The sequence below is a fragment of the Helianthus annuus genome, chromosome 11 (genome assembly GCF_002127325.2).
Source record: "Helianthus annuus cultivar XRQ/B chromosome 11, HanXRQr2.0-SUNRISE, whole genome shotgun sequence".
NCBI classification, from domain to species: domain Eukaryota; kingdom Viridiplantae; phylum Streptophyta; class Magnoliopsida; order Asterales; family Asteraceae; genus Helianthus; species Helianthus annuus.
Genome location: NC_035443.2, coordinates 83,470,066 through 83,538,899, shown reverse-complemented (window position 1 = coordinate 83,538,899; position 68,834 = coordinate 83,470,066). Strand labels below are relative to the sequence as shown.

The 68,834-nt window shown below is 35.4% G+C and overlaps 4 protein-coding genes across 6 annotated transcripts; 2 read left to right on the top strand and 2 right to left on the bottom strand.

Annotated features, from left to right (window-relative positions):
* Nucleotides 1-18,726: 18,726 nt before the first annotated feature.
* LOC110909360 (exocyst complex component SEC10a) lies at nucleotides 18,727-26,980 on the bottom strand. 3 transcript variants are annotated; one of them, XM_035980274.1, is made up of 11 exons: nucleotides 26,831-26,980; nucleotides 26,676-26,743; nucleotides 25,936-25,998; nucleotides 25,435-25,530; nucleotides 24,225-24,320; nucleotides 23,778-23,873; nucleotides 22,582-22,677; nucleotides 22,266-22,496; nucleotides 22,084-22,158; nucleotides 21,350-21,424; nucleotides 18,727-18,766 (listed from the first exon to the last, which is right to left on the bottom strand). In XM_035980274.1, the coding sequence occupies exons 5-11, from the start codon at nucleotides 24,318-24,320 to the stop codon at nucleotides 18,743-18,745; spliced, it is 693 nt and encodes a 230-aa protein (XP_035836167.1). In that variant the 5' UTR covers nucleotides 25,435-25,530; nucleotides 25,936-25,998; nucleotides 26,676-26,743; nucleotides 26,831-26,980; the 3' UTR covers nucleotides 18,727-18,742. The 3 variants fall into 3 exon arrangements, with proteins under 3 accessions (XP_035836167.1, XP_035836169.1, XP_035836168.1); XM_035980276.1 differs by lacking the exons at nucleotides 25,936-25,998; nucleotides 26,676-26,743; nucleotides 26,831-26,980 and adding an exon at nucleotides 25,630-25,651; XM_035980275.1 differs by lacking the exons at nucleotides 25,936-25,998; nucleotides 26,676-26,743; nucleotides 26,831-26,980 and having other exon boundaries at nucleotides 25,435-25,774.
* A 603-nt stretch (nucleotides 26,981-27,583) lies between these two features.
* On the top strand, nucleotides 27,584-28,615 carry LOC110907338 (F-box protein At3g08750-like). The gene has a single exon (XM_022152332.1). The coding sequence runs from the start codon at nucleotides 27,584-27,586 to the stop codon at nucleotides 28,613-28,615; it is 1,032 nt and encodes a 343-aa protein (XP_022008024.1).
* A 2,445-nt stretch (nucleotides 28,616-31,060) lies between these two features.
* On the top strand, nucleotides 31,061-35,281 carry LOC110907339. Its single transcript, XM_022152333.1, has 5 exons — nucleotides 31,061-31,411; nucleotides 31,590-31,734; nucleotides 31,827-34,463; nucleotides 34,566-35,152; nucleotides 35,273-35,281. The coding sequence occupies exons 1-5, from the start codon at nucleotides 31,061-31,063 to the stop codon at nucleotides 35,279-35,281; spliced, it is 3,729 nt and encodes a 1,242-aa protein (XP_022008025.1).
* A 19,686-nt stretch (nucleotides 35,282-54,967) lies between these two features.
* LOC110909361 (dof zinc finger protein DOF2.4) lies at nucleotides 54,968-56,742 on the bottom strand. Its single transcript, XM_022154390.2, has 2 exons — nucleotides 56,419-56,742; nucleotides 54,968-56,179 (listed from the first exon to the last, which is right to left on the bottom strand). The coding sequence occupies exons 1-2, from the start codon at nucleotides 56,470-56,472 to the stop codon at nucleotides 55,223-55,225; spliced, it is 1,011 nt and encodes a 336-aa protein (XP_022010082.1). The 5' UTR covers nucleotides 56,473-56,742; the 3' UTR covers nucleotides 54,968-55,222.
* Nucleotides 56,743-68,834: the final 12,092 nt, after the last annotated feature.

The window sequence follows — 68,834 nt, the reverse complement described above, 5'->3', positions numbered from 1 at the left end:
TAGGCCACTAGGTAAAAACTCATGCCTTTTATAGTAGGAATTTAGAACAATTGACGTAAATCAAAGTAGAATTAACATTTGTCGATAAAAATAAATTGTGCGTTATATTAGCAAAAATAATATGTTTGTCACGTTTTTACCTATCTGATTCTAGCTTATTGGTTTTCCTTTCCTATTTTCTTAATTACAAGGTTTACATCTTGTTGGCCCTATCAAATCTAGTGTAGATAGGTTACACTCAAGGGTATAAGCCATTATATTTAGGTTTATTATTGACTCTCGTTATTCTCATACTCCTATATCTTGTTTTTATATTTTTTTTCTCTCTATCTCTCTCTATAAGTATCTATGTATGTATAAAGAGAGATAAAGATGAGTGGTGTGTGAATATCATAGGGTCATCTTAGAGCATTCACATCCGAAGAACTAAATTGTGAGTGTGAGGTTTTTAAAATATAAAGAGTATAAAAAATGGTTGTGAGTGGAGGAGAGAGAAAATGTTACTGTTTATCTGTATATTTGGGGGGACATTGTTCACCCACTATAATTTTTTAGTATATATTGAAAGTGGTTGTGAGGGAAGGAGAGGGAAAAATGTAATGATAAAGGTATAAAAATATAATTTAATTGAAAAGGAGAGAGAAAATATTTGTTTTTAGTGGAAATATATTGATATAGAGGTTGTTTTTTAGTGGAATATATTTATAATTTTAGGGTGCTGGATGTGAATGCTCTTATTCTCATATCCCTATATCTTATTTTCACTCTTTTTCACTCTTACCTCTCTGATGTATGAATACTAAGACTCTTACTATGTCTATAGATACACATCATTATAATTGTAACATTTCTACAAAGAAAATTCTTTAGTTTCTATACATTGTTGAGTAATCCATAATTTATAATAAAAATTAGCAATGTTTTAGAGGTGGAGAAAGGAGAACGACTTGGAGAAGGATGGGAGACATAAAAGGATATGTTTACTAATTATTTGCAAAGATTTATTAACACTTGTTTTGCAACTTATAAATTAAGGGAGTAGGATCAAATACAAACCACATTTCGCATACAAACTGTAAGAACCATTTAAAAAGTGTCACATGGTATCCAACCAATTATAGAGAAATGATAAAATAATATCCTAAATAATATCAATTATACTGAATTCCCTACAAAACATGTTAACAAGCAATTAATTCTTTATTTGGATTTTTTTTTTGTTTTCAATGTGCTGATTAAGAAAAGTGCTAATATCATTCAAGTATGTGCTAAAATCAATTATCTTGATTAATTTTCATGTGCTAATATAATTCAAATATGCTACTTTTATGTATGTATTATTTTGTATGTGCTAATTTAATTTTTCTTAAGTGTTAGGATCTGCTCTTACGGTTTGTGGATAAATATGGTTTGTACCAGAACCAACCCCATAACTTAAGCCCAAATGAACAGTTATTAAAGGAAACTAGTGTTTTTCAATGACGCGCGTTGCGCGAAAGGCATTGGTGTTTTCGACCAACATCATTCTTCAAACGATTCGAGATAAACGATGCGTAACCAACCATATCCGACATCGTGGAGTGTATTAAAAAGGGAGCAATTGGACGATTGGATGCTGGGCTAGGTGTTTCTTGGAATGCCCACGGATTGTTCGGGTCAAAACCACGATTATGAGGATTCATTTTTCGTATTGTGGTTGGATGAGAATTTTTTTTTAAAAATAAGATAGAAATGATTATAGAAGAGGTGGAGTAGTTGTGGTAAAAAAATGAATAGAAGTGTGAGTATTTATAGTGAATAATTTTTTTTTAAACACATATCCGTTGGCCAACGGCTAGTTGTCTTGGCCAATGAGATCCCGCCATGTCATCTTGATAGCCTCGTCCAACGCCCGGGCTGAAACCCCCGCCCAAGGGGCCACGCCGAAACCCAAGCCCACCCGGGATGGTGACTTGGGCGTTTGTACCCAACCCACGCCACAACCCCCGTCCCCGGGCTGAAACCCCCACCCAAGGTGCCACGCCGAAACCCAAACCCACCCAGAGTGGTGAATTGGACGTTTATACCCAACCCACGCCCCATACCCCATATTCTAATATACCATAAATTCACTATTCATTTAGTTTGATTTTTATCATATATGAATATGAATTCTAATTGGACTTAAAGCCCATGTCATGAAAGGAAAAACAAGGAAAGACTCATAGAGGGCATTTTAGGTAATTGGACACACACATAAATAGGAAAGGAACCCTAATCCCCTCATTCTTATAAGCTAATAGGGAGAAAGAGTATGTGTGAGAAACGAAGTGATATTCTAGTAGGGATGAGCAAATACTGATACTGTCTCGATCTCGAAAAATATCGATCCCGAATTTTGTGTAAACTTGGTACCGATACCGAAATATGTCGGTACGGTACGGTATAGGTATTTTGAGGGTAAAATTCGGTATATTACCGATACCGAAAATGCCAAAAATTGGATACCGTTTCCGATACCGAAAAAATTCGGGATCAGAATTTTGGGATCGGGACGGTAGTTTATACAAATTGCTCATCCCTATATTCTAGCCAAAAATCACGATTTTTGGGCTTACATCTTGAATAGAAACGTGACGGGTTGAGGTTTAGCTTACAACCAAGCTACCCATAGCGATTGTTGAGGTGTTAGCATCAAAAGAAAGGGTAAAGAGGTAGTTTAACCTTGAGATATCGTGACAACATATTAATTTGTGTAGCCGTCTCCCAGATCTTTGAAAAGCATGGGGCCCGGGACGAGTAAGAAACGGAGCCTCCATTGGGCTATGTGTAAATTGGTTTAAACTTTAATTGAATTTAGTTTTAAACTATTGGGCCAATTTTGAATGGGTCAGGTATACTTGAATTAGTTTCAACATTGGATAACTTAGTTTTGGAGGACATTTTGATAGAATTGTTCCACGAACCGTGCCTAAACCCTAAAGTACCATTGACTATAATATACTATATACATATACTAGGTTAGTTCTCCGTGTGTTACACGGGTTGAACAATCTAAACTATATAATAAATATTTCTTGTAAATGCAAACCAAAGATTGAGACGTTTATATACCAAATTGATATAAATAAGTTAATATATTTGAGCGTGTTCCCTTTTCGTCAAAGGAAATTTAAAATTTATGGTTAGATAATTTATTAAAGAGTAAATTGTCATTTTAGTCTCTGAGTTTTTGTCCAAATTGTCATTTTAGTACAAATAGTTTGTTTTCTCCTCTGGGTCCTTGACTTTTCCTTTTACTTGTCATTTTGATCACATTGTCTAACTTAGTCTAAAAACCAGGTTATAATTAGGGGTATTTTTGGCATTAAATTATTATGAGGTTTATAAATTATGTTATAAACTACCCCTAGTTATCACTACACAATAGTTATGCCAAAAATACCCCTGGTTATAACCAGATTTTTAGACTGAGTTAGTCAATGTGATTAAAATGGCAAGAAAATGGAAAAGTCAGGGATCCAGAGGGGAAAAAACAATTTGGACTAAAATGGCAATTTGGACCAAACCTCAAGGACTAAAATGACAATGTACTCTTTATTAAAAAAAATATGTTTCGTTAATAAAAAAATATGATTTTTTTTTCTAGAAGAGATTAAATTAAAATTAAACTAAATAATAATTATCTATAAGAGATTAAACTAAATAATATTTAATATGAGAGTTATCTATAATTAACTAAAAGAGATTAATTAAACTAAATACTAATTATCCATAAGATATGGCCTAATATGATGACAAGTGTCCTAAAATTGTTTTCTTTTATTATATAGTATAGATATGTATATGTATGTACTTGACTACCATTGGAGTTACATCAGGGGCAAATCCATGGGTGTTTCAGGGGGTTTCCGAGAACCCTCTTGGTTTGGAAAAAATAGAAAAAAATTTGTGAAAATTTTGTATGATTTAAAAAAATTAGTGAGAATCTATCAAAATGAACCTATTGAAAAATATTACTGGTTCCGCCACTAAGTTACATGTTAGAGTTATACAAGTTACATTTTCAAACTCAAACATGGAAGTGAATCAGTGATCACATCCCATCGACCCAAGTTACCAGCTTTTGATTTTGTGTTATCATGTTTTCAGTTTTTTTACGTGACTTCATCTGCCTTAGTATATTTCAAGTTCGTAATCAAAACTATTTTTTCTTACTTATTTTACTTTACAATCAAACGTTACATACAACATTATTTATTTTTTTAAATTTTTTACTTTTTCATATTTTTATTTATTTATTTTTATTTTTTACATTTTTTAGAAAAGGTTTTTTTTGTTATTTTTTTTATTTTTCTAATTTTTTTATTTTGCTGATTTTTTTTTTGTTTTTTTCAAATTTGTTTTTTTATTTTTAAAATTTTTCAGTTTTTTTTGTTTTTATTAATTTTTTATGTTTTATTTTTTGTCTGTCATAATCGAAAGTCGAACCAATATTTACCCAAACTCATCTTAACCTTTAATAAACCTATCTTTACCCAAGCTCATCATAACCCATACCTATCCTAACATTTATCTTAATAAACTCATCCTAACCTATATCTATCCTAACCCATAACCCAAACCTGTCCAACCCATCACTTTTCCCACCCCTATACAATACAATACTAGCAACATGCTTCTTGTGAATGCAATACAATGTTTATCTTAACTATCAAGATCAACCGAAGTATAATGGTTGAAACCAAAACAAACTGGGCTATACAACAGCCTTTGTGGTAAAAAACTCATTTGGCCGAATAAAGTGTGAGACATGAGAGGAACAAATTATTAGTGATAGTGGCCATGAGACTTTGATCCCGACAAATAGTAGAGTAGCAGTCTCGTGTAATCAATCTATATGGAGGGGTAAAATTATTATTATTATTATTATTATTATTATTATTATTATTATTATTATTATTATTATTATTATTATTATTATTATTATTATTATTACCGATTAACACAAGGTTTATCGATGGGGTTATTTTGTCTATGGGGTTCAACCTCTTTTCTTGCTCGTATCGATGGCTTGAGATCTGCAAAACAGTAAACACCGTCAGTCTCGTTAAGAGGGGGAGAAAGGGGATTTCCCTCTTAACCAGGCTCCGGCGTGAGAATAAGTACTGTTCTGAGAGAAATAAATAGTGTGTGTATAGAGTGAGTATGGAGAGTAAAAGATCCTGAACCTGAATGATGAAGGGTCTTATTTATATCCTCTTGGTCTGCTCTGTCATGGCAGGTGTAGTGGTACACGTGGCGTTCTTACATTTGCCCACGCTGGATACCTCGTACTGGCGTTGTCAGCTCTGCTCCCTGATTTGTCACAGGCCTATGTGGCGTTCTGCGAGTGGTGACACGTGTTGTCCTTTATGTCGGGTAGAGCATCTTTGGCGCCAGCTGCGAGTCTTCCAGAAGTTTCTAGAAGCTTCTGGATTGCTTCGCTGATGTGGACGCCTAGTATGCTCAAAAGTGGTGTGGTCCCTGCCATGTAGGCAGGGAATTGGGACCATACCTCTTCAAGTCCCCCCAGTTCAGTGTGCCTTCTAGTTGAGTTGATCGTCTAGGAGAGATTCTGGACTTGTGATAGTAGTGGGTTTTTGCGGCGCGTGGAGTTTTTTGGCCCTCTATAAAAAATGTCCCTAGTGGACGCATGGCGCATGGGTCTTGGCATTTTGAAAAAATGAGCCAAGTGGACGCACGGCGCATGGGTCTTTGCACTTTGTAAAAATTGAGCCAAGTGGACGCACGACGCGTGGGTTCGAGTCCCACGGATTGCGCCAATGATGAAACACCGATTAACACAAGGTTTATCGATGGGGTTATTTCGTCTATGGGGTTCAACCTCTTTTCTTGCTCGTATCGATGGCTTGAGATCTGCAAAACAGTAAACACCGTCAGTCTCGTTAAGAGGGGGAGAAAGGGGATTTCCCTCTTAACCAGGCTCCGGCGTGAGAATAAGTACTGTTCTGATAGAAATAAATAGTGTGTGTATAGAGTGAGTATGGAGAGTAAAAGATCCTGAACCTGAATGATGAAGGGTCTTATTTATAGCCGGAGGGTGAAGAAGGAAGGAGCGGCTGTGCCAGCTGTGGGCGCGTGCCAGCTGTCCGACCAAGGGGAATATCCTCTTGGTCTGCTCTGTCACGGCAGGTGTAGTGGTACACGTGGCGTTCTTACATTTGCCCACGCTGGATACCTCGTACTGGCGTTGTCAGCTCTGCTCCCTGATTTGTCGCCGGCCTATGTGGCGTTCTGCGAGTGGTGACACGTGTTGTCCTTTATGTCGGGTAGAGCATCTTTGGCGCCAGCTGCGAGTCTTCCAGAAGTTTCTAGAAGCTTCTGGATTGCTTCGCTGATGTGGACGCCTTGTATGCTCAAAAGTGGTATGGTCTCTGCCATGTAGGCAGGGAATTGGGACCATACCTCTTCAATTATTATTATTATTATTATTATTATTATTATTATTATTATTATTATTATTATTATTATTATTATTATTATTACTAGTCGTTTACCCGCGCGATGCGGCGGGAAACATATCACGTAGGTTGGTGAGTTTAAGGCTATGTACGGGGATGTTTGGTTTTGAGCCATAACCAAAACCAAATTCGCGATGCAACGGAGAACACAACACTTGTTTGTAATTCTAATGGTGTGCATGAGAAGGTTCAGTTTAGTTGGGTCATAACTAAAATCAAAATTTTCGGTTAAGGTACTTCAAAACCGGTCATGGGGATTTAAAGAGTTTTAAAAGGATGTAAACAAACCAAACTGCGCCAAGCCAACAAAAGCACAACCATAAGCTCAAAACTAATCAAACCAATCCGCCTGTAATTTCTGATCTATATTTAACATTCAAGGCATCGACTTGAGTGTGTTCAAGAGCGTCAACATAAGTTGCAACAAATATGTGACTCGGTAAACTCGTATAATAGCATAAACACGTATGATTCACGCATATATTCTGCATAACTAACGTTTAAAATAAGAATAACACACTTGTTTAAGGCTAGGCCTCCTAGCATTGTTTAAAGCTCCATTCTCATTTTTAAAAAGAAGAATCAATTGGGCACCCAGTAGGTATATTCTATGAGTAAGTACCTGCAAATTGGAAAAAGGAGCATATATTTAACATCCTTATAAAAAATTATAGCGCAAAAACGATGGGCTTTTCGTACCTAAGGCGTAAGGTGATTATACAATCTCGTTTTCTGTAATGGTGATACATTGTGTAATACTTTTATTGTTTTCTTATTTATTGCATCGGTGTGGTATATCTATGTATTACATATGATATCTCAATTATATAATAACAAACACACGAATAAGAAAAAAAAACCCAGTCATATGCATAGTATATGCCCACATTTCTTAACTCAGTTATTATTATTATTATTATTATTATTATTATTATTATTATTATTATTATTATTATTATTATTATTATTATTTTAAGTGGGAAACAAATAAAGTTTCGGCTACCCAGTGTAACTAAATGGCAAAAGATGACTCATTACGTCCGAAATCACAAACAACGTTGGGTAGCCCAAACTCACCATCTCCGATTCCAGTGAAAACTCGTCACCTAGAGGCCCACTATGATAAAACCCTATTGGGATCGAATTCAAACTTGAGAACTACGTAATTAGCCAAAGTGTTCACTTCCTGCCCAAGTTGAGCTATAGCTTATTGGCCCAACCAAAAGTTTAAAAAAAACAAGCATACACACACGTGTCTTGGATGGAAGTGAGGAACATAAGAGAGTTTGGATTATTATTTTAGGGGTTTTTTGCTTTCTTTTACCAAGTCTATAATTTTGTAAGTTAGGCTTAGTAATATAATATTTTGGACATAATATCCGGTTTGAGTGTTAACCAATGATGATGTTAAGTAGATTATGCCTTCTTTGATTCCATTAAGCTGTTAGAAATGACTTGTTACTACTGTAGTCAAAAGGTGTTTCTGGTTATAAAAAGAAGTTTAAAGAACTAAACTAATTTGGTTAACAACAATAATTATCCGTAAGATACTTAGATTAAAGAACTAAGATAATTTGGTCAACAAAAATAACTATCCTTAAAACAATCAGAAAGAAAAGAACGAAGCAAATATGCGTTCAAAAAAAATTGTTAAGCAAACAGAAAGGTGTTTTTGTAGTTGGTGTTGAAAGCCACCACGCTCTCAGTTCACTAATCACCACCCTGCTCTTAGCAAGTTCGCTAATCGCCACCATCTGCGATAGTTGCATTTTTTCTTCCAAGTATGCAAACCAAACACTTCAAAGAGATATGAAACTAAAGGAGTCTGCTTTTCTTAACTTCATAACCCATTTTTGAAAGTAGATACCTGCAAATGCCATTATTCTTATTAGAACTTTGATATTTACTTTGTGTTTTTCTTCCAAGTATGCAAACCAAAAACTTCAAAGAGATATGAAACTAAAAGGGTCTGCTTTTCTTATCTTCCTAAACAGTTCTAGAGCCTGATAGAATTTATTTTATAATTTTAACACCAACTCAAAGTTATACTTTTGATATATCTGACTTCTATGTAAACGCCTATCCAATATATAAACTAAACTACACGGGTTGTTTTTTAGTTTTGAGTAGTCAAAGAACAAGCTTCGGATGCATTTGGAACCAAAAGAAACCTTTTTGTGTAATCACACAAATTTTCCTCAACATAGCAAAAAACACTTTAGTCACAAATAGAGTTGGAAACATGTCAAAACCTTCAGCAAGACCCAATTTGAGAATCATTTTAGTTCAAGATTGAACATCAACCTGTTCTTGAACCAAACAGTCCCGATACATATTTCCCATATGCTGGCAACAATATAATCCACCATTACAATCCTAAAACAAACTGTCTGAGGTAATTGGGTAAATAATCACAGAGTGGGCCCTGATAAATAAGAGTGGGGTGGTTGTGCTCTATATGATTACAAACATGGTTTTAAAAAAAACGCTTGAGGCTTGTGCCTCGGGGCGAAACGGTCAAAAAAACGAGTCTGTGGCGCGCCTCATGGGGTTTTTATTGTATATGCGCCTCAGAGGGGCTGAGGCCTCGGGGGATTTTTATACTTGTATTTTATGTTACTACCTTTTATGTCAATTTCAAGCTTTTCATGTCTTTTTTATGTGTGTTTATATAATTTTTATATTTATTTATTAATACCGCCCCGGCCTTACGCCTCATTTCGCCTCAAGGCTAACGCCTCGTGAGGCGAAGGGAAAACGCCTCGAAACTTGTTTCCATTCTTTTAAACCTTGATTACGAAAGAATCATTTTGAGTTTGGTTAGTATAACTTTTGACCCATTTGACCCATTCATGTCTAAGTAAATCTTTTAGCTTAACATGCTTAATCCGTCAAGGATAAAATATCTCCAACAAAAGTATGTCAAAAAATTAAAATTTAACTTACCAGAATCAACGAGTGCCACTCGCCCAATGGCTTCCTCACCAAAGTCATGGTCTAAAATATCTTTCATTGCAGGCTTAATCCTTGACCAGGACTATGACAATCCATGGTTTTATCCCAACTCTATTTGTACAAATACAAAAATACATACAATAAGTTCAATTAAACAATTTACCAATCAATAAAAGTACAAAATGTCACATAATCACACGGACTGATTATATTAAAATTAAAAATCACCTGCAGTTGAAGAGTGTGTAAGAAAAGTTCCAAACAATATCATACTCCCCTTAAAAGCATAGCTCTTGGAACTTGCCTTTTCAAGCATCCTTACAATGCCTTTGACAACCTGTAATTCAGTTAGAGAAAAGATATGTCGGCCCATTTCGGAACAATAACTTTGGCCCGTTACCGAGCAGGCACAATGCCCAGATCTGACTTCATAAAAGGCATTTGCAAAAAATAATTGCTTTTTTAAGGATAAAACAGATCCAGACATGTCTGATGACAAGATGCAATTTAAAAATAGACTCCGAACAAAGAATTGCAAGCTTGTCATTAATCTAGTAATACTGATACTATTTTCTCAGTAAAATTTAATTTAAAAAAGGTTAATTAAAAAAAAGAAATCAGCAGATAGAACTCATACCTTTTGTTCAAACTCTCAACTTCTGACCTACAAACACAACCTTACTAACTCCATTCGACGACTGCATATCAATTCAAACGGTTAAAGGAATCAGGTCTGGCCGACGAAGAGCTGTCTGAACATTGAGTCGAAGAGAGACGTAAAGAAAGTGTGTGTGGGGCTGATCAGATCTTCCAAAAGTCCTGAGATACATATTTACAATTATAAGCTAATCCGAAAAAAAGACCCATCATTAAAAAGCATTTGTTCGAAGTAATACTGATATATAGTTACAGTCAACATGAACACTTTCTTTATTTTCTTAGCCCATATTGATTACTAAAAGAACATCTAAATTCACCCATCACTTAAATTAACTGAAAGACCAATTGAATCATGAAAAATGGATATTGACTAAGTATATGATCACAGCTACAACTCAAGGAGAGTTCACTAAACTTTAATGAAAGAACAATAATTACATATTACTGTTAACCGTAATATATGTGCCCTAACCAGAATAAAAGACAGACTCCTACAAAAAAAAAAAAAACATATAATGTTAATTAGTGTTCAGAATTAAGTAAACAAAACATTTAGTAGAAATGAACAATTAACTAACCTAGATCTATGTAAATTTCGTCTACTATAAAATTTAACAACCGTATGCAAAAAGACATCATATATTAAATAAAATCACTCCTAAAATACTGTGAATAATTAGTTAACATCACAACTGGTAACTTGAAATCACAAAAACTGAACCTAATGAGAGAAAATCGGACAAATTCAAAAATGCTGCAAAGTTTCCCCCAAAATGAAAACCCTAATACATTTTTCACACTAACTGCACAGATTAAGACCAAACAATATGAAACACAAAAGCATAATCAGTTATAAAGAACATATACGCACCTATGATGGTATGAGGCGAAGAGAAAGAAGTTGAAAAAAGAATTCGCAGCCCTAGATCTGGCGAAGTGCATCTGAAAAAGCCCTAAACTTGAATTCAAACTTCAAAACATCTGCGTGTAGGAGCAGTTAGGTGATGACGAAGAAAAGGGAAGATGGTATCAAAGGATAATCGGTGTGTATAAGAAGTGGAAGGAGAGAGAATCGGAAGAGAAATGGGAGGCGATGTGGTGCCAACTGCCTTCAAGTCCCTCTCTAACTCACTTTTTGGGATGTGTGTGAAAATTCAAAAATCCCGCTCAAGATTCCAGGGATATTTTGATTTAAAGAAATCCCGCTCAAGATTTCATGAATGTTTTGAGTTAAAAGCATTTTCAACATCTTAAGCTTCAAATACTTGTACCATGTGCTTTCATGATTTGTAAAGTGGCAAATGACCATTTCTGTCCTTCCTATATGCTTATTAAAGTAGTATAGATTATTATTATTATTATTATTATTATTATTATTATTATTATTATTATTATTATTATTATTATTATTATTATTATTAAGATACTAGTATGGTGCCCGCGTGATGCGGCGGGGGCGATACTTTGCATTGCAACACTCGTTTCTGTTAGTTTTCTTATTCGTATAATATTTATGATAACATTATTGTGGTGGATATATGTCATAAGTTTACACATATGTAAAAGTTTTGTTCTTTTATAAAAAATAATAACCAAAAGACAAAAAATATTGTTTTTTTTGTATAAAAATTAATAATCAAAAGACAAAAAATAAAAGATAAGTTGTTATAATTGTAAAGTTTGTTTATTTTATTGGTTAAATTATAAAGTATATTTTTATTCTTTAAAGTTCATAACTTTTTATAAATATCCACATAGTACTCATCCAATAAACTTTAAGTTTAAAATTTTCGTTTTTATAAAAACAAAAAATAGTATTTGACTCGTAAGTACGTTTTAGAGCTTTAACTTAAATTGTTAAATTTCGGGTTTTTACAAATATAAAAAATTTATATTTTTATAAGATTTCATAAACTGTTTTTATAAAAAATAGGAGGATAAGAGTTTATATCTTTATTAAATTTATATCACACTAAGTTCAAATTTTTAGTTCCTAACTAATCTTATCTATATGAGTCTACTTTTAACTAATAATCCTTAAAAATATGTAACACAATATACTACTATGTATCTAGTCAAGTTGGTAAATAATTATTTTAGAACTGACTAATATTATCTATAACAATATAGTTGAACTTATAATTTCTAAAAATTTGGAACCCAGTTTAGAATTTATCTAGTAAAGATTGTAAATTTCTGGAGTATTTTATTTATATTACTTGTTATAAAAATGTTTATAAAATAATTATTTTTTTATTAACTTTATATCATAGTAAGTTCGGTTTTTTAGTTTAGCTTTAAAGTTTATTACTTTATTACTTTTTAATTAAAAAATACAAATTATTAGATAAATATCCAAGAATAACTGCAACAATTATTTTTTTTATTAGTTGACTTATAATTCCTAAAATTTTGGGACATAGTTTACTATTTATCTACTAAATATTGTAAATTAGTATTAAATAATTCCTAAAATTTTGGGATATAGTTTACTATCTATCTACTAATCTGTAAATTAGTATTAAATAATTCCTAAAATTTTGGAACATAGTTTATCTTCTATCTACTAAATATCAAAGTTTTGTTTTGTTATAAAAATTAATAATACATAAAGTATAGAAAAACTGTTTTAAACATGTAAAGATTCGTTTGTTAATAAAAAATACTAAACAAATGACAAAAAATAAAAAATAAGTTGCTATCGTTATAAAGTAAGTTTATTTTGTTGGTGAAATGATAAAGTTTATAATTTTATTGTTTAAAGTCCATAACTTTTTTAAATATCCACATCATACTCATCCAATAAACTTTAATTTTAAAATTTTTGTTTTTGAAAAAGTAAAAAGTAAAAAATAGTAGGTGACTTGTAGGTACGTTTTAAACACCTTTAACTAATGTTAAATTTCATTTTTATAAATATTCAAAAAATCATATTTTTATAAAACAGTTTTTATAAAAAAATAGGATGTAAAAGTTTATATCTTTATTAACTTTATCTTTTTATTTAAGAAATACAAATTATTCGAAAAATCTATAATATTATATTATTTTTTCATATCTCGTGTCGTCCAACAGTTTTTTTTATAGAAGGCACTAATGGATATATACGAAATCCTCGTGGAACATGACTGTTAAATTGAATAAGTTTAGTGTGCTTTGAAATACAATCTTGAATTTACTCCAAACCAAGAGGTAGTTTTCATGTTTTGGCCATTCTTGGTAATCGAATTTATCTCTTTGGAAATGATCAAGTACGAACATGTAAATTATATAATACGAACATGATTAAGTACTAAAGTATATTAGTTCAATCGAGATGTAAATTATAAGTGCAATAAAATAACACAAAACATAAACTTCAAATATAAAATAAACTTTATTATTCATGGGATAGTCTATATCAAACAAAAACAACTGAAAATGAAAAAAACATAAAAACACTTGATATATTTCATCTAAAATCTCTTCTTTTTTGATCCGTATTTCTTGTTTGTGCTCGAATCAGCAGTATCATCTAATTCATCTTCTTTCTCATCGTCCTCAGAATCATCTAAATTTATAACCTCGACCCATTTCCATTCAAAGAGTCTCTTAGATCTTTTCTTTTGATTCTCATACTTCCGATCCTTAAAAAACAAAAATTTAATAAAAAAGTTAAAAAATGATTAAATAAATTTAAAAAAAGAACAAATATTGAATAAAAAAATTTAAAAAACATTAAATAAATTTTAAAATTACCTCTTCACTAAATTGACGTTGAAGCTTAGACTTGTATGGACTGAACATTTCACCATAAGAAATAATTTCAACACTATTATCACCATCATCCTACAATAAAACACCAAATAATAACATAACGAACTTGTTAATATGAAAGATTATAAGCGAAAATATTACTTAAAAACTAACATAAGCTTGTTCGACAACTGGGGTGTTTAAATTAGTGTGTTGAATCTGAAAAATCAAATAAGTTAGTATTCACATAAAAGTAAATAAAAGAAGACAATTATTCATTATTGCGATATAACAAAACTTATCATAGAACCGACCTTAGATTTTTCAATATCGCATGCTTGTTTTTTCGCATCAAGTGAATTCTGAACTGGCTCCATATTTTAAATCTGTTTAGCAACAGAAATGTAGAATTGTGAGTGTTTGCTATGTATTTATAGTAGTCCATTAGGGTTTAGTTTTAGATTGGTCATCCATTTATTTAGGAAGTTTGTTATGAGTTTTAAGTTTTTAAAATAAGATGCACATATCCTGTTTAGTTTGTTGTGGCATGTTTAATAGGAAGTTTGTTGTGGGTTTTATCTATACTTACTATATTAAACATGCCACAATAAACTGACTCTGTACAAGTAAAATTAGGAAATATTTTAGTTTATTAATGCCGTTCAAAATAAAAAACTTGGGTAAAAAACAAATGTTAATGCACGGTAGCTAGGTAATGGTCAAAGCTGGCTTGGGTAAAAAACAAATGTTGGCTTTAATCAATTGTACATTTACGCATCGGCTATTTGTACTTTATGAACGCACGGCTAAACTAAAAAAGACTATCGAAGCTTTTAAAAAAATGTGCCGATCGTCATGGTACCTTCGGATTTTTTTAAGACATTACGGGTTGTAAGATATCGCAGGAATACATTAAAGAATTAAAGAGGGGGGGGGGGGAGTGTAACTAATTACCCATAATTATGTTAAATGTTAAGGATTTAAATGTAATAGATTGAGGGACTAAAAACTAATTATGGTTTAAAAGACCACTTTACCCTCATTCTAGGGGTTTATTTATAAATAATGGGGGAAGAAGTTCTTAACTTTTGAGAATCCTTCCCTCATGTATTATAATATAGTATAGATAAATACTGGAGTAAATTGCCATTTTAGTCTCTGAGTTTTGTCCAAATTTGTCATTTTAGTCCAAATAGTTTTTTTTGCCTCTGGGTCCCTGACTTTTCCCTTTTGTTGCCATTTTGATCACATACACTAACTCCATCTTTAACCAGGGGTATTTTGGGGATTTTCATTTTAAATGTTTTCAATTGCCATTTTGATCCAATTCCAAAAAATCAAAAAAATTCCAAAAAATTCTAAAAAATAATAAAAATTCTAAAAAATCATAAAAACTCTAAAAAATCCGTTTCGGCGCGAACCGTTTCAAACCCGAACCGTTTCGAGCTGAACCGTTTCGACCCGTACCGTTTCGAGCTGAACCGTTTCGACGCGAACCGTTTCGACCCGTACCGTTTCGAAGCCGAACCGTTTCAAGCCGTACCGTTTCGAACCGAGCCGTGCCTTATCGAACCGAACCGTTTCGAGCTGAACCGTTTCGACGGTTCGGGTCGAAACGGTTCGGTTCGAGGGGTTCGGTTCGAAACGGTTCGCATCGAAACGGTTCGCGTTGATAAGGCACGGTTCGCATCGAAACGGTACGGTTCAAAACGGTTCGCGTCGATAAGGCACGGTTCGCGTCGAAACGATTCAGCTCGAAACGGTTCGGGTCGAAACGGTTTGGGTCGAAACGGTACGGGTCGAAACGGTTCGCGTCGAAATGGTTCAGTCGAAACGGTTCGGTTCGAAACGGTTCAGCTAGAAACGGTTCGGTTCGAAACGGTTCAGCTCGAAACGGTTCGCGTCGAAACGGTACGGGTCGAAACGGTACGGGTCGAAACGGTTTGGGTCGAAACGGTTCGGCTCGAAACGGTACGGGTCGAAACGGTTCGCGTCGAAACGGTTCGGCTCGAAACGGTACGTCGAAACGGTTCAGCTCGAAACGGTTCGGGTTCGAAACGGTTCGCGCCGAAACGGATTTTTAGAATTTTTTAGAATTTTTATGATTTTTTAGAATTTTTATTATTTTTTTAGATTTTTTTGGAATTTTTTTGATTTTTTGGAATTTTTTTGATTTTTTGGAATTGGACCAAAATGGCAATTGAAAACATTTAAAATGAAAATCCCCAAAATATCCCTGGTTAAAGATGGAGTTTTTGGATGGAGTTAGTGTATGTGATCAAAATGACAACAAAAGGGAAAAGTCAGGGACCCAGAGGCAAAAGAAAAAAACTATTTGGACTAAAATGGCAAATTTGGACAAAACTCAGAGACTAAAATGGCAATTTACTCTATATACTGTTAAGTGTACCATAAGTATTAGTTATTAAACTCTGTATAACGATTATAGGACATAAAAAGAAATTGACAAAAGAATTACCGGGGAGAATGAAAATAATAAGAGCAGAGAGCAAGAAACTGTGATATTTACTAGTACGTTGTAGTACCCTCTGACAATCCACAAGGTGTAGAAGTTCTAATCAATGATGGACCAGAAATTATTTGATGGGGTGCGGATGAGATGTTTAACCATATTTTCAAGGGGTGCGGTCGTGATTTTCTCCCAAAATATACACTAATTTTTTTTAAAGGGGTGCGGCCGCCCACCTTAGCCAATGGGTGGGTCCGCCACTGGTTCTAACTTTTCTCTAAGCACGGGTTATCAAAGGTGAACACGATTAACTCTTTTACATACCTGCTATCCTTATGTAATTTGCCCTGATGATTTAAATGAAAAAGTAAATTTCAATTTCAAAATGTTTTAGATTTTGAATATGGCATGGGTTTATATTAAATATGTTTAGCATTTATAGTAAGTTTACTAAAACAATTGGAACACGTGAGTGTATTTCGAATCTGATCAACTGGCACATGTTGCAAACCGTAAAATCGGGCGCCTGAGCATGCTAGGTAAATTGTACGTAAAACCGAGTATGTAATCACGGTAGTACACACGAGTAATGATACTTGCTGAATGTGTAGCTTACTAGTATGTGCAAATAGCTTTAATGTTGCTTATGCCTTTTATGAAACTACGGTCTGTGATTCACCAGCTTATCGCTGATGTATTATTTTTTAAAACGTTTTCAAATAATTATGAAGAAATGAATTTAGTAAAGGGTAGATGCTAAAGGGATTATGACTCCTTAGACACAATAAAACCTTGCGATGAGAATTTTGTATAAATGGTTGAAGACTAAAATAATGTAAAAGATTACCTTTTCTAACGGAACGTTTTGTACAAACAAGGGTATTTAATTCCCTTTTTATGAAAGAGTATTTTATTCAACTTATGAGTTGTTTTTATAAAAGAAAGAGAAATATCCTCCGCTGCAATTTATTCAAAACATGTATCAAGCGATTGGTCGCACGCTGGGTATCGAAAATCCGGAGTGTGACCTTATGTTAACAAGCTAATATCCTATTATTTCAAAAATATTATTTTAAAAAATACAATAAATAAGCCATTGTCATATCCTATCTATATATCCTGTGAGTTTGTCCACATCTACCATTTGATGTATTCAACGATAAAGCACTCATTTACCTTTTTAATCTATACTATATTATAACTAGGTTAGTTCCCCGTGTGTTACACGGGTTGAACAATTTAAACCATATAGTATAAATATATCCTGTAAATGCAAAACAAAGACCGAGACATTTACATACCATATTGACATAAATGAGTTAATATAAATGTAACCCATCAACTCGTACATATTAATTAATGTCGTAGAGTTCGATAAGACGACTCTAGTGTCGGTTGAATGTGGTCAATCAGAGTCTATTTGATACCCTTTGTACGACTTCTTATTTTTTTAATCTTTGTATTTGATTCTAAACCTATTATTAATATTATTGATGATAATTTTAGTTATATAGATCAATAATACATTATATATATATATATATATATATATCAATAATATATTCAGTCTAACATATTAATAATATTATGAATTTCGAAACTTGTTTAGCTAGGATTTAAGATTCTATTGAAGTTTTAGTTTAATAATAGGTTGTTGAATTAATAATAAGAATTTGTATTAGATTAGATTAAATATTATTATTATTTGTATTAGATTAGATTAAATATTATTATTATTAGTATTATTAATAATTTTAATCAATTAAATGAGAAAATGACAAGTGTCTCAAAACAGATTTCTTTTATTATATAGTATAGATGCATGAGGGAGGGATTCCAAAAAGTTAAGAACTTCTTCCCCCCTTATTTATAAATAAACCCCTAAAATGAGGGTAAAGTGGTCTTTTAAACACTATTTATTTTTTAACCCCTCAAATTAATTACATTTTAATCTTTTTTTTGACCAACCAAATCTCAAATCAATAAAGAATAAAGCTACGGAAACTTTCAAATTCATTTTGGACTAAAATAAGTTTTTTCAAATACGTTTTGACCAACTAAATTTAACACAATTTTAATATCCTTTAATTATTAATCAGTTAAAATGATAATTAATACTTTTTAAAGGTGAATTATTAATACTTTTTACTATTACAAAACAAACTTATTAAAACAAAAATTTGACATCTTTATTGTATCAAAAATTTGTACTATATTATTCTGTTCTATAAAACAAATTTTTAATGCATACGAAAAAAAAAAGGAAGACAACATATCTCCATATTTTTAATGCATACGAAAAAAAACCTGAAAATGACAACTGAAAGCAAGATATAAACATAAAGGGTGCCAGATTAATGCATCAAAAATTTGTACTGTATTATTCCTTTATCTTTTTTTTTCCTTTAGTATTTTCTATTCAGCTCAACTCCACGTCATTAATCTGCAAGATATAAACAAAAAGACTTCAAATGGGATGCCCATAAATTCTAAATAAATAGCTAATCGTTTGTTTTTTTTTTAAAAGCAAGATATAAACATAAAGGGGGCCAGATTATGCAACTAACTTTCTAAACAAAAGGGTGCCAGATTATGCAACTAACTTTCTAAACAAAAGGGTGCTAGATTTCAAAATAACCCTAATTCACCTCTATATTCCTACTATAAATACTATTATAGTAGGGCACCCATTTCTATTGCTTAACATTTGATTATGGATCCAATTTCGAATCCAGTGATTGCGAAAAAACAATCATATGTTGTTGTACTTTCAAAGGTTAGATTGTTAATTCGTATCAATTTATAATAAATTCTGTTTTAATTTTATAATATATATGTTATTTTTTCGTTTCAGTTGGAAGGTGAACGCGCCGATTTAAACAATCCAGTTGCAGCTCCCGCTTCTAAGGTTTCGATTTTGATTGTTTTATTAATTTTTTATGTTCAAACGTCGATTAAATAACGAGCTGTTATGTTATTTTTTCGTTTCAGTTGGAAGGTGAACGCGTCGATTTGAACAATCCAGTTGCAGCTCCCGCTTCTAAGGTTTTGATTTTGATTGTTTTATTAATTTTTTCTGTTCAAACGAAAAAATAAATAATGAGCTGTTCATATTAACGGGTTTTTTGCAGGATGACGGTGATAAATCTGTTGAGATAATCAGTTACGGTCACATGTTCAGCCCGTACAAGTCTCATCTTCAACGTGAATTTTCTGAAGAGGTAATTTTAGGGTTTATTTAATCTTTTTTTAACTTTTTTATTCAGTTTTTGTCTTTTTTTAAGGATCGAATTTATTCAGTTTTTGTTTTTTTAAGGATCGAACATTTGAAGCTCAAAGAAAGAGATACAAGAGGCTATCGGAATGGAAATGGAGTCAAGTTATCAATTTAGATGATTCTAAAGAAGATGACAAAGAAGAAGAACTAGAAGACACAACCGATTCAAGCTCAAAGAAGAAAACCGAATTAAAAATTCCTCAAGTGTCGATTCAGAAGAGGAATAGATTTCATTCAGCATAATATGAAATCTTTCAAGTGCTTTTTTTTTCATTTTTAGTTAAGTTTGATCTAGACAATTTCATTTTCACTTGTTTTGTTTTCATTTTCAGTTTTTTTAGAATTAATGCAGTCTAATAAACTTTATTTTATATTTTAAATTTTCAGTGTTTGAATTCCCACATCCTCTTAAATCCAGTGAACAATTATTGCCGTTACAGTAATAAAAAAAATTTTGCATAGCTATATTTTCATAATAATAAATATATATTAAACTTCAATTTATTTATATATTTTTACTGCATTAGACACCATATATATTCTTTGTAAAACTTTACCTTCTCGTAATGTGTATCTATGTGCCATTCGAAAAGGAAAACGGTGATAAAAATTCATATAGGTTACAATACATATGTCTGTAGTGATGAGATGATGATAAGTTTAAATTTTTAAAAATAGTTATATACAATTAAATAATCTGGTAGTGGGTAAATATCATATACTACCAAATTTTTGAAGTCCTGTTATATTATAACGTAATTTTGTAAATTTATACTCATAAATTTCTCTTTAACACAAATCCATAAACTTACTAAAATCTAAATCAATTAATGATTAATGTGAAAATTTAACACCTTTAAAAAAAGCGTAACAAAAAAAAAAAAAAACTATGCATTATATATAGCACGTAACCAATATAAAAAATCCCTAAAAAAAGCCCTAATTTGGGTAAGTGTCATATTATAAGAAACAATTACATCAAGTTAAACTAGATAGTTCGTATTTGTTGCATTTTTTTAGGAGATATTATTTAAAAATTAGACTCATAAGATAATATTACTTTATTTCAAAAAAGCTACAGCAAATTTAAACTAGATCTTTTTGCATTTTTTTAGGGATTATCATTTAAAAACAGCATAAGATAAGATTAAGTTATTTTAAAAAAGCTACAGCAAGTAAACTAGATACTGTTGCATTATAATAGGGATTATTATTTAAAATTTTGACTAATAAGATAAGATTAGTTGATTCAAAAAAGCTACAGTTTGTTAAAAAATCATAGGTTTTAAGTGTGTTATATATAGATACAACTCCTTTATTCATTACTTGTTTTACTCCAACAAAAAGCCAGTTCTTCTCAATTGGCGGGTTTAGCAGGTAAGAACCGTATTCAAGTTTTTCTACATCGTCAATACACAATGACTTTTGCAAACAATTCTTAATCTAAACATTCATCCTTGCAGTGGTTTTAGTTGATCAAAGTTCATCCTGAGTTGATCTTAGACAGGTATGGATTCTTTCATAAAAATGATTATGATGTATGTTTTTTTTTTTATAAAATTATATGTTTCTAACTGTTGTGTTTTATAATTTTCTGTGTTCTTCTAAAGATGCATCATGTTTAGAGATATTAATCATTCCGTTTTTAAACAGTTTAGATCTCACGTTTTAACTGTCGTTTCAAGAAAAAAAAAACTTTAAAACTTACAGATGCATAGTAACCTTCAGAAAATAAAGTTAATGATTTACCTCACCAAGTGTCTTCCTATGTTTGGAGTCTTGTGCAGCGACATCTTTTTTAAGATTATATAGTCTTCCGTCAATCTTCAACAAGCATACAAAAATGAGGATAGCAACAAAATTGCTACGTAAATAGATGCAAAACAGTGAAGGTAATAATGCTACAGCAAGTAAACTAGATACTGTTGCATTATAATAGGGATTATTATTTAAAATTTTGACTAATAAGATAAGATTAGTTGATTCAAAAAAGCTACAGTTTGTTAAAAAATCATAGGTTTTAAGTGTGTTATATATAGATACAACTCCCTTATTCATTACTTGTTTTACTCCAACAAAAAGCCAGTTCTTCTCAATTGGCGGGTTTAGCAGGTAAGAACCGTATTCAAGTTTTTCTACATCGTCAATACACAATGACTTTTGCAAACAATTCTTAATCTAAACATTCATCCTTGCAGTGGTTTTAGTTGATCAAAGTTCATCCTGAGTTGATCTTAGACAGGTATGGATTCTTTCATAAAAATGATTATGATGTATGTTTTTTTTTTTATAAAATTATATGTTTCTAACTGTTGTGTTTTATAATTTTCTGTGTTCTTCTAAAGATGCATCATGTTTAGATATATTAATCATTCCGTTTTTAAACAGTTTAGATCTCACGTTTTAACTGTCATTTCAAGAAAAAAAAACTTTAAAACTTACAGATGCATAGTAACCTTCAGAAAATAAAGTTAATGATTTACCTCACCAAGTGTCTTCCTATGTTTGGAGTCTTGTGCAGCGACATCTTTTTTAAGATTATATAGTCTTCCGTCAATCTTCAACAAGCATACAAAAATGAGGATAGCAACAAAATTGCTACGTAAATAGATGCAAAACAGTGAAGGTAATAATGCTAATAACAATAGATGCAAAACATATATACCTGTTTCTGGAGTTCAACCAACTGCGAACATGAATTCTTAAACATTGATAATAAAGAGTCAACTTCTGGAAATAGTGGGCTTGATTGTGTTTGTGTTGACCTTCCGTTTGACAAAGCATCATTCCCACTGATATTACCATTTCCTTCTAATGAGTCAGCATCTTCTTCTTGGAAAGCGGGCAGCAGTTCATTTACTAAGTTTCCAAATAAAGCATCGAATGAAAAGTCCCCCTTCATAAAACAAATACAACAAGAAAGCAATAGCATTGAGTACATTAAACCCAAGACACCAAAAGGATAAGGCTATGAAGCTTACCTTGAAGTCTTCTATGTCTAAAACAAGTGGTTGAGAGCTGATAGATTCAGAACTTGATATCTTGTTACTTCTTACTCCATCTCTAATCTCTTTCATCTAAAAAACAAAAATGTAAAAGCACCATTTATCCTTTTGTAACTTCTTGTGAAATTTAATGCTTTGGTTTTAAAATGCGTGATGCGCTCTGATGCATTTTGATCCCAAAAGCCATAGTTGTCGATAGCGAATAGTGACAAATAGCGACAAGGCACCTATAGGCTACGTAGCGAATAGCGACAGCTATTTTATAAATAGCGATTACACTAGAAAAAGAATTTTGAAAATTTTTATATGTATACTACATCAAAATACCCTTGTATATATGCTATTTTACAAGTATATTTAACAAAAACCTATAAATCCAGCTATTTTATAGCTATATCTAATTGCTATTTACATCAAAAAAAAAAAAAAACACAATCGCTATCATCGTTGTTTGTCGCTATGACCCATATAGCGACACTACGTCGCATGGCTACATAGCGCGCAATAGCGGTCGCTATAGCCGCTATTAACAACTATGCCAAAAGCCGATGCGCAATGCATGATGTGTGCGCATCACGTATGCGAGGCGTTTGTTATTTTAAAAATTATTTATAGATAATATTTTAATTTGTTGAATTTAAACACTAAAAATTTAGAGATTAAAATAAATAAATAAATAAATAAGTTAATTTAGTAAACGAGCCCGAGCCCAAGCTTCACTTATCGAGCTCGTGAGCCTAAAAAGTCTATTATTTTTATTTAATATAGTCAAGTTGGTCCTAAAACTACCAGAAATGAGTTTTGCACTGGGCAATAATTATTTACCAACTTGTTTAATCTTCCTTGAAAGAGAGCTTGAGTCAAACTTCCTTGAAAGACCCCATGGTCATCCATAATAAGGATCAAGCATATAAGTCTATAAAGATTGTTATCAATATGATAACAATAACTATTTTTTATGAATAGACACCACAAACTTTAAGATTATGAAGCATTGTTAATTTTAGGATGATTCAGACCCTAAACGTAAATTCATTTCGATTCAAACCTATTGATCACTATAAAAACCATCATTTAATCCCTAAAATTGTACACCAATTACTTACAATAAAAAACAAATCATTCAATCCAAAACACTTTAAGTTAATTATCATATCATGAAGCATACTTACATTTAATCCCTCAAGAGTCTGTGCCAACTCTTCCCGCACTTCAACTTCAACTTTCGCCAGTGACTCGTCTTCAAGTGCTTCTTGGGCCTCTGCAGCCTAGATTGCAATGGGAAATTGTAACATCAATCAGAGTTAAAAAAAAGTAACTTCAAACAATAACACAGAGAGAGATGGCAAAACGAGGGATTCAATAACATGTCAAAATGGATTGTTTTCTTGTGTGAATTGGGTTGGGTTGACCGGAACATATTAGTCAGGATGATCACAATAATAATATAGTAACACCAACCATACTAATAGCTAATGTTTAAATAAAGTGATTAAAGATATGCATTAGGAAAAGAATCGAATGAAAAGTCCCCCTTCATAAAACAAATACAACAAGAAAGCAATAGCATTGAGTACATTAAACCCAAGACACCAAAAGGATAAGGCTATGAAGCTTACCTTGAAGTCTTCTATGTCTAAAACAAGTGGTTGAGAGCTGATAGATTCAGAACTTGATATCTTGTTACTTCTTACTCCATCTCTAATCTCTTTCATCTAAAAAACAAAAATGTAAAAGCACCATTTATCCTTTTGTAACTTCTTGTGAAATTTAATGCTTTGGTTTTAAAATGCGTGATGCGCTCTGATGCGTTTTGATCCCAAAAGCCATAGTTGTCGATAGCGAATAGTGACAAATAGCGACAAGGCACCTATAGGCTACGTAGCGAATAGCGACAAATAGCGACAGCTATTTTATAAATAGCGATTACACTAGAAAAAGAATTTTGAAAATTTTTATATGTATACTACATCAAAATACCCTTGTATATATGCTATTTTACAAGTATATTTAACAAAAACCTATAAATCCAGCTATTTTATAGCTATATCTAATTGCTATTTACATCAAAAAAAAAAAAAAACACAATCGCTATCATCGTTGTTTGTCGCTATGACCCATATAGCGACACTACGTCGCATGGCTACATAGTGCGCAATAGCGGTCGCTATAGCCGCTATTAACAACTATGCCAAAAGCCGATGCGCAATGCATGATGTGTGCGCATCACGTATGCGAGGCGTTTGTTATTTTAAAAATTATTTATAGATAATATTTTAATTTGTTGAATTTAAACACTAAAAATTTAGAGATTAAAATAAATAAATAAATAAATAAATAAGTTAATTTAGTAAACGAGCCCGAGCCCAAGCTTCACTTATCGAGCTCGTGAGCCTAAAAAGTCTATTATTTTTATTTAATATAGTCAAGTTGGTCCTAAAACTACCAGAAATGAGTTTTGCACTGGGCAATAATTATTTACCAACTTGTTTAATCTTCCTTGAAAGAGAGCTTGAATCAAACTTCCTTGAAAGACCCCATGGTCATCCATAATAAGGATCAATCATATAAGTCTATAAAGATTGTTATCAATATGATAACAATAACTATTTTTTATGAATAGACACCACAAACTTTAAGATTATGAAGCATTGTTAATTTTAGGATGATTCAGACCCTAAACGTAAATTCATTTCGATTCAAACCTATTGATCACTACAAAAACCATCATTTAACCCCTAAAATTGTACACCAATTACTTACAATAAAAAACAAATCATTCAATCCAAAACACTTTAAGTTAATTATCATATCATGAAGCATACTTACATTTAATCCCTCAAGAGTCTGTGCCAACTCTTCCCGCACTTCAACTTCAACTTTCGCCAGTGACTCGTCTTCAAGTGCTTCTTGGGCCTCTGCAGCCTAGATTGCAATGGGAAATTGTAACATCAATCAGAGTTAAAAAAAAGTAACTTCAAACAATAACACAGAGAGAGATGGCAAAACGAGGGATTCAGTAACATGTCAAAATGGATTGTTTTCTTGTGTGAATTGGGTTGGGTTGACCGGAACATATTGGTCAGGATGATCACAATAATAATAATATAGTCACACCAACCATACTAATAGCTAATGTTTAAATAAAGTGATTAAAGATATGCATTAGGAAAAGACTTGTGATTTTCAAATTTAAACATGTTCCCTTTTAGCTGACTGCTGAACCTTTGTTTTCTTGACTCATTTGAGATTTATAATAACCTAAATTGACCCATCCATAAGTATATAGAACGAAGTTTCCAACTCTAAAAACACTCAAAAGATATATACCTTGCTCTCAACTGTCAAGAGCTCAGCAATTAGACCTTCAATGTCTTCATCGGTGAGAGGTAGCTGCAAAAGAATGAAACCATACAAGCTCAAATTTGACAATCACAACATACGTGGTTGATAATGTGAACATGTGGTGTGTTTCTGAAATCTGAATATATCCAAGTATGTTTAGTCGTGAATAAATGCAAAGTTAGCATCGACTTGCCTCATGTTTTACAATAATGTTATCAATAAAAAGAAAACTACTAGAAACGAGTTTTGCACCGGGCAATATTATTTGCTACTTGTCTAATCTTCGAATACTTCGTTTTTTTAATAGATAATAAACAAGCCGAGCCCGAGCCGAGATCGAGCTTGAGAAAATACAAACGAGCCGAGCTCGAGCCTGGTCAAGCTCGGGCTCGGCTCGGCTCGTTTGCACCCCTTATCTAGCGTAATGATAAACTGATAAAAAATCAACAGTCTGGTAGTTTTTCTATTAACAAAATCAAATTAATTCACCAAAAACTGAATGATTCACAAACGATTAGCACTGAACAAACACTACACATGCATTTCGAACAAACTAAATTCAAAAAATCTAGCGTAGTAATACAGTAATCAAATCAATAGAAATACAGAACTGCATGATTTAGATTTGACTTTATCTCGCAGATCCATGTGAGTTCCACAATAAACCCTAAATTTCAAGTAATTCAAAATATAACTGAAAACAAACGGAGGTAGTAATAGATTACCGATTCAGATGAGAAGAATCTGTGTGAAAAAGAGCCGCCGGAGGTGGATCTCCGGGACGGAATGCGACCTGTTTAAGATAATAACACCACCAGTTAAGACACAAAAACGAACTGAAAAACACAATCAAAAACTTCACTTAGGCTAACAATAATACCTAATTGGCAGTTTATAACACGACACGGTTGAACTTTGAAGCCTGAACTGAACAGAACGAATTAATCGAATCGGAAAGTAAAGGATAGAAGGAGAGAGGACTTAGGATGAGGAGGCGGCGGCATCTGAAGTGTGAGCGATGTGCAACAGATGGTGTTTGTGAGAGATATTCTAACTTAGGAGGAGGAGGCGACATCTTAGGGTTTGGATTGTGTAAAATCATTGAAGTGTTTGTCTGATATTCATCCTATGTCTCAATATAATCATCCACCGTCCACACACATCTCATCTTCCAATACGCATCATCCACCGTCCATACCAACATATTATTTATTTTGAATTTATTAAAATAAAATGTGGTATGGTTCTAGAACCAACTATAACTTTTTTTATTTATTCAGTAATATTTTAAATAAAGGATTCAAATTATAGAAATAAATACTCTTAATAATATTAAAGTTTCACTCACAAATAATACTACTTGATAAAAAGATGGGGAAAGAATAGTATTATTTAATATAAGTTTCCATTTTATTCGTGAAATTTTATATAATATATGATTTTTTATTTTGTTTTCACATAATAACTTTAATTTATTAACTTTAATTTATTAACCTTCGTTTTGTATGACATGCACTTTAGGAGCTACGAGAGTGTGTCCAATTACATTTCATTAGTATACAGTGACATATTTGTTATTTTTTCATTTTTTTAGATCAAGGTCAGTATGTAGTCACTACCATTTTATGTAATTATGCTGGATATAATTGCAAGGCTCCCCCCCTTAGCTGTCGCAAAATGCAAGACGGTCAGCAAGAAATGGTTGGCCTACATCTCAAAACCGGAATTTCTAAGGGTGCATTGTCATTTCATGCGAGCATCACCCGATCAGAAAATCCTCACTGTTGGAAACCCTAGCTTGTGTTTAGTACGTTCGTTGAACTTTGCGGATGCTAACTACTTCTTAGCCACCGACGTTCCAACCCCATTTAATGTTCGTCCAAGGAATTTGTTATTCTTAGCAAGCTTGGATGGCATGCTCTGTGTTTGCCTTAAAAACACATGTGAGTTACTTCTATGGAATCCGCTAACCCGTGCCTGCAAGATATTGTCAAACTCTATTAAGCAGGGTTTTTACAAAGTCCAACACGATGCTATTGGGTTCTATGTTGACTCTTCTTTTGACTACAATATAGTTCACATAAAACGTAGACGAGGTACTATTGCGGTTTACATCTATTCATTGCGACTTGGCTCGTGGAAGTCTGTACGCTTCCTTAAAAAGCGCCCATACCATGGCCAGACATACAGCTGGTCTTCGGCGACTTTCAGTGGTGATGGTTTATACTTTCGAGTTTCGCAATATTGGCTTGCAGGTCACAAGATGATAATTCGCTTCGATGTAAACACAAAGCAATTTTCCGAATTACCATTTCCGAATGCCTCCGGTGAGGGACCTAATGGTGCTTTAGTCAGCATAAGATCCGAACTTCATATGTTTGTTGCTAGCGGTTACTACGAACGGCCTGTGGATTTGTGGAAGCTTCACAATGGATCGTGGATGTTGTTGTGCTCTTTTCCTTTTAGGAGGTGTCTTCCATTTCCAGAAATTACATCCATCACATATCTCAATTTGAAAGACTCATGTCTTATGATCACGGAGTGGGGACAAGTGATCGAATTTGATTTACACTTGGATGAGTGGGATTTCTTTAGTCCTGCTACTTTTGGTCGTATTATCCATGGTTCCGTCTACACAGAGACAATTCTTTCACCGGGATTTTAGTTTCATGCATTTGTTAAGAGTTATTGACTTTATGTTTATTGCAGTAATATTTACTTTTCCCGGTTATTCGACCCGTATTTTTTTTTTTTTGAACTTTTGTTTCAATGACATGCATCTTTTTAGTTAATTGATGCAATTAGTTAATTGTTTCAATGACATGCATCTTATATTTTAATATCAAAATTCAACTTTTATTTCTTTTATATTTGAAGGTATACTTGCTCATGGATTTGCATTTCATTGTTGACTCTTTCTCATCAGTCACACAGTACGGAGTTTCGTATACTGTGTGTTTCGTTTGGGTCGACTTTGTTTTGCCTATTGTAGGTGAAAACAAATTATTAGTAGTTTTTCTCGACCAACACGTAAGATCGTTCATCTTATTAAATTCCAAAAAGTGTAATTGGTATATTAATAACTATTTTTTTTGAGACAAAAGTTGGTCGGTTTTGTCCCAGCACCATTCATGCAATTCTTCAAAGATATGAATTTGGTGGGCAACATGTTCGTACTTAAGCATTTCCAAAGAGAAAAATTCGATTACCAAGAATGGCCAAAACATGAAAACTACCTCTTGGTTTGGAGTGAATTCAAGATTGTATTTACAAAGCACACTAAACTTATTCAATTTAACAGTCATGTTCCACGAGGGTTTCGTATGTATCCATTAGTGCCTTCTATAAAAAATCTGTTGGACGACACGAGATACGAAAAAATAATTACTGGTACGTAAAAGTTGTTTAGATACATACAAACTTTTATGACATGCTACTTTATTACTACATAATATATATAAAGAACAATTCATTATTGGTTTTAGATGTCGTTGGGAAGATTGTCAAGGGTGAGAGACGATTTGGACATTTTCTTATGGATCTTCAAGATTTTACGTGAGGCACTATTCTTGTGAAAAAAATATTGTTCTTTTAATAGGCTTATATATACAGTTTTGATTATGTTAACTAATCTATCTCAATTATAATATGTGGCAGCGGTCACACGATACAATTATTTTTATACGACTCGAGACAGATTCAAATGGTCAAAACTTTCCGTGCGATGTTAAGAAAATCTATTGTCTATGTGTCTCTTGTCAAGTTGGTTCGATCTCCAGACAGTATGTTATACTATACTTGTTTTTAAAGACTTACTTACATTAAACGAAACTTATACTTTATTTTGTTTCACTTATAGGGTATATTTTGCGGTCAACTGATTTCACTACCATTGTCATTGAACCAAACATGCCTGAGGCTCATGCTATTTAAATGTTCGATTATTAATGTAGTTTTTAATTCAGTTTGACCTTCTTTTTAGATTAATAATTTATTTATACATTTTGTATTGGTGTTTTGGTTCCTTATACATTTATATACATTACTACATTGCGAATAATTATTATTGATATTTCTTACAAATTTAATCTAAGATAATATTGCAGGATGTTAATTAGATGCACAAAATAGCTAAATGAAATAAAGAAACATCCAAATCAACCTCCAACAAATACAAAAATAACACACAACTATAAAAATTATATATGATTTATAATTTTAAAACTAAGCAAAAATAAAAATTAGAGAATGTGAAAAAAAAATATAATGGTATGTTCCATATTTTTACACTTACCTTTATTTAGAAAGAAGAAGATGGTAGCCAGTTTTAAGTTGTATATTATTTTATTTTTTCATGAATGTACATGATTAGTTATTTAAATGGTTGTTAAAAATGTTTGTAGTATCTTATATAATCTCTACTAATATTCACAACGTTATTATTTATACAAAAGGTTGTCATCATTCTACTACTATGAGTAACAATCAACAAAACCATCGTACTGGCGCATCGGCCTCAACTGCATCAACGTCACGTGGAAAACGAAAAGAGTACAATAGACGATACTACTTACAGAAAGAGAATACCAAAGAAGCAAGAGTTTGTAACGGCAATGCCTCTCAAAGCAATTCATCTGTACCATTTAGGACTAATCAGTCAAATGAGAGGACGCCGCTAAGCACATTACAAACTAATAATCGTGGTCACGCTATACGAATGAGAAATGTGCCTGTCTCATGTACTTTGGTCGATACAAGAAACGAGTCTAATAGACAACGTATTTCAAATGGTGGCCCGAGTACACAGATTTCGACCGGTGATCAACCGCCCATACGAGACGATACCGTAGAACATGATCCATATAATTTTGTGTACGATGGTTTACCTAGACAATCTCTCATCTTAAATGAACGAACTCCATGTCCACATTGTGGAGCAAAATGATTTAAATATGAATTCCCTACCTTTTGTTGCATGAGTGGGAAAACAAAATTAGCAACTTCAGTAATTCCGGATGAATTGTACCTGCTCTTCACATCCCAAGATGAAATTGGGAAAATGTTTAGGACAAATATACGTGCTTATAACACCAATTTTTCTTTCGCCTCGATGGGTGTGACATTGGATGATACGTTGGCCAATATGAGAGACAGTGTATATACTTTTCGTGCACATAAAGGAATATATCACATAATTGACCAATTAGTTCCCAGAGATGGAACACCTAGGTACTTACAGCTATATTTTTTTGATCCTGACACTGAGTTAGATCTTAGACTCCAATGGCCAAATCTTGATCGAAATATTACACAAACGTTGGCACGTGTTCTTTCCAGCAACCCTTATGTCGAGACATTTCGAAGTCTTGCGGAGCTAGGTCCTCTAGACAACTATAAAGTCACTCTGAACGCTTCAGTTGAACTTGACCAGAGGGTGTACAACCGACCAACCACATCTGAGGTTTGATTAACATTATTTTTATTTACAAATAACATTGATATATTAGAAATATATTAACGATTTCTACTACACATTTATATAGGTTGCCGGTATTTGGGTTGAAGGTAATGACAATATCACTGCCTACAAAAGAAGTATTGTAGTGTACGGTAGGTCTGAATACCCTTAAACTATTCAGCCGTACTATGGATGTTACGATCCATTATCGTATCCTTTATTCTTCCCTAATGGTGAGGCGGGTTGGCATCCTAACATACCACGTAATGGAGTATCAATCAATAACATTCATAATGATTACGATGACATCGACGAAGACGCTGAAGGTAGGAAGAACTTTATTATGTTTTTACATGTCAATCACATAAATACCCCAAATTTTAATGTAATATAATTATATGTTCTTTATTTCACTCAGTGGCTAACCCACGAGGGGGTAGGACAACCGTAGCTATGCGAGAATACTACTGTTACAAGTTTCAAATTCGCAGTACGGAGAACGTGCTTTTGCTTGGCGGTAGATTGCTACAGCAATTTGTTGTAGATGTCTATATAAAGCTTGAGACATCACGTTTACAATTTTGTGAACGAAACCAAATTAAGATACGAGCTGAATTATATCAAGGTCTTGTGGATTGCGTCCATGCAGGTGAGGTGCGTCCTAGCAGAGTCGGTCAACGTATTGTATTGCCTGCGTCATTCATTGGAGGGCCTCGCGACATGCGTCGACGGTTTCTAGATGCTATGACTTTAGTGCAAGATGATGGCAAACCTGATTTATTCCTTACGATGACGTGTAATCCTCAATGGCCTGAGATATGTGATAATTTGAAACCTAGTCAAACCGCACAAGATCGTCCAGATCTTGTTTCACGAATATTTCGTGCTAAATTAGAGGATCTTAAAGAGCAGCTCTTCAAGAAACATTTACTTGGAGAGGTTCTGGCATACGTTTATGTCATTGAGTTTCAAAAGCGTGGTTTGCCGCATGCACATTTCCTCCTTATCATGCACCCGCCATACAAGATTAATAATCCAGACCATTATGATAAGGTTGTTTGTGCTGAAATTCCTGACAAAGAACGACATCCACAACTACATGAGGTTGTTGTCAAGAACATGATTCATGGTCCATGCGGAAATTTACGAACAGAGAGTCCTTGTATGCAGGGTGATCCAAAGGTGTGTCGCTTTCATTATCCTAGACAGTTTAATGAGCAGACAACACAAGGAGAAGATGCATATCCATTATACCGAAGGAGAGACACTGGAATAACGGTGGACGTACGAGGACAAACTCTTGATAACAGATGGGTTGTCCCTTATAACCCAAGGCTTTTAATGATGTATAATTGCCACATGAATGTCGAGGTTTGCTCGAGTATAAAATCTGTTAAATATCTGTTCAAATATGTATACAAAGGACATGACAAACAGGTTATTCATGTTGATCCAGACGCACCTGATGTTATTATTAATGAGATAAAGAGATTTCAGGATGCACGCTACGTATCCCCCCCGGAGGCTATGTGGCGTATTTTTTCTTTCCCTCTTTCTAATATCTATCCTGCTGTTTTAGCCTTACAACTTCATCTCCCGAATAAGCAGATGGTTAGATTTAGAGAAGATGATTCTATGTTGGCAATTGTTGATAGGGAAAGAGATAAAAGAACCATGCTGATTGCATTTTTTGAGTATAACCATGGGAATGAACCGGCAAGGCAATATTTGTATAAGGATTTCCCGAAACACTTCACATGGAACGCATCCTCGCGTCGTTGGTGTCCTCGTGCTACTAGGCCACAAAGAGGTCGTATTGTTAATGCCAATCCAGCCGAAGGGGAAAGGTACTACTTACGCCTACTCTTGTGTAATGTCAGAGGACCTACTTCTTTTGAAGATCTTTGCACGGTTAATGGTATTAAATACACGTCATTCAGAAGAGCAGCTCTTGAGGTAGGCTTGATAGAGAATGATAATAGTCTATCGCAATGTCTCACAGAAGCGTCTCTATTTCAGTTTCCCAATGCTCTTAGAAGGTTATTCGCAACAATAATGATTTTCTGCGAACCTGGTGATATTCGTAAGCTGTGGAATGATCACTTTGATGCACTATCTGAAGATCACAGGTTACAATGTGAAAGTTTGGAACGCGTTCAAAATATGGTTCTTACTGACATCAGTGTCATCCTACAATCTATGGGTAAAAATATTGATGATTTCGATCTTCCGAAAATAACAGAACACAACTTACAACATCCAGTTCAGCGTGAGGTGCAAGAGGAGTATGGGATAGTTGTGGAACCTGAACACTTATCTGCCATAGATGAACTTAATTCAGACCAAAGAAGAGTGTTTGATGAGATCATGGCACATGTGGATAATAATCGTCCAGGTGTGTTCTTTATAGATGGTCCGGGTGGAACGGGAAAAACATTTCTGTACAAAGCTTTGCTTGCTCAAGTACGTTCACGTGGTCTTATTGCTCTTGCGACAACTTCATCAGGTGCCGCCGCTAATAATATGCCAGGTGGGAGAACGGCTCATTCGAGATTCAAGATTCCCATTTGTGTCGATAACAATTCGATGTGCAACATAAAAAAACAAAGTGGGGTAGCTGAACTAATTAGGTCCTCAAGGTTAATCATATGGGATGAGGCATCAATGGCAAAACGTCAGGCGATAGAGGCAGTCGATCGAACATTGAAAGACATTATAGGTGTTAATCTCCCATTTGGTGGAAAGATAATGGTTATGGGGGGAGATTTTAGACAAGTGTTGCCGGTTGTTAAACGCGGAACTAGAGCACAGATTGTAGACTCCAGCCTGCGGATGTCACCTCTTTGGCATTTGACTAAAAAGATGCGGTTGACGATAAACATGAGAGCGCTAAATGATCCGTGGTATTCTGATTTTCTTTTAAGAGTCGGTGATGGGTCTGAAGAATCGATCGAAGGAAGCTATATTCGCATACCAGACGACATGACAATTCCTTTCAGTAATCCAGAAAACTCTATAAAAGAATTGATCAATGCAGTCTTTCCGTCAATTCAAAGTAATGTATATTCTTCTGATTATATAATCTCTAGAGCAATATTGTCCACTAAAAATGACAGTGTTGACGAGATCAATGATCAAATGATTGACATGTTTTAAGGGGATGAAAAGGTTTACTATAGTTTCGATGAAGTCGAAGACGATCCCCACAACTTCTATCCGGTCGAGTTCTTAAACTCACTAACTGTTAGTGGTTTGCCGCCTCATAAGCTTCGTTTAAAAATCGGTTGCCCTATAATATTGTTGCGGAATATCGATCCATCACATGGTTTATGTAATGGTACAAGATTGATATGTAAAGGCTTCCAGCGTAATATTATTGATGCAGAGATAGCTGTCGGGCAACATGCCGGAAAAAGAGTATTTTTGCCAAGAATCCCTTTGTGTCTTTCTGAAGACGACATGTTCCCGTTCAAGCTAAAAAGAAAACAATTCCCCATTCGACTTAGCTTTTCCATGACAATCAACAAAGCTCAAGGTCAAACAATTCCGCATGTTGGTGTTTATCTTCCGGATTCAGTATTTTCGCATGGACAACTTTATGTCGCTTTATCAAGAGGGATATCACGTGCTAATACAAAGGTATTAGTACATCCTGCCAAAGACTTCAGACGAGAAGGGTATACACCTCAAATGTTGTCTATCGAGAGGTGTTACATGACGAATGAAATACTTGTGAGTGAGAATGTGATGATTTTTTTATGCATTTGGTGGTTTACGCAATTACGTTCTAAATATAGTATAGATGATGTTATTATTTTACACATTTTGGTCTCTTTTACTCACTTATTTATTTTTCTCTTGCAGATTGATTAAGAATTTGTTATGGATAAGACAAAGAGCAAAATGGAAGATGTGTCAGGTATCTACCTATCTATCTATCATATCTTATAACTTACATGATAAAACATATGTAACTAAAATACTTAACATTTCTTTCAGTTCCCCAAACTGCTCCAGCAGCTACTACTGATGTATCAGTAAAAGAGGAGATCAAAGAAGAAACTCATCCTCCAAAAGATGTAACAATCAAACAGGAAGAGATACAAGAAATTCCAGAGGACGTTGATCTCGATGATGAGAAATGGTGGCATGACAATATGGATGAGATCCTTGAGATGTTTAAGCCATATGATCACTAAATTTTTAACCTCGTCATGCAAGTACTTGATATTTGAGCTTTTAGTTTTCAACATTTATGTTTAAGACTTATCTTTTCTTATTTGTGTGCTACTTTATATAACTTTTAATTATATTTAAGATTATTTTTTCTTATTCGTGTGTTACTTTATTACACCAATGGTTTCTTGAATTAGGGTATAATTAAAATTCTAGACATATGTAACACCTATGACATATATTCACCACAATAATAAAAATATTATACGAATAAGAAAACTACCAGAAATGAGTGCCGCAATGCAAAGTGTCGCCCCCGCCGCATCGCGCGGGCACCCTACTATTAGTGTTTGTAAAGAAATATCTTCATATTAACCGTTTAATAGTGATTGTAAACAATATCCTTTTATACTGGTTCAATTATTTATACTAGCATTATATCTGTCTTAAATTTATGATTTTTAACAAATTTTATGCATGATCTCATACTTGAATACCCATTTAAAATGTTTTATGTTTTAGATTTTCCAGTTAGGTTTATTTTCTTTTTTCCATCTCGATGTAGAAGAGTGACAAAATATTATGGTAGAAAAACCGAAAAATATAACACGTCTTCTCACACAAACATTTCATTTTTTTCCATTACACTTTATCTATATAATTTTATATGTTGCATATATCCTTTTTAATAACAAAGCCCGAAGAAACACCAAACTACTCTGGTGATTAGTTTGTGGTTTGTGACTCAACAAATAAAGGTTAATCTTCTTTGTCTCGTCCCAGCTGCTATGTTGATCCTGCAAAATACTAAACACATCGCTAAGCTCATTACAAGGAGGGGAATAGCGGGGGGGGGGGGGGGGGGGGGGGTTCTCCTTGTAACCACTAGGGGTGTCCAAAATCGGATATCCGGAAATTCGGATATCCAGAATTTCGGATAGCTAATTTCGATATCCGAATTTTCGGATATCCGAACTTCTGAATTGTTTTTTTTTTTTTTTTTTTTTTTTTTTTTTTTGTAATAAATCATATTGCAACATGTAGTTTGTAACAGGCCGGATAGATTGCAGGTTGCATTTTAATTATACTCTAGCCATGGGTTGTAAAGAGGCAAAATGTTACCAACTGAATTCCGCCCTTATTGAGTGAGAATCGGAGATTAAAGAAACCAAAGGAGCAAGGCGATGGGTTGCAAAGAGGCGAGATGTTACCAACCGAATTCCCGCCGTAAAGAGACAAAATGTTACCAACCGAATTCCTGCCGCGAAACGCGGAAGAGGCAAAATGTTACCAACCGAATTCCCGCCGCGAAGCGCAGAGGAATTCTACTAGTTAATAAATATATATCGTCTTCTTAATTTATCGAAACTATTAACATATATTAATTGATGATCTTTATGAGTGAAGAAGAATTTCATTTGAAAAATTTATGTATTTATTAAAGCAAATATGATTTATATAACTCAAACTCAAACTCAAACTAACATAATTTAGTCAATGAAAATCCTAACTCTTAATATTTTACTAACATATAAAGCTTTAATTTAATGGAGGATGTTGGTCCATTCAATAAAGCAATGCCAGGTTCCTTTTTCTTTTTTTAAGAAAACAAACTAGCAATCAATCTATCATCACACATTCTCGTTTTCTTTCTTCGATTTTTAAGCAATCACCCTCCATTTCACTTTTGTTTTCCCTCGTAATTATCAGTCCAAGATTTGCTCTCAAACTACTTACTCCTTTACCTTTTCACAGAGTATAGAGAGAGAGAAATTTCTCAAAATATGAAGAGGCCAAATAATTTCTTTTTGACCTCATAATCATTGTAACTTCAAAATCTTTCTTCTTTCTGATATAAAGCTTAATGGTGAAACAGTTGCATGGTTTTGAGTGGATTCTTGACATTTTCTCTAAAAATTTATAACTCTTGATACTTGTGTGTGTTAAGATGACCAATCCACTAAGTGTTTCACTGGAAGTTTCTTATTTGGTTATAGTCACATACCATGATAGCATACTTCATGTATTTGTATCATATTATAATTATAAGTTCTTAATATAAAAATATGTATTAACCCATTAATTAAGTAATCAACCTCAGTTTATTTATCTAACACCCTAATTAGTCATTGAAATATCAAATGCTTGAAAACATTTATAATTTGATAACTTAATTATGGTTGTAAGAAAAGTGTCATATGAAAGCAATAATAGAAAGTATAACAATGTTATTTAAATATTATACATCTATTTCTTATGACATTGAAATATGAGCTAGGGTATTAAGCGATGGATTTAGTGTATATTATGTTCAACATCTTATGTTTTATGCTGTTCATTTTAAACTAATTAGAACAAAAGTCGAACAGAATTAAGGACCTCTATACGAAATAAAATTTAAGTCTCACTTCTGCATTTATTATGTCATAGGATAAGAGGTTTGATTATGAGAAAATTTCAATCTTAAACGACTAACTCCAGAAAATGTTTCTTGAATCATTTATGGTACCGAAAACAAGTGTCTGTATAACTTGTTAAAGCATCGTTTATGGGGGCTCATGTGTTGGGGGAGAGAACTCGTGTTTTCAGCGGAAGTTGTAGACATGGAAACATTCATGTTCTCGATTGATTGGAACAAAACGAATGTCAAGAATGAGAGTTGTGAATGCAAAATATGAAACAGAATCGTATGGACAATTCAAGTATAACTGAAATGTCTTGGTACCGGACATTGATTCCGGTGACATCAATTTATACTAAACATTTGGCGGTTCGGGAATTTTGGCGGGTAACTGTCCATTACAGTTATTCGAAAAGGTTTCCCGCTTATCCCTTGATTATTACATATACTTATCATTAACTAACCTTATAAGTGTTCCTAAATATATAAATATATCCGAATAACATATAAAACATAAACATAACTAGTTTAATAATTCTAACATAACCCCCCTTAAACTAGGTTATGTTTACGAGCTTGATCCAGTACGCTTCGATTTGCTTCATCCATTGCCCATTTTGCATAGTTGAAATTAAAACGCTTTCTTCGCTTCCCTTTATTCCAGTCATCATCGTCTACTCCTGCAAATAAAGCAACAGATTCCATTTCGATCGCATTTTGTTTGCCAATTCCTGCATTCTTCGAACCTTCTTGATGAAAACCGGAGGATGTTCCTTCGTCCAGAACTATCTTCTTGTCCTGCATATTCATCTTCATAATTGAAACCCATATCTTTGGCTATTGCAGGCCAAGTGTTCTCGGTTGTTACAGTTTGATAACCCCCATCCATGGCTACGAGTAGATACAAACTCAGTAGATTAACTTTCCTCTTGTATGAATCCATTGGTGGAACATGTCTAGTTCTTATTCCCATGTAATTGAACAGGAACCATTTAACTAATTCCTCAAATTTCGTATCAAGTATATGTTTATACTTGATGACAAAATCTCGATCATCCAATAGATTCATGAAGGCTCTGCAATCTTCGAATTCTTTGAACTCCATAGCATTGACGATCATAACACTCCAATCTGATTCTTGTGAGGACAGATTAAGTTCCTCGAAATAGGAATTTAAATACCGTTGCTTGAATTCTTCATCAAGAACATTCTCTTCGATAATCTTTTGTTTCTCCTGTAAGCCTAACTCTTCTTCTCGTGTCATCCCACTCGTTTCATTGAACAAGTTATTCACCGGGCAAGAAAACATTGGATAAATTCTACAAGTATCACCGGCCTTTTTGACCGTAAATCCTTGCAACGTCAATTGATCTAAACTCAATACATTCGATCGAGTTCCGGTGAATAAAAGACGCTTTGAATTCTCATGTTTTCGTTTCCGGTTTTTATTTCTATAGATCCAACCCCCCGTGTGAACAAAAAATTATGTTCACCAGTGCGTGTATCCACCCCGATTATATGTTTGATTCGTTTGAACACGTTTAAATTCCCGGCAATATGATGTTTAAATACAGAACTTACGTACCAAATGTCATTCCATAACCCTCCTTCGGTACCGACAACAATCATTTCTTGATGATTGTTTACATCTCCATCTTGTCTCTGTAATCCTTCATTTACTGCTTGCCGTATCAATTGTGTCGCTTCATCGGTTTCTTTTCTTTTACACGCGTGAATCTTGTGCCCCGGCTGTCGACAGTAGTAACATATCTTTTCTTTTAGATTTCGTTTGATTTTTTCCTTTGCCTCATCCGTGCAGTGTTGACAGGGAAGTAACATAGAATTTGGTTTAATTTCGGTATTGTTCATCTTTCCCAACACGGCTCTGATACCACTATGTTGGGGGAGAGAACTCGTGTTTTCAGCGGAAGTTGTAGACATGGAAACATTCATGTTCTCGATTGATTGGAACAAAACGAATGTCAAGAATGAGAATTGTGAATGCAAAATATGAAATAGAATCGTATGGACAATTCAAGTATAACTGAAATGTCTTGGTACCGGACATTGATTCCGGTGACATCAATTTATACTAAACATTTGGCGGTTCGGGAATTTTGGCGGGTAACTGTCCATTACAGTTATTCGAAAAGGTTTCCCGCTTATCCCTTGGTTATTACATATACTTATCATTAACTAACCTTATAAGTGTTCCTAAATATATAAATACATCCGAATAACATATAAAACATAAACATAACTAGTTTAATAATTCTAACATCATGGACACCCTTTCACTCCTTCATGTTGGTGTGCCTGCCCCTACCCGTACGGACACCGTCGGATTTTCCCCCTTCCCTGCCTCGTTCTCTCCTTCCCCACTCACAATCCTTTATACTCACCCCCTCCTTTCTCCTCCCCCTCTCCCCTTCACTGCCACGCAGGCTTACGAAGGGCTCCAAAAGCGGCCATTAGTAACAACCCTCCGACTTTTATTATAAATGGATGGAATCTTTCATTTTGTATACCATCTAATCATATATGACCATACTTTTAACAAAATAGTGTAAGATTAAATATATTACGTATTAATATTTAATCTATAGCCATCTTAATCATTTACATTATAGAGATCAAAATATATTAGAACCTATTATTTAATTAGTTGGTAATTGTTGATGGACCATATTACCCTTAGTAACTAATTAGGTTTCCTCCTGGGTGCTTATATAAGGAGAGTTATGTGGAGGTTTAAGGGTTACTCAGTTACACAATTCACACACCCCATTTAGCCATAACATCATCACGAAACCTCCTCTCCATAACCGATACCCTTTTCGGTTTCTAAGTCCCCATCATCAGTCAGCACCCTAAAGAGGAACCAGATCAAGATGATAGGCATGTCGAACTCCCTCACTGGATTCTCTTCTGCCCTATCTGCTGTGACAGGTATGATTCATATGTTTTCCTTCATGAACAAACAGAACTGAACCAACATGTGGTATCAGAGCATATGTTGATTAGTTAGTTCTGTTTTCGTATCCATAATTCTGGGATTGAAACTTGGAAAACGGATTATTTTCTTTATAATTTTTCAAAACCGTCACAGCCGGTTTCGAGTCATGAAGATCGACTCGAAATCATGATTTTCGCAAAAAAGGATTAATGATATGTTCATTCGGAATTAACTTGTTTATGTTTATAACCGAAATCTGTTTAGAAGTCTTAAAAAATTTTCAGGTTTCGGGTTCCAGAATTTTATTTTTATGATTAGGGTTCATCATGTTCATGTGAAAATTCGAAAATTCTGTTATGATTTGGAATATGATTTGGATTATTAAGTGTTTTTCCTGGTTTTGATCTATTTTGTCCTTTAAATTTTTTAGAAAACTGTTAAAAAGATAAAGAGATTGAAATTTCGAAATCTGTTGACAAAATTAGATCAGCTTAAAACAGGAAAGAATATCTCTTAATCCCTTAGATTTCGAATTTTCGGTTATGATATCACAATTAACAGCTGTTAGCGAGGTTGCTACTCGAGACCACGAGGTTGCTACTCGCAACCATGAGGTTGCTACTCGCAACCATAACGTCATCACTCGCAACCATGAGGTTGCTACTCGCAACCATAACGTCATCACTCGAGACCATGAGGTTGCTACTCGCAACCATAACGTGATTAGTCGAGACCGTAGTTGCGACTCGCAACCATAACGTGATTAGTCGAGACCGTAGTTGCGACTCGCAACCATAACGTGATTAGTCGAGACCGTAGTTCGATCCGCGCTAACGGGTAGTTTGCTATTAAATAAATGGTTTTGTAATTTACTTAGTTAATTAATCAGAATCAGATAATGTAATGTTTTACAAAACCAGAATAGCTTAACTTGAATGAGCTTTTGATATATCATTTCTGGCCAAAGCTGACTTGATACATCTACTTATCATTCAAGTATTACGAAAGCTATGCTAAGAGTGCATCATAAGCATGAATGTTTTAATATCTGGCCAAAGCTGATTTAATTCTTTCATAGATGGCATACTTAGCAAGTGCATAACTAAAGTGATTGTTTCAATTTCTGGCCAAAGCTGATTTGTTACAACCACTTTGCACATATGCTTAAATGATTACACTTCTGGCCAAAGCTGTTTTGTTTTCGTTTAAGTAGAATTTTTTAGTTAAGTCTATTATTTTGATGTTAGTAATAGACATTATCACAGCTTCATTATGTAAAATGGTCATTTTTTTTTGCCTGCCTTAGTTTAACGTGCCCATAGATCACATTAGTTTTTCTTCCTTAGTATCATAACTTGCTCATCTTATTTCCACTATCAGCACCCAACTGCGGGATTCCACCTTTGACTGGTGATAACTTTGCTGCTTGGAAGGATGCTCTCATGCTTACTCTCGGATTGCTTGATTTTGATTATGCTCTAAGAGAGAAAAAGCCAGCGGACCTTACCACTCAAAGTACTGCTGCTGAGCAGTTAACTCATGAAAAGTGGACTAGGTGTAACCGCATGTCTCTCATGTTTATGAAGCAATCCATAAGCAATGCAATCAGGGGAGCTATTCCTGATTCTGAAGATGCTAAAACCTACTTGGAACATGTGGAGGCTCAGTTCAAAGGGACGTCTAAGGCGCACGCTAGTACTCTTATTCTTAAGCTGGTGACAACTAAGTATGATGGGAGGAGCGGCATTCGCGAGCACATCATGATGATGAATGACATGGCCAATAAGCTGAAGGGGCTGGAAATGGAAATCAGTGATGGTTTCCTTGTTCATTTCATCATTACTTCGCTTCCTTCTTCTTTTGAAGCATTTAAGATCAACTACAACACTCAGAAGGAAAAATGGACGATGAGTGAGCTGGTCGCCATGTGCGTACAGGAGGAAGAGCGCATGAGGATGGATCGCACTACTGATGTTGCAAATTTCACTACCTCCAATCCTAAGAAAAGGAAGCACAATTATCAGAGGAAGGATGCTTCTAAAGTCCATAAGTCTAATCCTAACCCTAATACAAGTGCACCTTCCAGCTCTAAGAACTCCTTAGGCAGTATCCGCTGCAAGTTCTGTAAAAAGACAGGACACATGCAGAAGGAATGCCCTGATTTTAAGGAGTGGCTGGCTAAGAAAGGTAACGATTTTTTTATGATACTTGAGTCCTATAATTTAAGTGTTCCTGCTAATTCTTGGTGGTTTGATTCTGGTTCTATGGTTCATGTTACCAATTCTACTCAGGGATTCCTTTCAATCCGGAAGCTGGAAAGAAACCAAAGAACGCTTAAGGTTGGGGATGATCGAGAATTAGAAGTGAAGGCCATTGGAACATTACAATTAGTTATGAAAACTGGTTTATGTATTAAACTTTATGATACCTTATATGTTCCTGAGGTAACTCGGAACCTTGTATCAGGACCAAAGTTAGACATGGACGGTTTTATTGTTTCCCATGGTCATCGCAAACTCTCTATCCATTATGATTCTGTTCTTTATGGTACTGGTGTTCTGGATGGAGGTCTCTATAGATTAGAACTAGATGATGGCTTTTCCAAATCTTTGTTGTCATATAACATTAATGAATCACTCACAAAGATGGAAGAGAAACGAGACTTAGAGACTTCATCCATGTTGTGGCATCAGCGTTTAGGCCACATTTCAAAAGAGCGATTACATCGTCTCGTAAAGGATGAAGTCTTACCTCCTCTCGATTTCTCTGACTTTGGAACATGTGTCAAATGTCTTAAAGGCAAAATGACATTAGCGAATAAGAAAGGTGCCACTAGGAGCTCTAATTTATTAGAACTCATTCATACTGACATTAGTGGTCCCTACCAAATCGCTGGCATAACAGGACATACTTCATTTATCACTTTTATTGATGATTATTCTCGTTACATGTACTTGTATCTTATTAAGGAGAAATCTGAATCTCTAACAACTTTTAAAGATTATAAGGCTGAAGTTGAAAAGCAATTAGATCGTCAGATTAAAGTTGTGAGATCAGATAGAGGCGGTGAGTATTATGGAAGACATACTGATGTGGGTCAAGCTCCTGGTCCATTTTATGAGTTTTGTAAGGGCCAGGGGATTGTGAACCAATACACCATGCCTGGTACACCTCAGCAGAACGGTGTCGCTGAAAGAAGAAACCGTACCCTTATGAACATGGTGCGCAGTATGTTAGCCAACACTAACTTACCATTATTCCTCTGGACTGAAGCGTTAAAAGCAGCTGTTCATATACTCAATAGAGTTCCTTCTAAGTCTGTCCCTAAAACTCCTTATGAACTTTGGACAGGAAGGAAACCGAGTCTTAAATATATGAAAGTATGGGGCTGCATTGCTGAAGCAAAACTTTACAATCCTTTCCTAAGGAAACTTGACCCTAACACAGTTACCTGTTTCTTTATCGGGTATCCTGAGAACTCTAAGGGTTATCGTTTCTATTGTCCTTCCCATGTCACCCGTATTGTTGAAACCAAGCGTGCTGCGTTCCTGGAGGATTTCAAGGTCAGTGGGAGCAGTACCAATCCTTACGAAGAATTGCAAGAAGTACAAGACGCGGGGGGGGGGGGGGAGAGACTCGTCGCTTACCATTACTCCGATTACTCCTCTTGTACCCAATGCAACTATTGTTCCTGAAGCTACTGCACCAACTGCAAATTTACCTCTACAATCAGAACCCATTATACCTCATGACGAAGGCACATCAAACGCTCAAAACCAAGACAACGCTGAACCCGATAATCCACTCAGGAGGTCATCCAGGCAAAGAAGGCCTCCTAACTGGGATGATTATGTTACCTACCTGACTGAAATGGATCCCGGAAAGCTAAATGATCCTATCTCTTACAATGAAGCCATTAGCAGTGATCAGTCTTCTGAATGGAATAAAGCAATGATTGATGAGCTTGATTCCATCAAGAAAAATGACGTTTGGGATTTGGTAGAATTACCCAACGGAGTCAAACCCGTAGGATGCAAATGGGTGTTCAAAACAAAACTGGATCCGAATGGGAACGTTGAACGCTACAAAGCGAGATTGGTTGCAAAGGGCTACACTCAGAAAGAGGGAATTGATTATCAAGAGACGTTTTCACCTGTCTCTCGTAAAGATTCATTAAGGATCGTCATGGCCCTAGTAGCTCATTTCGATTTAGAGCTGCATCAGATGGACGTTAAAACCGCTTTCCTTAACGGAGACTTGGACGAAGATGTTTACATGAAGCAACCTGAAGGCTTTGAGCCTGAAGGTCAGGAGCATCTAGTCTGTAAGCTGAAGAAATCCATTTACGGGTTAAAACAAGCATCACGTCAGTGGTACCTCAAGTTTGATGAAGTCATGAAGAAGCAAGGTTTTATGAAGAATCAAGTGGATCAATGCACCTACCTCAAGATGAGTGGGAGCGACTTTACTATACTTGTCCTTTACGTAGATGATATTCTATTGGCAAGTAATAGTTTAGACATGTTGCATGAGTCGAAGCGTTTACTCTCGCATAACTTCGACATGAAGGATCTCGGAGATGCTTCTTACGTCATTGGCATCGAAATTCACCGAGATAGAAACAAAGGGATCTTAGGATTGTCCCAAAGGGCCTACATAGATCGTGTCCTTACACGGTATAACATGCAACAATGCAAACCCTCCGTCGCTCCAGTAGTTAAGGGAGATGTTTTCGGTTCGTTTCAGTGTCCGACAACAGAGGTTGAGAAAGAGCAAATGAGCCAGATACCTTACGCGTCAGTAGTCGGGAGCTTGATGTATGCTCAAGTCTGTACTCGTCCAGATATCGCTTATATTGCTGGAATGCTAGGCCGTTATCAGACTAATCCTGGCTTAGATCACTGGAAAGCAACTAAGAAGGTACTTCGATATCTGCAAGGGACGAAAGACTATAAGCTGACTTATAGAAGAAGTGATCATTTAGAAGTGGTGGGCTATTCTGATTCTGACTTTGCCAAATGCAAAGATGACAAGAAATCCACTTCGGGCTATATCTTTATGTTGGCAGGCGGCCCTATCTCTTGGAAGAGTCATAAACAACAGTTGACCACAACTTCCACAATGATGGCAGAGTACATTGCTGTCTATAACGCAACCTGTCATGGAATGTTGATTAGAAACCTGGTCACTGGATTCAAAATCGTTAATTCCATTTCTAGACCATTGAAGCTTTACTGTGATAATTCAGCTGCCGTTAGTTTCTCGAACAGTAACAGTTCGACTGGAGCTGGTTTATATCTCGATACGAAATATCTATTTGTACGTGAACGAGTTGAGGAAAATAATCTTTGTATCGAGTATATTAGTACTAAGGATATGCTTGCGGATCCGATGACTAAAGGTCTCCCTCCTAAGGTTTACGAAGAACATGTTCGGAATATGGGATTATGTAAAGACCTTATTTGAGCATATTGTACTAGCTTATGTTTTATGTTTAATGAAATTTCCTCAAGTTTGATTTTGTATGTCTGTTAGAATATGTTCAACCGGTATAATGGCATATAGACAAATAAAAGGTTACAAATCAAACAAAGGGCTTACGCGTATTTTGATCATAACGACTAGGTTTTAAATTAAGGCTATAGTATGATTAATGGGGGTCCTGAGTCGCATAATGATTCAACGGCTGTATTTTTCTGCTATAGTACTTGTTTAAGGCTAAAATGAGTGTTAACTCCTGATCAGGCTTATCTAATACTCATAGTAAATGATTACTCGGCTAAGTGGGAGAATGTAAGATTAAATATATTACGTATTAATATTTAATCTATAGCCATCTTAATCATTTACATTATAGAGATCAAAATATATTAGAACCTATTATTTAATTAGTTGGTAATTGTTGATGGACCATATTACCCTTAGTAACTAATTAGGTTTCCTCCTGGGTGCTTATATAAGGAGAGTTATGTGGAGGTTTAAGGGTTACTCAGTTACACAATTCACACACCCCATTTAGCCATAACATCATCACGAAACCTCCTCTCCATAACCGATACCCTTTTCGGTTTCTAAGTCCCCATCATCAGTCAGCACCCTAAGGAGGAACCAGATCAAGATGACAGGCATGTCGAACTCCCTCACTGGATTCTCTTCTGCCCTATCTGCTGTGACAGGTATGATTCATATGTTTTCCTTCATGAACAAACAGAACTGAACCAACAAATAAAAGGCATTATTTTGTATGCATAACTTAAAGGTTTAATGTGGTGCATTCAGTGTTGGTGTATGTATATCATCCTAGAGTTCATGACAATATACGGGCCCTCTTGTATTCATTGTTTGTATATCATCCTAGATCGAGTTCATGGAGAAAACTTGAGAATTGACAAAATGTTTAAGATCCTAGAAATGAAGTACTTGAATAAGAACTAACTAGATTTAATTCTACATATTGAGCAAATTAAATATGGGTCTGGTTATCCACACATCCCCTCAATTTATCCACACATCCCCTAACCCTATACACCCCTCATTGCCCTATACGCCTGAAAATGGACCCACCTAATAAGCCCCTCATTGCCCTATACGTTTACTTTTTGGTTACTTTTTCACACATCCTATTAATTGTCAATGATTGGATGTCAGCCAATGATTGCCCACTCATTGGCTCTTTTGTGTGGAATAAAATTGGGGGGATGTGTGGATTTTCATTGGGATGAAATATTATTTAAAAAAAACTTTATATATATATTTTTTAAATTGTTGTTAAAATAAAAAAATATAAACATTTATATTTATTATTATTTATTGTTATAAAAGGAAGGTATATAAATGTCATTTTTTATTTAATATATTTAGAAAAATGGCAACATTTTTATTAGTTAATTATTATTATAAAACGTCAATATTTTTTATAATTAATATTATAAAACTTCTACATTTTTTATCAAGTGTTAGTATAAAACGTCAACTTTTTTTAAATTAGTATTATAAAACTTCTACATTTTTTATCAACTCTTAGTATAAAACGTCACCATTTTTTTTAATTAGTATTATAAAACTTCTACATTTTTTTTATCAAGTGTTATTATAAAACGTCACCATTTTTTTTAATTAGTATTATAAAACTTTTACATTTTTTTTATCAAGTGTTATTATAAAACGTCACCATTTTTTTTAATTAGTATTATAAAACTTCTACATTTTTTTATCAAGTGTTATTATAAAACGTCAAATTCTCTATAATCCAAAACGCAAATGTAAGTGAACATTGTTTGATAAAATAACACAAAACACAACACTTTCATACAAAATGTAATACAATACATAGACGAAACCCTACACCCTACACACTAAATCGCTAACTATTACATATTGTTACTTAGATTCACACGAACCCGTTGTGTATCTGAATCAGGTTCTCAAACAAACCGTGAAATCGAACAGTTTCTTCGTACAGCTGTGGCTAATGGAAATGCATGAAGGGTATGGAGGGTTTTCATTGGGGTGAAATATTATTTAAAAAAAACTTTATATATATTTTTTAAATTGTTGTTAAAATAAAAAAAAATATATATAAACATTTATATTTATTATTATTTATTGTTATAAAAGGAAGGTATATAAATGTCATTTTTTTTATTTAATATATTTAGAAAAATGGCAACATTTTTATTAATTAATTATTATTATAAAACGTCAACATTTTTTTTTAATTAGTATTATAAAACTTCTACATTTTTTATCAAGTGTTAGTATAAAACGTCAACATTTTTTTTAATTATTATTATAAAACGTCAACATTTTTTTAAATTAGTATTATAAAACTTCTACATTTTTTTATCAAGTGTTAGTATAAAACGTCTGCTGGGACTAGTTATAACATTGTTTTTTAAATATGCATATGTTTTTTTTATTAAGTATTATTGTTATTATTTATTTTTTCATTATTATTATTTAAAACTTCATATTTTATTAAATGAATTGTGTGTATTATAAAATATCAAATTTTTTATTTATCAAACTTACTTTCCATTTGTTCGATGGTCCGGAGGTTTACCCGAACCATTCCATTTTATCGATCGCTTATGTCGAAGGTGTTTATTTTATCGTGGCTAAGTTAACGGGATGATTGCCCGTTAACTTATCGACCTATATGACCCTTATCGACCAAGAATGTTTATTTACCCAAGCATACATGATTTATTTGATTCAAAATTTTTCAAACTCATAATAATAATAATAATAATAATAATAATAATAATAATAATAATAATAATAATAAGAATACTTAATAAAAATAACATATGCACATTGAAAAAAACGATGATATAACTAGACCCGACAAATGGGTCGGGTCGGGGGTCGGGTGGTCTTGGGTCAAAGACCCTACCCGACCCCCGGCCCGACCCGTCTGCCGGGACTACTTATGACATTGTTTTTTAAATATGCATATGTTTTTTTTATTAAGTATTATTATTATTATTTATTTTTTTTATAATAATAAATATGTTGTGAAAGACTAATGCATAAAGTTAACTACGTTTTCAATGAGCATTCTTAAGGAACAGAATACTCAAATCTGTTAAAACATTTGAAATATTACCAAGTGATGATCTCGGATTTGACCAAAACATTTGAAATATTAATAAGTATCCTTGCAACCCAATGGATCCGTAAATTTAAGAATCTGTTGACTCGGTGTAGGCTGAACCCGAGCCGAGACCCGAATCAAAACAAACCACTCTTGAAAATTATTATTACAACTAATCCAACAGTTGTGAGAATTTAGTTATGTTGTAAGTTGTAACCACTATTAAATACATAGAAGAAAACAAACAGTTGTTGATCTGTGAATATATTCATCGGCTTAAAAGTACAATGTTTGACCTACATAAAGTCGATCAGACATAGATAGAGGAAGGCAACTACTCTTGAACCCGCGGAACCAAAACACGAGAGTCTGACCCGAAAACCCGAGGCAAAACAGAGTCGTTAACCTGAGACCCGGACCACAACCTGGACTCAAACCGACACTACTCTTGCTGCCATTACCGGTCGAACCAAAATCCCCCGTGCCAAAACTGAAAACAGAACCCAAACTTGAACGCAACTCGTCTCGAATCGAACCACATACCTGAACCGAGCGGGATATAACTCGAGCCAAATGACTGAACCGAGCACAAACTGGGCCTAAACTGACCCGAGAAGAAGAACCCACCTTTACCGTCGCCAATGTCGGCACGATTGTCGTTGCCGGCGACCGGTACGGCTGCCGGCGCCGCCGTTTCTGTCTCTCTCATCTCGCCGTTTCTCTCTCTCTCGCTCGAACAACGACCCGACAAATTCCACCACGCCACCGCCGCCTACGGTGGTCGCCGATGATGGAGATGTGGGTGATTCTGGTGGTTGAACTGAAGCAAAAAGGGTGGGGGCAGGGATCTTGGGGTGTGCTTGTTTGAGAGGTTATTTTGTGTTTAAGGATTTTGTGTTTTTAGAGTTATTTTAAACTGTTGGATGAGGGGTTTGAATGGATGGTGGATGAGGGGTTTGGGATTGAGATCCATGTGGTGTGCTTTCTCACTGAGGGTAAAAGGTGTGTTTAGAGTTTAGACATGTGCTTTCTCTAGTGATGTGTTATATTAATATAGTTTAATTTTTTTATCAGGTTATTTGTTTTTTGTTTTTTCTTATTAAATTTGATGGTTACTAGAAAAAATAATTAATGTTACAAATGAATATTAAAATGTTTATTGATGTCTTGTTGTGTGGTATAATGGTATTACTAAATAGTTCGTTAGGAACGGCCGAAATAGATAAGATTAATGTATCTTTTCTTAGATTTTATTAATTTTTCACTATGTCATATGTCATGATAATCTCGATTGTCTTGGTGGTGGGTCGGCTAGGGTGGTAGTGATGGTGGTGGGTCGGCTATGTTGGTGGCAGTGGTGGTGTGTCGGCTGTGGTGGTGGTAGTGGTGGGTCGGCTGTGGTGGTGGTGGGTCGGATCGGGTGGTTGTGGTGGTGGTGGTGGGTCGGTTATGGTGGTGGTGGTGGGCCGGCTGGGGTGGTTGTGGTGGGTCGACTAGGGTGGTGGTGGTGGTGGGTCGACTATGTTGGTGGCCGTGGTGGTGATGGTGTGTCGGCTGTGGTGGTGGTGGTGGGTCGGTTGTGGTGGTGGTGGTGGTCGGTCGGGTATGGTGGCGGTGGTGGGCCGGCTATGGTGGTGGTGATGGTGGTGGTCGGTCGGGTATGGTGGCGGTGGTGGGCCGGCTATGGTGGTGGTGATGGTGGTAGGTCTGCTTTGGTGGTGGTGGTGGTGGGTCGGCTGTGGTGATGGTGGTGAGTCGGCTATGGTGGTGGTGGTGGGTCGGCTGGGGTGGTTGTGGTGGTGGTGGGTCGGTTGTGGTGGTGGTGGGTTAGATGGGGTGGTTGTGGTGGTGGTGGGTTAGATGGGGTGGTTGTGGTGGTGGTGGTGGGTCGGCTGGGTTGGGTTGGTGATGGTGGTGGGTCGGCTATGGTGGTGGTGGTGGGCCGGCTATGGTGGTGGTGATGGGCCGGTTATGGTGGTGGTGGTGGGCCGACTATGGTGGTGGTAGTGGGTCGGCTGGGGTGGTGGTGGTTGGTCGGCTATGGTGGTGGTGGTGGTGGGTCGGCTGGGGTGGTTGTGGTGGTGGTGGTGGGCCGGTTGTGGTGGTGGTGGTGGGCCGGTTGTGGTGGTGGTGGTGGGCCGGCTATGGTGGTGGTGATGGTGGTAGGTCTGCTTTGGTGGTGGTGGTGGTGGGTCAGCTGTGGTGATGGTGGTGAGTCGGCTATGGTGGTGGTGGTGGGTCGGCTGGGGTGGTGGTGGTGGTGGGTCGGTTGTGGTAGTGGTGGGTCGGATAGGGTGGTTGTGGTGGTGGTGGTGGGTCGGCTGGGGTGGTGATGGTGGTGGCTCGGCTATGGTGGTGGTGGTGGACCGGTTATGGTGGTGGTGGGCCGGTTATGGTGGTGGTGTTGGGCCGGCTGGGGTGGTTGTGGTGGTGGTGGGTCGACTATGGTGGTGGTGGTGGTCGACCGGCTATGGTGGTGGTGGTGGGCCGGCTAGGGTGGTTGTGGTGGTGGTGGTGGTGGGTCGGCTATGGTGGTGGTGGTGGGTCGGCTATGTTGGTGGCAGTGGTGGTGGTGGTGTGTCGGCAGTGTTTGTGGTGGTGGTGGTGGTGTGTCGGCTGTGGTGGTAGTGGTGGTGATGGTGGTGGGTCGGCTGTGGTGGTGGGTCGGCTGTGGTGATGGTGGTGGGTCGACTATGGTGGTGGTGGTGGGTCGGCTATGGTGGTGGTGGTGGTGGGTCGGCTATGGTGGTGGTGGTGGGCCGGCTGGGGTGCTTGTGGTGGTGGTGGGTCTGCTAGGGTGGTGGTGGTGGGTCGGCTATGTTGGTGGCAGTGGTGGTGATGGTGATGGTGTGTCGGCTGTGGTGGTGGTGGTGGTGGGTCGGTTGTGGAGGTGGTGGTGTGTCGGCTGTGGTGGTGATGGTGGTGGGTCGGCTGTGGTGGTGGTGGTGTGTCGGCAGTGGTGATGGTGGATCTGCTAGGGTGGTGGTGGTGGGTCGGCTATGTTGGTTGCAGTGGTGGTGATGGTGTGTCGGCTGTGGTGGTGGTGGGTCGGTTGTGGTGGTGGTGGTGTGTCGGCTGTGGTGGTGGTGGTGATGGTGGTGGGTCGGCTGTGGTGGTGGTGGTGGTGGTGTGTCGGCTGTGGTGGTGGTGGTGGTGATGGTGGTGGGTCGGCTGTGGTGATGGTGGTGGGTCGGCTGTGGTGGTGGTGGTGGGCCGGCTATGGTGGTGGTGGGCCGGCTATGGTGGTGGTGGTGGGTCGGCTATGTTGGTGGCAGTGGTGGTGATGGTGTGTCGGCTGTGGTTGTGGTGGTGTGTCGGCTGTGGTGGTGATGGTGGTGGGTCGGCTGTGGTGGTGGTGGTGGTGGGTCGGCTGTGGTTTTTTTTTTTTTTACAATATAAAAAAACATGCACATTTTTTTATTAAAAATATACACAATTCATTTTATAAAAATATAAAGTTTTTATAATACTAACAAAATATTTTATAATAACATTTACCTATATATTAATTTTTGAACTGAATGAACAGTAACAAAAATGTATAATTAAAATAGAATTGAATGAATATATACTAATAAAAATAGAATTGAATTAATTAATAGTAACATCGGTATCGGGTACCGGTAACTGTATCAAATTTACTAAATTGAATGTATTTTCGGTATCGGTTCGGCACGGTATTCACCGGTTTTTACACTAATAAAAATAGAATTGGATGAATAGTAATAAAAATAGAATTCAATGAATAGTAACATCCCTAAGGGATGAGCAAATCGTATCGAGTACCGATACTAGTGTCAAATTTACCAAACCGGGTGTATTTTCGGTACCAGTTCGGTACGGTATTCACCAGTTTTTACCCTCAAATACCGGTGCCGTATCAGTACCGACCGGTACCGAACCGTACCGTACCAGGTATATTCGATACCGGTACCCATTTTTGGGGATCTCGGTAACGATATTTTCGGTACCGGTTGGTACCGAGCTCATCAAATCATGTAGCAACGTAGCAATGCAAGTAATTGCACCGTTTAGATTATTTTTCATACACACAGTAAGTAAATTGTATTTCGTTTGAATGAGGTTTTATATACACAACAACTTATTTTGCTTTATTTTTTGTCTTTTTCTGTAATAAATGAATTGTAGTATGTAAAATTAACTTAGATATTTAGATTATTGATGAGCAAATCGTATCAAATCCTGTAATCAAACCGGTATCGTATCAGTACCAAATTTACTATACCAAATCATTTTCGGTACCAATTTGGTACCCACCTTTTGGCGTTTTCAGAATCGTTACTTTCGTTTCGACAGTGGTCTAGCACCAGACCTGTATTTATTAATTTTTACCTTCAAATACCACACCGTATTGTACCGAGCATTTTCGGTGCTGGTACCTAATTTCGATGATTTTCTGGATCGGTACTTTCGGTGCCGTTACCGGTACCGACCTGATCCATATTTTAACGTGTTAGCACCGTAATAACTGAACTGAAAACAACTGAATTTCCAACGTGTAGGACGTGTGGGTCCTATTATTTTGATATTCGGTATCTGCTTGCCGTTACTGACACGCGTTTTGCAGTCATTGGGTCCCCGCCGCAACGCGACGACAGAAAAACAACTAGTTTTATAAAAAAAAATTAATTTTCTTAATATTTCACCACTTCCCCATACAAATACCCTATCAAAATAAAGTTACTTACATCCTAATCATTGGTAATCATTGGCTGACACCCAATGATTGGCATTAGTTTGAGGCGTATTGGGCAATGAGATGCGTATAGGGTTTAATGCTTCAACTACCACCTTTTTAATACACCGCTCATAGGGCAATGAGGGTTGTATAACTTACTTTTTCTGACATAATTAATGCACTCAACCCTATACAACCTTTATTGCCTTATATGGGGCTGCTAGGGGGGGGGGGGTGTGTCATTACTTTTAGGGGATGTACCAATACCCTCACCCATTAAATATATATCACCTATAATTTCTTGTTCTTCATATACAACAATGTTAAAGATTGATCTCACATATCATAAATGTTGTAAAAGTAAAATATTCCAACAACATGCACGGACATTAAGTTCGAGTTTTATAGATACTTGTTTGAAAACGGTCGGGAAAAGGCGCTAAATGCACACAAGTGATTTATTTGCTATAATTCGGCTGGAATTGAGTATGAACTTCTTTACATTCTTTAAGCCTGTTATGATTTGAATATAAATTTCACAAGATTTTGTTGTATGCAACTGTTATCGAACTTGTGATACTGTACATTCTATAAGCTATAACCATTGTTGAACTCATAGTCTCATAAATATCATAAGATATAAGCCACATAAAAAGACTATTGGTAGCATATAATTCATAATTAGCAAAGTAGCACACACTTAAACATAAGTTATAGAAACATTCAACATAGAAGTACAAGTCACTCTCAAATACAAATGAAATCAACAATCATGTAACATTGTAGAAGTAAACTTAACATGCAAGCAAACCTACCATTAGTTATATTCCTGGATCATGTCACATTCTTTCTAGCTACTTGTGTTTTAAATGATCCAAGATTCAGTTCAATACTTCCCTTATATGGCTGCTACACGCAACTTTGAACTGAATTATACTCAAAATGCGTCGTTAGATCAAAGAACACACCGCTAGTGCCCAACCAGATTATATGAAATGTGTAGTTGGAGTGATAGAAGAAGTACTACTAACACCCGAAAATTGGGTCCAAGCATTTCCCACCCATGGTTGTTGATTAGTAGTTTCCGAAACACCAAGAAACTGCCTTGATAAATTTAAACCGCGGTTGTCTTCCATCTTCACTGGAGGATCTATTTGAGTGTTATCATCTCTTCCTACCATTGATGATGATGGTGCTTCAGATACACCTTCACTTTGATAGTGAAATAGATTCGGGTTACTAGGTACCTCAAAACCAGCCAAGTAAGGCAATTTCCAATTTTCAGCACCTCCAACTGATAACATATTATTGAAATTATTCCCATTTGAGCTCCCACTTCCTAGTTGAAAACTACCCATTTCATTTTGAAGCTGAAAGCCAGCAAGATTTGAGCTAATATTGCCACCAACACCTCCATATTGACCTAAAGAGGTCATGAATGGCAATTGAAGAGAGGGAGGATGATGGAGTTGAGTACTAGTCATTGTTTCTGTACTACACCTTGATGGACTATCACCTACAGATTTAGGCCTTGTTTGGGTTGGAGATTTTGATCTTCTGTTTTTATTACTCCTTTTGTTTTTCCGACAACCTCCCCCCACCGGAACGTTTCTTAGAGCACCACCGCGAGTCCAATAACGCCTACATGACTTGCAAAAGTGTCGTGGTTGCGTGAGGCTATAGTTGTTGAAATAGCAGAACTTAGTGTTGGTTGATTCACAACGTGGACAATTTAACCCTGGCTCTGGCATAGGTAGATTGAGCATCCTTGCTCGGTCTACCATAGATCCTGGTCTGGTGGAACCTTCTCCACCAGCACCAGCACCAGCACCCCCTCCACTAGGATGTGATGGGGGTGGTGGTTGTACCGGTGGTGGAGGGAGATTAGGGTTTTCACCACCAGCACCACCGACACTCGCTTGTTGGTGACTTGATTGTTGCAACTATAACAAAACATAAAAATTAATTAAGAGAAGCTCACAAGAGTCACTATATGTACAAAGTATATTCATTCAACGAGAATATGTATGAATAAGTATATATCATTCAAAGAGAATATGTATGAATAAGTATATATCATCTTTCAGTGACATATACTTTTCCCTTTTCATTTGAATGAAGTATTAATACAAAGATTCACAAAAAGGATCATGCACCAAAGGAAGAAGGTTAAAGATCATACCTGAAGATGCCAATTGTGGTGATCAAGATAGGATGGAACAGATGAGAACGCCATGTTCTAACTAAATTGATCTCTCTTTTTCTCTTTTAGAAAGCTTTTAAGGGTTTCAACTCGATAATATATGCGAGTTGGGAATCAAAGACAAGATAATAATATACAGAAAGGGTAGATTAGAGAGAGAGGAGGAAATATGATGATGATAAAAAGAAAAAGAAGATGATGACGATGACGGCGATGATGGGAAGGCAAGATAAGGGAGATGAGGCTTTTGTAATTATGCTCATTTGTATTGTGAATTTATTTTGTAATTTGCATTCCTCTTTTTGTTTTCATTATAATAATTAGGGTTCTTGAAGTGAGTGGACGAAGTTTCTTAGCCTTTAAGCTTTCATATAGTGTTACTGTACTTCATCTTAGTGCTTGGGTAAAAAAGAGAACACTGACCACTCCATTGATATACATACACACATAATATGTATGTATATGTGCATGCATGAAAGTGAGAGAAAGAAACAGCGAAACACTGGACATTTCCATCAACGCTGAGTAAAGAAAAGTGCTTTACAATCTTAAAGATTAATCATTAAAAGACTATTTGGCATAGGGTTGTGTTGTTTGTTATACAGGCTAATTAATCAGAAGTGCGAAATATATGAAAATCGAGTACAAGTGTAGTTAAGTCGTTTGACACATTATATATGCATGCAATTTGTAAACTCATAAATCAACATTGAGTGATTTGATTTTTTTTTTTTAATTTTAAGATTTAGTTTCACTTCTTATGATATATATATACACACACGAACGCATATTTTTTAGAAAAAAAGCCATTTAGTTTTTTCTAGTTTGATTTTTCTGTAATAACTTTATTTGTTAATTTTTTTAAAGAACGAATTTGATGCAACACGCGGCCGCACATACTAGTATAGCATATATGAGAAATCTATGCAGAAATAAATTGTTAGGATAGGATAGTATAGCAAATATGAGAAATCTATGCAGAATTAAATTGTTAAGATGAAATTTCGTTATTCAGTTATATAAAATATGAACACCGATGAAAATAAAACTTGAATTTGTTTTTTTTCTCTCCGTAATAATTTTTTATTCTTTGATGATGTTCATCCTATTTGAAATGCTACTTTAGAATGTTATTAAAAATTATTTCAAAACATATTAAAGTGTGACTAGAAATGCCAGTACCCAATCCCTACTGAAAATACATAACTTCTATATAAACAAAAATAAAATACAATAAAATAAAATAATAATAGATTTTGGTTTTCTTCCCAGGGCCAATGAATAACATGAGAATTTAGTTACAAGTTTAATGTGAAAATGCATGACCATATAACAATATGATGGAATATTGCAATTTCCTCTAAGATATGCATTTATTGTTCTAAAAGACTCTAGTTTTAATTATATTTATTACAATAAAATGGGTGTTGCAACATATATTAGTATTTAATTAGGCTAGAACTCTTTAACAGAAGTACCCTTTAGTTTCTACCCTTTAACAAACTTCCACTATTTTCAGCAAAACATTCTCTCTTTTCCTTTTTCCTTTTCCTTTCTTTCTTGATTACAACACAACCCCTTTTTTTCTCATTGATTGCAGGGTCAAAGACCAACACTGCACACAATTATTGATATCAATCTTTGTTTCTATATATCCTCAATTCATTAGTAACAATACATATCTTATAAGTTGCACATGATAGTACTTGAATATGATTGGATTTAGCGAAAACTTCAAAAGCTGATCAATTTCCCCAAGATCAACTCAGTTGTTAAATTCTTTACACACATCATGTTCTGCGACAAGTATCACAGTTCGTCACCAATGGGGTCCATTTTCAGCGACAGACATCTAACGGATACGTCAGTCCCTGAAAACCCTCTGACGTGTAGTGGTGAGCTAGCCTAATACAACTAAATTGTGCTGAGCACAAGTCGAATCGGGCAACTAGCTAGATTATCTAAAACCCATTTTGATATGTTGAAGGAAGTAAAGGCTGAAAATAGACAATGATCTTTAAATAACGTTAGTGAGATTATAAGCGTTAAAGAGAAAACTTGGAGACATTTTCATGGAATCAAATGGGTCACATTTCAAAATATGTGTATGAATCATTCTACTTTAGTTGAAGAATCAAATCATCTGTCCGTAAATTTGATTACAAGGAATAACTTCTTTGTGAAGATTGAGGAAAAGGTCTTTAGAGTCCTAAAGTCCTCAATTGTTTACTAGTCTTTAATTCAAGCATAAGAATATATAAAAAGCTAAAGGTTTATTCTCCTTTTCAGATTTTAATTAAATCATTAAAATCATATACATATTTATCAAGTGACAAATTCGTAACGATAAGTGTATTTTGTTCAACAAAAATCTAGAAAGCGGTGAATATGCCCTGGTGCATATGCGTTGATCGAATAATATTCGGTGAGATCTCTAGGCACCAAACTTACGCATGATAGTTCGCGTGGAGACTTATTTTGTCTTCTCCTTTGTATGTTGAAGATTCAATAGAAAGTAATTCTGCTTTACCAAAGTAATGGGCTATTTCGTGAAGCTTATGGAATCTCAAGGTGACTTTAAAAACCAAAAGACTCATAAAGATTGTGCAATGACATCATTTAGAACCTAATTGATGTTACATATAGAGAACGACAGTTTAGCGCTTAGCCTACCTCCTTAAGCACTTGTGTTAACAAAAGTTTTTGTATGAGTTTGATCAATTCTTTAATTTTTCATTCTTATTCTTTTTAAACCATCTTTTAACTCATTTAGGTGTTTTTTAGCTTATTTAAGAGTATATGAGCGGTGTTTATTGTGGACGAACTGATAGATAAATGTTTGTCAGAATAAGAAGTTAACTTTTATCATTTTACCTGTGTTCCTTAACTTGGTTACAATTTATTATTATTTGAGTGAATTTCAAGTTTTGTCCTTTATTTATATATCAAATTTCAGGCGGTGTTTTTTATGTTTAAAATTGAAGAGTTTTGTACTTAATGTTTTCTAGTGCTACACGTTATGCCCTTTAGCTCTAACTCAGTTAATATTTTCTGTTAAATCAAGTAGCATAAGGGTATTTTAGTCTTTTTACTCATTTACTAAAAATAATTTAATAAATAAAACAAATTTAAACTAAAATTTTAATTACATTTATACAATATACACCCCTCTTTCTCTCCACCTCTATCTCTCTCCGTCTCATCATTTCTCCACCACCACCATCAACCATCTTTGCCCCCACCTGTCACCACCAACCACCACTGCCCCCACCAACCCGATCCATTAATCACACCACCATTTCACATTCATCAACACCCACTTCAGTTCTCCTTAACCCCACCGGCCACCATGAATCCAACGGTTTAAAAAAACCCACCATAAAAACCCACACAAGTCACCTCACTATAAAAAAAACCACAATAGTCCACGCGCTCGCCATCAGTTCCATTTTATGTCTAATTGGGATAAATCTGTCACACCCTTACTTTTGCGGAAGCTTATGATGTGTGACTTGTTAAATATCATTGCATTCAATTATAATAAACAACTATATGATCAAAACGATGTTCATCCATTCATAAAGTTTAAAATATTACAAACACTAGTCGTTTAAGTTTCAAACAACACAACTTCTGAATTCAGTTACAAACCAACAAAAGTGGATGACATCTAAACTTGTTATTCATATCCCAAAACAAGACAAGCGCCCAAGATCCAACTTGCCTCCTGAAATACATGTAATTTTGAAAACATCAACAAAAGTTGAGCGAGTTCATGCGTTTTGTTTGAGTACTGATAAACTTGTAAACATTTGTGAGACTCCTTTGAAAACATGTATGAAAAGCGTATATGAACAGATCAAATTAATGTTTTGCAAGGACATTAATGTATGTGAAGACATAGGGAGTACTCAAGATGAGTAGACTTTTGTCTTTGTCGAATCTCCTCGACTGTGTCGAATTCCCTCGACTGTGTCAAATCACCTTGATTGTATCAAATTCCCTTGATCGTATCAAATCACCTTGACTATGTCAAATCCCTCCTTGACCGTTGTCGAATCACCTCGACCGGGACACTAAAGCACTCTAAGTGGTCACACAAGAACCATGAGTGGGGCTCGGTCGTACCCGTTAGATCTAACCTTTGTCCATGTTTGTTTCTTATGAGAGTTATCGGCATTTCAATTTCCGTCTATGCTCACATGATCTAATAGTTCATTTCATAGCCAAATCATACCATTTAAATATTCGTAACATGTATTCCACCCCCGAGAGTTATAAATCCAAAAACAGTAAAAGAAAAGGGGGGACATGAACTCACTAGTTTGCGTCCAGCTGTCTCGTATATTCAAAGGTCCTCCTACGAGTCGTACAACTACCTACACAAGTGCCATGTTCTATTAGACGTTTAGGTCGTGTAACGACTCTTTGTATTAGTTGTTCATTAAGACTTGTTTTGGAATCTTGGTATATTTTGAGTTACACCAGTGATGTATATTATAATATTCCAAATTGTATAATTATTAGTTAAAATATTAGTATTTTAACTTAAATTATATTCATCCATTTATTTGGAATATTGTCAAAATAATCTATATTTTGCCTTAGTTCATTGTGCAATTCTTTTCGTGAGTATTTCCCATGTATGGGTATAATTATCCTTGTGTATTTTGCCAAGTATTTGTGGTGTATTCCGGTGCATATTCGTACGTACGAGGATACGTATTTTCTTGTATTCATTAAGTATTCTTATACTAAATTTATGTATTAAATTTTCCGGAATAATATTTCTAATAAAATTCACCAATATATATTCTTAAAATATATAAATATTTTAAGAAACTTGTTTAGAAAATTATTTATATTTCTTCCTTGACAAAAATATTTATATTTTCATATAAATCTCAAAAATAACATATTTTCAAGATTAACTTAGAGAATATTTATAAATCCTTTTTTCACCCCAAAAATAATATATTCTAAATTTGTTAAGAAATTATATATTTTCTCCAAAATATCATATTTTCTAATTGTTCAAGAAAACATATATTCTTCCTTACTTAAAAATAATATATTTTTTTCTTGTTAAAAATATGATATATTTTTGTAATGTTTATAAAAATCATATTTTTGTTTTCTTGGTTTCCAAAATACCGTTTACCAAAATATACTTATGACCTTAATTCCGGAATATTTATGTAAGTTATATTCCTTGTTCGGTTTGTCCAATCTCTGGGTATACATTATATATTTATTTCTTGGAATTTTGGTAATATTTTTGTATTGTAATTTTTGGTATTTTGGTAAGTTATATTATTTCAAGTCCTAAAATAATATAACTAATACACATAATATACAAGTAATCACACACATGCTGACATCTAAATATATATTTTCCTAAATACATATTTAGTCACTTTTATTGTCAAAAACCAACCTCCAATATTTGTAATTTTTGTAATAAAAATTATGGCAAATTTTATATGAAAAACCATGGTTAAAATACACTTGTAAACACTTGTTTAAAAATATTTTTCTAAGTGTTTAATTTCTAGAAAAATTTTGCCATAGTTTCCCCTTAAAAATGGAGGTTTCCATGCTTTCAAAGCATATCATTTTTTCTAAAAATCATCACAAATCATCAACAAATCAAACAATACTTACCAGGTGCCAAAATCATGCATTTTACACTACTTCATGAACTTGAAATTTTGTAAAAATTTGTAGTAACTTAGTATGGTGTTTAGTAAGCTTAGTTACCCTTTAAAGTGTGGTTATTTGTTTAAAAACATCATTCTTGAAGATTTTAGATTTTCACAACTTGTAAGGTGATTTTTCTAAAAATAATTCTCTTGTATTTTTCTTGTTACAATCATGTTTCTAGTCTTGATTTAACCCCAAAAATTAGATTAGTTTCCTTAGAAATCATGGCATTGTAAATCTTGTAAATAAACTTGGTTTCTTGAGAAAATTATTTTTGAAATCATCCATTTACAAGACTTTTAACATGTATCAATCATCATCATACTCTAAAACAACTTCATTTTCAAGTTCATGATTCACATAAAGGATGATCATATTATGATTTCTTCAAGATCCATCCTTATACTTGCTAGATCATGTGTTTAATCATCATCTAGCAAGGTTATTATGATAATCAACATCATAAACATAAGAAATCCACAAACAAGTTTCATACATACACTTAATCAACTTAGATTTTATGTTATTTAGCTTTATGTTAGTGATCATCTTCATTTTTCTTTGTGATGCTTGAGTTTAACCATTTACATAACACTTTATCCGTTATGATTAGAAGTAAAAACAAGATCAAGAAGCTTACTACTAGCTCTAATGGCTAGGGAAGTGGCACAAGAATGATGGAGATGATTATGGAAGAAAATGAGTGGTTAAAGGCTTCACAAAGAGGTCCTTTAAGTTTCTACACTTCAAGCTTCCTTAGATAAGCTTCTTACACCTCTAAATAACCTTGGATTGGTTGTATGAAGCTTGAAAAAGGTAGATGGGGGTGTGTGTGTGTTTGAGCTGTGAACTAGAGGAGGAAGAAGAAGAGAAGAAATGTTGTTGAAGTGTAGAAATGAAAGTGAGGTTAAGTCTTGTGGTTTATAAGAAATTCCTCCAGCATGCATTACACATAGGTCTTAATGTTTCTAAAGTATTATACATATCTAATAAACAATTCAACAAAAATCATGGTGTGGGCCCACCATGTTGGCCGTGAACTAGATTGGGGGGGGGGGTACTAGTTGGTTTTCAATGGTAGTTAGTTATTATAGTTAGGATCTAAGTGTCTTAGTTAGGTATTTAATGTGTTCATATGTTTCGAGATGTAATAGGTTGTATAGTGCTCATAACTAGCTTTGTAACACTAAAATAATGTATCTAGTGAAAATTTGATGTTTCGGGTAGTGTCCGGTCGTTCGGTTGGTTACCGGTTCGTTAAAGTGTTGAATAGCTCAGTTTAGTGTGCTTTATGTTGTATTTTATGACAGTTTCGATTCCCGACATTTAGGAAAGTATTCTGGACCATTAAACCTCCTTTCTGCATTATATTTAGTTGTTAAAATGCTGAAAATTGCTGAATTTGTTTGTTTTCTGCAGAATTCTGCAGTTTTAGTGTGCTTCTGGCACTTTCCGACACCTAAGTTATCACTAGGAAGGCAGTTTTGTAACCCCTACTTTCCTACACACTATTCTAGTGTAACACTTGGTTCCGGGGCTTATTCTTTGTCTTAATATTATGTCTGTCTGAGTACTGAACTCCCAACAGTACTTCTAGTTTGTCTGATAACTGTGCTAACTTTGTTCTGTGCATTAAGTGAACCACACTATGCTGCATGTAATAAAGATAAACAGTCTTGCAACATGAAATGCCTTTGCATGTATATAACAGAAATCAGGAAATTCATTCGTCTTGTTAATTCAATCATGCACAGTCATTAAAGCACAGATTACTGTTTATTATTGTACGGAATTCATGGAAAAGTGCCAGTTGTCACATTCTCCCCCCGTAAAAAGAATTTCGTCCCGAATTTCAAGCTGTGTTATCGGTTGCAGGGGAGTTATGAAATAGATATGAATACTTAGATTTGATTTGGCCTTCATGTTCCCAAATAAATAAATTCTGGGCCATGATGTGAATTCCAACGAACTTTAACAAATTTAAAATGACTTCTCCGTGTTTTGTGGACTTCCAGTCCGTAATCTTAAAAGGTTCTTTAGTAAATTGGAGTTTGTCGTTGATGTGAATCTTGTTTGTGGGAATAACGACTGTTTCTTGAGTCAGACTCTTCTAAAGACTAGACACGTGAAACGTGTCATGATCACTGCTAAGTTCTTCTGGAAGTTTCAGCGTGTAAGCAATGGTTCTGATCCTTTCCAGGATCTCGAAAAGTCTAATATACTATGGATTCATCCTCCACGCTTTCCAAATCATACCACGTCTTTCCAAGGCGAGATTTTCAATATAACCATATCTCCAAACACAAATTCCAACGGTTTCCACCACTTGTCGTCGTAGCTTCTCTATATACCACATGCTTGACTTGATACAATCATGTATCTGAGCGATCCTGTCTGTAGTTTTCTGAACCAACTCGGGCCAATAAATCGTTTATCTCCGGTCTCCGCCCAACACAAAGGGGACCGATTCTTACGTTCATATAAAGCTTCATACGAGGCGGCCTAAACGGCGGTTTGATAAATATTATTGTAGGAAAACTCCACTAAGGGCAAGTGAGCATTCCAACTTTTCATCAAGGTTCATCACACAAGTACGTAGCATGTCTTCCAAAGTCTGTATCGTCCGATCACTCGGACCATCCGTGTGAGGGTGAGAGGCAGTACTAAGGTTCAACCGTGACCCCAAACGCCTTCTGAAACGCCTGCCATATCCTTGGCACAAGACGACCATCTCGGTCAGACAAGATAGAAATAGGCACTCCATAATGTGCCACGATCTTTCTAAGATAAATCTCTTCTAATTTCCTTGTGCCGTCTTCCTCACTGATCGGTAGGAAGTGTGCAGACTTGGTGAGTTGATCAATAATCTCCCAAATCATAACATGCCCTCCTTGGGTTCTCGGTAGCCTTGTAATGAAATCCGTTGAGATTCGCTCCCACTTCCATATGGGAATCTCAGGCTGTTGCAGCAGCCCTGATGGTTTTTGTGACAACTCGAGTTTCTGACTTTCACTTTCGCATTAGATGCGCGTTGACTTTGACTGTTTAGTTGTTTGGATTGTGGACTTGAAATTGTACGCGTTGTGTTTTAATGAAACGTATTGTCGTTTTGCCTATATGTGATTACTTGCTGTGGTAGAATATAATATTAGAATTATTATTAAAACGCTTAGTCTAGATCACGAAACATGACTTACAGATCGAAGGATCACGAAAGATAACCTTCGATTCGAAGGATCAACTTTCGGTTCGAAGGATCACGAAACATATCCTTCGACCAAGGACTCTATCCTTCGAGCAAAGATAGGATCCTTCGACATCTTTCGGCCCAGTCTTTCTAATGGGCTTGGCCCATTCCTGTAATACGTTTATATACGTGAATGCATGTAAACCGATAGTTACTTCCAAAAACCCTAGTTCCCTTGTGTGTGTGTGACGGCATAGCAGACCCATTCCCTGTTCGAAGGATTTCATTCCGTCATCCAGATTTTCGGTTAGTGTTTATATTGATTTGTGATTATGAGTTTTTGATTTATCGAGTATGAATGTGTGAATCGGACATGAGCTTATTAGATGTAGCCGGCCGAACATGTTTGATTGATCAGCCGGACATATAATCAGATTTGCTTAATCGGCCGGATTGTTTGTACGATGTTAATCTGTTTAATCGATCATGTATGTGATGTATCCGAACGGTTCAGTTAGTATGATTGGTTGTCTATACTTGAGGTTTTGATGTTGTTCTAATAGAATTTGCATGATAGTGGATTGGGGCCGGTTCGATTATGTTGTTATGTTAAATTGGATGATCATATCTAAGTGTAATGATCATGTGAATCGACAAGAATGTTGTTAGGGTTTATAAGGGTCCTTGATAAAATACCATGTATAGTCGATAATTGGGTTAATTGATTTGTGGGTTGGTGTTAATTGGAAACTGCTATGTGATTGTAACCGAATACTGGAATTTGTGTTAATTGATAATCACGGATAAACTTGGAAACCTTGAGTAAATGTAACCGATATTTACCGAAAGATACTTGCTAGTCGAAACATAGTTGTTGAGACCGAAAGATACTTGTCCTTCGAGCCATAGTAGTGTTGACCGAAGGATAGCATTGACCGAAACATAATTAGGTTGACCGAAAGATGACAGTTGGTCGAAAGATGACATTAGGTTCGAAACATAACATTCGGTCCGAATGATAACTGTGATAACTGTTTGTCGAAAGATCACTAATGTGTCGAAAGATAACAGTTGGATCGAAAGATATTAGGGGTTATAAACATACTTTGAATGATGGAATGTATGCTTGATTTATTTGGCATGCCATGCTTGGTGATGAATGTTAACATTTGTATTCGTGTACACTAGTTGATGATTAAATGCGAAATGATACGTGTTGTGCCGATATGCAAACTGACTGTTATGTGATACATGATTGATGCATGATGTTGGCTATCAAGCACTATGTGACATTAGATTGCATGCGTATCATTGCGAACATGAACTGATTTGTTATACGTGCATACAATAGGACGTGATTAATTACTTGTGAGTGCATAACCTAGCATACCGAGCAAACCAAGGTGAGTTCACACTCCTACTAAGGCATGGGATTCCCGGGTCGTGGGAATGGGTTAAAGGTTTCAATTGACTTATAACGTACAAACGCTTTTCCTAGACTATCACCTATCATGGTCCTCGGATGTCAGGACGGTTCCGTAGGTTGGGATAACACCTACGTGGTTCCGTAGGTTGTATAACACCTACGTGGTCATATGCCATTACTGCCTCGGATGTCAGGCACGCACGTAAAACCTACGTGTACGCATTACTTACTTCTATCCTCGGTACAAAGGATACGTACGTGAAACCCACGTACACCTCATACGCGCTACTGTTCTCGGACGAAGAACAGGGATAATACGAATAGTCTAGTGGTCACATAACATGGGAAGCCCCCACCTGTATAACTTACTATTGGCCCTGTAGAGCCACCCGTTACTTACTGTTACGCATTTACTTACTGTGAACTCGCTCAACTAGTTTGTTGATCATTCTGTTACATGCCTTGCAGATCGTTAGGTACTTGGAGCTTGCACTGGAGAAGCGGGTCGTTGTGGGCAAGGATCGTGGTTTCTACGTTGAACTATTATGACATTTAAAACTATTAACTATTGTTGGTTTATTTACTATGCTTCCGCTACACTTTGAAACTATGGTTATGTTTTGAACACCTATCGTATTGAATGGATGGTTTACATTTATTTTACTTAATATTAATTACATGTTCAATATGATTGGTGGCTTGATCCTGGTCAGTCACGCTCCCAAGCGGTGATACTCCGCGTGTGGATTTTGGGGGTGTGACAGATTGGTATCAGAGCCATTGGTTATAGAGAACTTGGTTTTAATATGGAAAAACGTTTTTATTAAAACCAGACTATAACCAGAACAGTGCTCTCAACGATCCACAACGACGCTTCGCTCCACGTGCAAGACTCAACTTCCTAGGTAATAAGGTTCATGTTTATTGCCTACATGCTAGAATTTGCATAGAACTTTGCTCGTAGTATGCTTACATTACCTTGCTCACAACTTGTCATTGCATGAGAATACTTATGTGCTTACACTCTTCTGTCATCGCACTATTCGCGAACCTTTCTCACTTATGTTGCCTTTGATGTGAAGATCAATGGCCGCACGAATTAACATGACTCAAGCCCAGCTAGAGGCTCTCGTTGCTGCGGCAGTTGCAGCCGCCCAAGCAGGTAGTATACCCTGCAGTATAGACACTAGGCTCTTTAGATCCTACATTAATTCTCGTACTTAACTTTGCCCTATTCGTACACAATAGGTCAACCCGCTCAGCAACAACCTGGGTGCACCTTCAAGAATTTCATGGATTGTCGTCCTAGCTCGTTCAGTGGCACGGAGGGAGCAGTTGGACTCCTCCACTGGTTTGAAAAGCTCGAGTCGGTTTTCGAAATGTGTGAATGCCCTGAGGCTCGCAGGGTGAAGTTCGCCACTGGCACACTTGAAGGGATTGCGCTCACTTGGTGGAACACACAAGTGCAGATCTTAGGGTTGGCAGCTGCTAACGCCACACCCTGGAATGATTTCAAAGAACTGATCAAGAGGGAATACTGCACTAGAGAAGACATTCACAAGTTGGAGGACGAGTTGTATAACTTGAAAATGGTTGGTTCGGAAATCGAAGCTTACACCAAGAGATCAAATGAGTTGGCTGTGTTATGTCCAACTATGGTGGACCCTCCATACAAGCGTATTGAGTTGTATCTCAAAGGTTTGGCACCAGAAATACAGAGCCACGTTACCTCGGCTAACCTCAACAACATCCAGGAAATCCAGCGTCTCGCTCATCGCATCACCGATCAGGCAGTGGAACAGAATAAACTGCCTAAGCGTGCCAGTGCTACTGCTACCGCTACTGCTTCTACTACACTTGCTACTCCCAGTGAAAGTAAGAGAAAATGGGATGGGGATTCTAGCAAGGGGTCAGCTTCAGTACAGTCACAAGCTCAGCAACGAAAGACAGACAGTTACCAGAGTCCCAGTCAGCACTCCTCAGGCAGCCACAGACAGGGAGGGTATCGAGGAAACCTTCCAAAGTGTAACACCTGCAACAAACATCACAGTGGCCAGTGTAATAAGGTTCGTTGTCAAA

Coding starts and splice junctions, on each gene's coding strand:
- LOC110907339 (XM_022152333.1), top strand. CDS start 31,061: ATGGGTGTGACATTGGATGATACGTTGGCCAATATGAGAGACAGTGTA. Junction 31,412..31,589: donor ACCGACCAACCACATCTGAG/GTTTGATTAACA, acceptor TAAACTATTCAG/CCGTACTATGGATGTTACGA. Junction 34,464..34,565: donor AGTCTTTCCGTCAATTCAAA/GTAATGTATATT, acceptor ACATGTTTTAAG/GGGATGAAAAGGTTTACTAT.
- LOC110909360 (XM_035980274.1), bottom strand. CDS start 24,320: ATGAAAGAGATTAGAGATGGAGTAAGAAGTAACAAGATATCAAGTTCT. Junction 22,497..22,581: donor TAGACATAGAAGACTTCAAG/GTAAGCTTCATA, acceptor TGTTTTATGAAG/GGGGACTTTTCATTCGATGC. Junction 22,159..22,265: donor TGGTTGAACTCCAGAAACAG/GTATATATGTTT, acceptor TGCTTGTTGAAG/ATTGACGGAAGACTATATAA.
- LOC110909361 (XM_022154390.2), bottom strand. CDS start 56,472: ATGGCGTTCTCATCTGTTCCATCCTATCTTGATCACCACAATTGGCAT. Junction 56,180..56,418: donor ACCACAATTGGCATCTTCAG/GTATGATCTTTA, acceptor GTTTTGTTATAG/TTGCAACAATCAAGTCACCA.
- LOC110907338 (XM_022152332.1), top strand. CDS start 27,584: ATGCTGGATATAATTGCAAGGCTCCCCCCCTTAGCTGTCGCAAAATGC.